We start from the raw sequence: 72,089 nt of genomic DNA, 5'->3' as shown, positions 1-72,089 counted from the left end.
TGTTTACATGGGTCTTCAGATCTTATTCTGCAGAGCTTCTTCCCAGACAGTTGGCCCCAGCCCATCTGGGCTGCATGGGTTCGTTCTATCCCAGCTGTAGGAATTTGCATTTGCTTTTGTCATTCTCCATGAAGTTCCTGTCAGTCCATTTCTCTAGCTCATTCAGGTCCCTCTGAAGAGCAGCCCTGACATCCAGCATGTTGACTGCTCTTCCCAATTCTGTGTTGTCTGCAAATTTGTTGATAGTGCACTCTGTCCCACCATACAAATCATTAATGAAGACATTAAGCAGTACTGATCCCAGCAATGATCCCTGAGGAACACCAGTAGTTACTGACTGCCAGGTATACTTTGCATAAATAGATACTATCAAAGCCCTGCATGTGCTTTGAGCAATTTGAGTTTTGGTCCTGCCTCAAATGTGTAAACTGGCAGTTACCAGAGAGGACTTCTAATTGATCTTATCTTTTCCTCTGTGTCCTTTATTATAGAAATTATTTAAAGCTGAGGTGATATTCATGTGTATTTTTTTTCCAAATGATTTTCAAATATCCAAAGCATTCGGCTTGTGTTTTGGCAAATCTACTTCATGACAGTACTCAGTACGTAGGGGCTGTTTATACTGGGTTATTTCTCTCTGCACCTACTCTCAGAGTGTAATAAAGCATTGCAGTGATGACAGTGTGATTGCTATATCCGTGATAACTTTAATTTAGCTAGCAGCAGTAAGAAGGCAGCAGAGGTTTGGTGGTATTCTCTCCAGCACAGAACAGCAGGCACATTAAAGCTTGCTATTCTCAGAGCTGGCTGCCACATCTTCATGGCAGGCATTAGCAAAGCCAGAAAGGTAAGTGCCAGTGTACCCTATTTTGCTGTATAGACATAGCTTGGCTGCTTCTGTCTTGATGTTAAACAGTTCAACTTCAGCCAGCTGATGCATGTCTGATTTTAAGGGGCTTTACGTTGTCTTTTGCCACTTTTGGGAAGTAGGACACAGGAGTTCCTTTATTGTTCTCAGAACTAATAAAACAAATGGCTACTGAAACCTGACAGCTGCTGATTAAGTTACCTATTTTTCTGGCACAATTGAATTTCTTGCATCAAATTGTGAGTAGATCTTCTGTCACTTATTTATATCATCAAACTGTCTGTTTTGTTACTTCAGGTGTTACTCAGTTGTTATGATTTCTCTCAACATGCCAGAAGCCAGCAAACCTGAGAGGGATTCAAGTATCTTATTCAGACTTGTAATGAGATCACTTTTAATGAGTGGTCAAGATACAGTTTGAAAAAAAAAAAAAAAAAGTACTATCAATTTCCCAGTGGATCTAGTTGGAATACAAAGTTCTGGGAACACCATTCAGGTTATACAACACAATTTAAGTTTTTCCAAGTGTATTTCCAACAATTGGAAGCAGTGGCTAAGACTGAAGAACTTAACACTGAAGAACTTAACTCCCTGTACTGAGCTGTTACTAGCAATACCAGTGTCACTACCTCGTTTCTGGAGAACATACATCTTTCACCATGACCTGCGTTTGGCATATCACTTACTAGTCCTGATTGTCTTGCATTCTCTTTCCATTCCTTCTGCTTGCTTCAAGAAGAAGCATATTTAGTGCCATGAAGGTTTTGCCATTTTGAAAGAATGACCTGCAAGCAGCATGGGCAGTTACAGCCATCAAGGAGCTAATGCTATTCATGGTAGCACATCATATCATTGTTTACATGACAGTCAACCCTTGGATTTCAATAAAATCATTATAGTTTCCTATACTTCACTGTGAGGAGGCTCTCTTATTCCCTGTATTTCACTGTAGGACATGGATGTTTTTTATTTCCCAAGTTAGCTTGCTGCCCGTTTTTGTGAATGTGCAACTCAGTTTTTGATGCTTAAGAAATACATCCCACAGAGATTGCTCAGAGGCTAAAGTGTCTGGGCTCAGTTGATGTTACCTGTAGTGGTACTAATACAAAAACTGAAGCATTCTGTACTCTCACTGTTGGATGTGTAGTGATAACTGTATAGACAGCAAACTTGGCAAAACATTGAAGGGTGGGCATTACAGCATCATGAAGAGATGTTAGCAGAGGTCCCAGGAGGAAATTTGCTGCCCAAGTAAGATACTCTGCCCAGGCTAGTGATCTAGGATTGGAACAGTTTTAGTAGTCACTGCACTGAATAAAAAAAATAAACCTACAACTTAGTTAATTTAATGTTTTAAGCAACATGATGTTACTGACTCTATGTGAAGGCTCTGTTTCTGTAAATATTTGAATTTTATAGACTACTACTGAAACTAGATGAAGAAAATCCAAAGCAGAGAGGACATTTGTTGCTAAAGCTCCAGGAAAATCTTTATACCGGGAAAAGATAAAATAGGTCACCACCAAATTATGTTGTTCTCTGTTCCCTGCTAACAGTAAATTCAGTTCTTTGAGGGGGGAACAGTTTTACACTTACTTGATTGGGCTCATAATCCACTCCACAAAGTTAGAAGAAAGGAGGTATTTTAACAGGAACTTTAATATGTGGAAAACAAAACAAACGAAAAAACAGGACAGTTAAATGTGAAGTGTTATGTTAGAGAGTGAAAAAAATCTCAGGAAGAAAAAGATACAGAACTCTTTCCAATAATGATTTCTCATACTCCACACATTTATGTTTTTTAAACCGTGTGTACAATTGAAAACATTTTAACAGAATCCATCTGGAGATAATTGAAAAGGCTATCAAAATAAAATGCAGCAGTGGACTGAAAACAAAATATTTTTCTAATCAGTAATAATAATTGAATCTTTAAACCACTGTCTCATGAAGGAAAACAAAAGACAAAAAGTAAGAAGTAAAACTGAAAGCAGAGAATTTTACAGCATTGTGAACACTTAAGGAACTTTTAAGAGTTATTCTCGCAGCCAGAATAACTGGCTGATGCTGAAATATTTGCTTGCCAGAGTAACGAGAATCACTAGCCTGAAAGAAAAAAAAATAATTTACACTGCATTTTAATATAAGCATTATTGTGTATGGGACCTCTGTTCTGTCAGTAGTTTTAGCAAAGAAGAGGAAGCAATTATTACATCTGAAGTTTGCCGTCACTTGTATACGAAAAGCATCAAGTTAAAAGTCTGTATTGCACCAGGCAAAGTAATGTGTTAAAAGTTTAAGTTTGAAAAATGAAGGAAATGACAGAGTTCAATTCTTTTCTTATACAACTCTTTAACCTAAAGCAGTCAAATAGGTCCATATTTGATGTTGAGTGGCATTTCTGCTCTTTATCTCGTCAACAATTACCTGAAGATAAAGCTCTGCAAGAGGACATAGGTATGGGGAGTTTGCTAACCCCATAGGCTTCTGATTAACATAAAAATTTCTCAGCTATACATGTAGCCTATATCAAAAGAAAGAAACATGCAATAAGGAACTGAAATAATTAGAGGTAAGGCTGAGATACTAAGTGCAGTCTTTTGTTACACTGCTTTTTTTGAAAGAAAATTTGTAGGATGTGTTTCAGAAGTATTACCTGGGATCATACAACGTAAGGCAATAACCTTGTGGGCAGATCTGTCTGACCTGAGCATTTTCAGACTTTTTACAGCAGACAGGCAATGAAGCTGTCTCTTCATCTTCAGGGAAGAAATTCCTCAATATACAACAACTCTTGTAGCTTATTTGAGCTTGAGGTTTCATCCCTGTTTTATCAGCGTGCTCACTAATGAATTCCTTTGTGTCTACGTTCAGCTGACTTCAGGGGCAAGAACAGTACAAATCACACCCGACATATGGACTGCAATTCCAACAGGGGTTGGTTCTGTAATAACAATGAGACACTGAGGAAAAGCAGAGCAGTCACAATTCAGATTCTTTATATTTGGTGGATTGAAGTCTGATTTTTCTTCCACATTTCTTAGGATTTTTTTTTCTTTTGTAGGGGTGGGGGTTGTAAAATACTGGTTTACACTAAATTGTGCAACTTTAAACCCACTTTGCCAGACTGCTATTCTAGTCTTTATGCGCTGCTCTGAATTGACACATAGCAAAGTCTTTCAGGGGATGAGATCAAATACACCATGAGTCTTCATTTCTAATGAAAGCTCCATGGGAACGCCCCTGGGATCCCTGCTACTTTGCTACAGTCAAACTTGTGTGAGCCCATGTGCCATCCCTTTGTGCATTACGGAGACACCGGTATCATAGATACAATGCAGTGTATTCTGCTTTTGATCTTCGGGACATTCATTGCGAAGAATAGCAATGTTTTCCTCCTGTCCTCAAAGGCACTTGTTTACCCTTTGTTCCTTTTGTTCAGAACTGCAATGTTTAGCTTTAAACTAAACTATAAGAGAGGAAAACTTACATTTTGCATTTCTCAGCTGCAGGAAAAGGACATGAAATTGTTTGTCTCTTTTAATAAGCTTATTTGTTTAAGCATCCAGAGTGTTAAATTAGCTTTCTATATGTGTATATATTTCTATATGTCTATATGTGCTTTAATACCCTACCCATCAATTGGCTGAGAACAAAACAGGCCTTACTGCAGTAACGCCTGCTGTGTTGTGATAAGTTAGATTTTAAACCATTACATTATCAGAGCCAGTATCAAAAGGCTGTAAAGTCCACCGAACCTTACACTGACTGGACTATGAACTGCACATTTGTTATAAGAGTAAGTAATTATGTACATGAGAGAGGGGAAAAAATATGCCCAAGACTGCTGGTTGTAGATTTTTACAGAAAATATATATTTTACTGATTCTTCTACCTAGTTACCATCTTCAGCGAGACAGCCATTAGGAGGCTGAAGGTGACTACATTTAATCAGCAAATTATTCACTGTAAGAGTTTGAAGGCTTACTAAAAGTCTGCAATCAAATATTTTCTCCTCTGCAGGAGATTTCTGATTTGACAGAGAAGAAAAATCCAAGAGAAAAAGTACTTTCAATGCATTATAAATAGGGACCTTTAAGGATTAGAAATAGTACCCTTAGAGAAACACAGGTTGTCCTATAATATGTTAAGAAACAAGCATTTGCTCCTCATGTGCAAAATATTCAATAAACAAGCACATACGAACAGTATAGTCTCCCCTTATTCACAGAATGTTTAACCCATAAGCCTGTCTGAGATCTATGCAATGGTTTTACTTTTTAAATTACAGGCAGCCAGGAAAAGAAAAAGCATTTGTGTTTCACACCACATCCTGTGTAGGTCTGGTTTTAGTTGTCCTTTTTCCCAGTTGCACACGATTACCCCCTAAAGGGTCATAAAGTCTTAACAGGATTTACCTGAGTAACCTGCCATGGTCGGCCTGTCTGTTTGCAGTTGTTCCTTTGGGATACCTCAGCTCATCTTCATAATTCCCATTTGGCGTGGTTTTACTTCTTGTGCACGGAGGTGGAGTAAATCTGACACCAGTGTAGCTGAGAGCAGAACTGAAGAGCCTGCGTGCTTTGTATCTGTGCCAATTTAGAGGAAATTTGTTTTGTAAATAGTCTTTGAACACGTACCTAACATTAGCAGCAGTACAGTGGAAATCAAGTATATATTAAATGTAAGAATGCTTTCTTCATTCAGAACTTGCGCTTGGCTGTGGGATGCATTCCTTGCTATCTGATGTCTAAAAAGGGGTAATTCCCTTATGCTGATGTAAACCCGAAATAAACCCACTGAGGTCACTGGAGAGATGGCAGAGTACTTGCTGTAAGCCTGAAAAATAAGCACAACCAATATATGCTACTTCAAATGCTCTGAGAATCTACTAAGACTGTCATAGCATACAGGGAAAAAATGACTTAAATGGCATTTCAATTTCAATTTCAAATTCAATTTTAGAACATCAGTTTTTGACAAAAAAATGAAGGACAAATTTCAGAAGCTGATACTATTTTCAAGCTTTTGGAGGGGAATATCAAACTATTGGAAATGGGCAAGGGTAATGAAAGTCTCAAAATAGAAAACTCAATTCACTGGAAGGCTCTCAGGAAAATAGCCCCCTGGTTTCCTGCAGCTGTAGAAGCCCTGAGAAGTCTCTTTAATGGCTGTCAGTGAGAGAGAAGCAAGTTGCTCTATTTTCTCTGTGCTCAAGCTGCAGCTTACAATGTGTATAAATGTTCGGTGCCAGGATACAGATCCGAATCCCAGTTCTGCCACAACACAGACACGGAGAGGAGGTTCTGAGTTTGGAGATGTTTGTAGACCTTTGAACAAGTGATGACAGAGTGAGAGCACCATGCTCTGCCTGGCTGGCTGGTTGGTAAGTTCCATGGCACGTATTCTGTGGAGAGCTACACATACAGCAGCAGTTTGGGGGATCCCTCAGGCCTTGATGCCTAGGCAGGACCTGCAATCCTTCAGGTATGATTCCTAACTCACATTTAAGGAGGCCTGCAGCTTTTTCCAGATAGCTGCAGTAACATCATTGCTGTCTCTCCTTTATCTGAAGATGAAGCTATTAAGGCTGCTGCAGCTGGGTCACTCTTCATTTGGGACTGAGGGATTAATCAGTTTGTTACTGACAGCTCCATTCATATGAATGTTTGCTTTCAGACACGTACTTGAGCTAATAGGCATTTGGGCCGTAGCTTGGTTGGTTCTTTTCATTATGGGCAATACGATGCTCATGCATACAATTTGTGTTATTTGGCTGTTCTCTGTGGTGACTATTATCAAATGGTCTTTTTTTATCATCAGACAGCACACAACTCATTTGTCTCTCTTGCATTCCTATCTCAGTACCCTCCCATCTTGATCTTGTCCTGTCCTTGAAACATGCCAGTTAGCTGTATGCAAAAACTAACAAGACAAAGAAGTCACATTTTTTCTGAAAATATATGAGTTCCCAGAGTGACAATGACAAATGATTTATACTGACAGTCACTCTTCATGAGCACTAAATGCTGACACACTCAGTATTCATGCTAGATATCACTGACCTCTAGGACCATCATTTGGCCTGTTATTCATTCTTTTAACCTAAAAAAAATATGCTGCCTTTAGTATACTAAAAATGAAAGTATTACATTTCCTCTTATGATATATGCAACAAAGGGTAATCTCCAAGTGGCCTTTTTAGCATCTATCATTTTACAGAGCACTTTAAAACTTACAGGTTTTATCAAGCATTCCTCAGACACACTGAAGTAGATTTTATTGCCACCCCATTACATATACTGGATCCTCAGCTGTGGGAAGATGTTCTTGTGACACATTAGAGCATTTCAGCACACTGTTCTGACCTTTTATGTTTGCTATTCTTCACGCATATCTGAACTAAAGGTGAAAATCTCCTAAGAGCTGATTGTTGAGAGCCAGCAATGCTATTTGTAGAATATGTAAAGAACTGATTAATACAGAGCCCTATTCACTGAGGATGGTACCACTGGACATGGCTGTAGACAAGGGACATTTCCAGAGGTTCATATGGGAAGGAAGTATGTGTTAGGGCCCTGAGGCCACTAACAGACCTTAATGATCCTGACCAGCCTCACCTGGTGTCCCCACCCAAGCGTAAGACCTGCCTCCTTACCATGAGGTTTTGGGCTGTTATTCCAACCTGGTCCTCATTTTTGGGTCTGTGCTTCTCCCATTGCTCAGGTACTCTGGGGATGCTCCTGGCTGTTACTGCTCCCTGCCCAGCAGCATGCACCTGCACTTTAGCAGCAGTATGAATGGGGCGTGCACCAAATAAAGTTGTCAGTATCAGAGGTACCTGACTCTAGCATTTTAAAAGTGTAGGATAAGTATGATATTTATATAGCTTCAAATCTTCAGTAACTCTACTGAAGGTAGTGGAACTAACTCCCTCCCCCCCATCTAGGAAGTGCTCCCGAATCATATTTTCAGAGGGTCCCTCTTCATAGTTTCACAGATGTTGTGAGCTGCCTGCATAGTGCAGATCACTCTGGTCTAAGCAAGTAAGCTTATTGTGATCTAGAAATTCTTTGCTAGAAGTTCATGCACCTATGTTCATGGTTATTTTCAACTGTTATTTATTTCACAATTTCTGTTCTGTTTCAATTATATTATCAAAACCTAATTCTGATGAAGCTCTGGCTTCAATCACTGAAGCTTCAGCTGTGTATTATCTGAGAACTGTATGCAGAAAAGCAAAACACTCTGGTCCCTGGGGAGGGAAAAGGCAAGGGAAGGATTAAACATTGTTTGGCTAAAGAGTCTGTAGGTAAGGAAGAGAATGTTTTTTGTGGGGTTGTTGTTTTGCTTTCTTTCCAAAGTGTACCAGGTGAAGGTCTGTAAGAACAGGAGACGCTTGAATGACCTGAAAGGAATGAGGCAGCGTTGCAAGTGCAATTTCCTTACCTAGATCTCAGAATACAGTCTTTTGCCTGTTTATCATTGTTCACAGGGGGCTGTGTAACCTGTAATCCAGGTTGAATCAAACACTAAAATATAGTGTTTCTTCATCTGAAAGCAAGTTCTCCTAGGGTTGGAGCTACTCTTGAGGTTAATACTGGTTTTGTTCACTTGGCAAACTTAAAGTAGTGAGGAGAAAATGAATAGTTGAAATCCTCGTGCTATATGCAAATAGAAATGGAGAAGCCTAGCTTAGCCGTGCTGACTGTTTTTCCTCTGCCACTCAGGGACAGCACTACACAAGTCACTCACTTCCTACATTCTGTCCAATTTCTCATTTACTCCTACAACACTGGGGAACTGTCTTCTATGCATTAATAGCAAAGGAGACTCTAGCATGAATGTGTATGATCTGTCTGCAGAATTGAGCCCTAAAAATGAGGTGTATTCCTGACATGAATGTTAATTACAGTTAGAAATAAATTATATTGAAGCAACTGGCTTTATATCTGCTTAGTGTGTTACTATTCCTGCCTTGGAGCAATTGTATGTGTTCTTACTGGAAGCTCGTATGATACAGTAGTATGTGCATGTATTTGTGTGGGAGACGCCTTCTGCTGATTCAAAATATATCAGTCGGTGTTAATTTTAAGATGCAAGGATTAACAGTTTGGAAAGGTGGGCCTTACAGTACTGTTTATCTTTGCTTAAACAAGGAGACAGGTCCAGGCTATACATGTCTTTCTTGCATTCTCAGCCAATTGACTCGTTCACAGAAATACGAAGATAAGCTACTCAATTTTCAAAATTATTAGGTTCATATTTAATGTAATAATGTCTTAATATTTTTATTTTAATGTTGTTTTAACTACACCCATCCCTACTAGCTGAATGTCTATATACATTCTTTCCTGATGGAGCACCAGGTCAGTATGCCAAACGCAGCTGTACCTGCTGGCTTTAAAGCAGACCAGTGTTACTGGTTACAGGCTGAGGACACTAATGCGTCCTGTTAGGTATGATTTTTTTGCCTCCATGGTGAAAAAGAGTACAGTATGAATAATATTTGTATGTCATGATGAGCTTGTGGACGTGTATCCATTCCATGGCATTTCCAGTTTTTTTTCCTAGTAGGAAAAAACAAAACAAGCAAACAAAACAACAAAACAGTAATATGGGATGTAGATATTTACTATTTGGTCACTCCTGGGGTTGGTTTTAACAGGAAAATGACTTGGCACAGCCATCCCTTCCCACCTCTGGGTGGGGCCCCTCATGAGCAGATTTGAAGCCTGTGAGTGAATAGGGTAATAGGGAAGTTGATAATTTCAATGCAGAGGGCTTTTTTTTTTTTTTTTTTCCTGGGGGACTTCCCTAATTAGACTTTTAAAGTTGGCAATTTCCCTGTGAACTAAATGCAACGAAGAAATAACATAATATGCTTAAAATTCACCTAGCTTTGTGGACTAATTCTTTAGTTCTGCCTACTAGAAGTGTCAGAAATCTTCACCAACAAGGTATTTGGGAGTTCCTCAGGCACGGGAAAGCAATCAGATACTTAAAAAACAGTTTTGCTGGCATCTGGTCCCAACTCACCCAGCAGCAGAAGGCTAAAAGCTGTCACTCTGAATAACTTTACTGCTCACCACTTTGGCAAGTCGAGTCTGAATTTAACTGAAATCACATCTTGCAGCAAGAATATTTATGAACCAGGAAACCCTCCCGTGAACCTGTAAGGGCAATTTTACATATATTCCACTCCCAGCCCTTCCTCCTATCTCCATGTAAACAGCGCGTGGATGCGGCCACCCTGGTTGCCTAGGAAGCCAATTGCTGCTCCTAAGGGATCTGTTAAAAATTCCAATCCAGATTCTAGTCAGGTTTGTGAGACCCTGGGAATGGAGCTCTTGAAGTGGTGTGTGCTTTCCTTTTTTTTTTTCTTTTTTTCCCCGTTCTCATGTCCCCCCCCCAGCCTCCAGCTCCTCTGGACTGAGAGAAGGCAGCTGTGCTGCTTTGCTAGACAGAGCAGCTGGACTTGGTTACCCACAGAACCAATTAAGTGCTGTAATAATGGCTTGCCTTATTCCAGAGAGACAGAAGGAGCTGTTTGGGATCAGAAATGACACTGGAGAGTAGTTGTGTATGTATGCAGTTATTTTAAGGGTTGTTTTTTGAGGCCTTTGCTTTATCTATGCACCTGCTGCCTTTTTGGGCATTTGTACTTTCATCTGAGCTGTTTGAAATGCAAATAAAACCAATGATACATATTCAGACAATCTGAGACCTGTGCTCTGGAGAACTATTCTAAGCTCTTTGTAGGGTTTCTTTTCAGAAGCTAATCCTGGTGGAAAATTACCAAATGGAGCTTTAAATAGGTGAAATGATGAGCCAACCAAATAGCAGACGTACCAGAGTGGCAGAGGTGGGTGCTGTCTCCGAGGCTCCTTCTGTCTCACAGCCTTACATTGCTGGCTACTAATCCACGAGGCAGAGCAGGGTGATTTAAGAGCAAAGGTTCTTAACATTTAATTTTGCTTTAAAGCTGTTCTGCAAGAAGTTGTCTGTCAAGTCTCATGATAGGGGATATTCAAATTTAAGATGGGTATTCAGAATAACAGAAATCTATTAAAAGAATAACTGGTTATCATTGTAATCAATACTTATTAAAGAGATTTTAGATTATAACAAAAACTAGAGTCTGTGTCACTTGTTTTTGCTCTCAAATGAGATTAAGATCTTATTTAAAACTACTTAAAAACGAATTATGAACAGGAGCTCTTTGATCTGAACTGATGTATGATGTCATAAGATATTATGCCAAAAAACAAAACAAACAAACAAACAAAAAAAACAACACCAAAAGTCATTTTAGCTTTCTTTCTAGTGGCACTGAGTGAAATGAGATCTGTGGTTCTCATGCTGTGTCTTTTGCTAACATGTGAGTGCTGAAGCAATTTGGCTACAAAGAAGATTGCCGAACCTCTGCAAAGTGGAAACAGGTGTTTGGTTTTGGGGGGAGAAATCAGCAATGCATAATGCGTGTGTTTTCTTAATGTACTTACAGTCTATTTATATTGTGCACATTCTTCCATGAGTGTGGTCCCGTGAGAACTTCCTCTTTTAAAAAGTTCAGCCCCAAACACAAGTTGTGGTTTCTGCTGCTTGCAGAATTTTCTTCATAAAGAAATGACAAGAAACTTTTTTCTTCAAAATGTGACACTATGTTTTCACACTTAGAAAAAGCACAATTGGGATATGATGTGCAATATTGCCATTTGGTGATACTTATCCCATGAGCACTAAAACTATCTCTGGTAGGTAGCTGACTATATCGTTGTCAAAAGAGTTGATTAAATGGTCAATGTTACTTTGACATGCCCTGACAACCAACCTCTTGTGACCACATAGGGGCCTACTGAGATAAGATGCAAACCTGCTGGGACAAAATGCTTATATTTTAATCCCATGATTGGTACGTGCCCAGCTGCATGACAGTGGGGCATAGAAAAGGAAGGAAGAGTAATGTAATAGGCCAAAATTACTGTTGAAGTTGTACTTGTTCAGAGGTCCTGATCTATTTTTGAAAATCCTGCAACTAAGTCATCTGGACTAAATCCACTTAGTCATTTGCTAGTATATATTATGTATATGTTTATACTCCAGGAGGTTAGAGCCATGTGCAAACAGCAGACTTCCATTCACTCTGAAAGATAATAAAAAATGCTTTCTTTATGATGCTATCCAGAGGAAAGGAGAATACTGTCAAGTACAGCCAGATAAGGAATCTTCTGCTGTGTCTGTTTAACACCACCTAGAAACAATGTAGAATTTGTAATTATTATTTGGGGTTTAGTCAACCAGTTAAAGACTAGAAGAAAAAATAATCCTATACATGGTAATATTCATAGTATGTACTGTAATTTCTGATTGCTTGATTACTGATGAAACTGATGAGGCTGAGTGTGATGTTTTTATCAGGAAGTTAAGCCTGAGAGTAAGAGATGAAAACATTACATTTAACATGTGCACAATATACTGCCAAACGGCATGTTTGAGGGCTGAATTGAGTGACCCCCTGCAGAGATAATTTACATGCTGTAAAGCCATATATGTAGAAATGCTGAGGAATAAGATAACAGGCAGTCTCTAAAGAAAACCAAAGCCGCTGTAATGCAATAGAGCAGTTACAGAAATGTGGGTGAGTCACTTTGGCACTGTATCCAGACCAATGGTTATGACATGATTAAAAGATTCCTAAAGATCTGATGAGACTCAGACTGAGGTAATTTAATGGGTAAGAATGCTGGCATCCCCGGGAGGTTATAGAAATAAAATGTCAAAATATATATGAGTCATCAAGGCATCCAGAACTGTAAAACGAGGGATAAGTTTGTTCAGGCATGGGGTAGATATGTCACGTGGCACTTGGAATGATGCAGAAACACGCACAAAGAAACTGAAAGAGATGACATCAGATTTCAGATATGTGGTGGCAAAAAGCAGGCATAAATAACTGTTTTCAAATGGTTTTCTTCCTAGAACTACCAGCAGTTTCTTAAAATACTTAAAAGCAGTAGGAATGAGACACAAGGCATCTCAGTCTGTAATTAGCAAACTGAGAATTGTACTTCCTTAAAGAACTGGGTATTGTCAGAAGTGACCTTTTGCTAGATGGAGAGTAAGGACTTTGTGAAGTATTCAGGAATGTAGCTGAGAAATGCAGCCACAGCCATAGTCAAACAATGGAACTGAAGGAAAGATTCAGACTGCTGAAACTCTCATTTTTGTTCATTTTATTTCTTTTTAAAGTATAGAGCCTCAAACTACTACGGTGCAGAAGTAAAACTAGAATTGAAATACCCTATTCAAATATTACTTCAGATAAAATATTCTCTCACAGTTCAAATGTACTGTAGTTTAGAAGTGGCAGCAACCGTCTTTTATGAGCAAAACGGACTGTAAACTTGCCTGTAGAGTGGAGGCATGCCTCTCTCTCTTCCCACTCATCTGCACTTCGGTACTATCAGGATGTGAGACCAAAACTGAAGTTTTAACACACACTGCCTCTGGTAGATGTTACTGGCTGAATTCAGTCCTAGCAGATCTCTGAGTGAAGGTACCTTATGAAACAGTATGGTAGGGGGCACAAACACAGGACACAAGCTGAACTCCTGTTACAATCACATGAATGTGAAAAGCAATAGCATGCCAGCAGTGTCTAGATGGGAAGAATGGGGATAGCTGTAACAGGGAGGATTCTGGTTCCAAGAAGGAATGAAAGCTTTCCTGGGATTTTTTAAAGATTCTATCCCAACAAATTTAATGTATGAATGGTAATTTAATGATAAGTCAGAAATGCCCAGGAATGAATGAAGGCAGAGGTGATCAATGGTTTAAAAAAAAAAAGGCAAAACAACAAAACCAAACACAAGCTATAAAGCTCATAATCCTGTAAGACTTAAAGTATTTTGCTTTGAAGCTCGTTGCTAGAACAAACAATGTTGGCACATGAGGGACATTTTTTCTCCATTTCTTTCTTTCTAAGTTTACCTGGTTTCTGTATTAGAAATAAATATTGGATATTCATAAGCTTCATCTCAGGTTTCTTGCTAATCATTATCAAGGGGCACTACTAAACTGTGCCTGCATCGCAGACCTAAAGTGAGTGACACACAGAATGAAAGCTTAGGACAAGTACAATTGCTTGAGCGATTTCTACGAACAAGCCAACTTCCTGTTTGTGATTTTAATTAGATTGGTGCCATGAATCAGTCATTTCTCATTAAACTTTGTTATTTAATTTGCAGTGTTCTTTGCATCATTCTAGGAAACCTAAAACACAAATCTTGGATATGAGGTACATCAGAAAAAAATTCCTATCTGCTATGCTTTAAACACGCAGTTATGGTAAAATGATTCTGAGATGAGTATCACTTATGTTTACACTTTCCTTTTTAAATAGCATGAAATTCAATGTTGCACTTTTAAAATGTCACTTATTTATATACTGTTAAATTTCGAGTGTACTGTAATCACCCCGTCTTAACGTGCTAAAATTTTATCTATGGAGGCATCTTTCCTAAGGACAGCTGAGATGATGAAGCTATAGGGATAGATTTCTAGCTGAGATGCAGCCATTAGCTTTCTCTTCGTCTATTCTTTTGGATATCCACTGAAAATCAGCACTGTAATACAGAAAGATTACCAGAGTAGGAATCCTCATGTTTATCTCCTCTTCTGAAGCCCTTGCTAAAAGACCAAAGAGGTATTTTTCAAAAGAGTTCTTTGTGAATTCCGTCTTGGGAAGAGGCTGGAAACACCTCTAATCAGTGTAAAAAAGCCTGATAATCCTATTTGGGGTGGGTGGGGAAGGGGTGCTTTTTCTAACCTCTCAACAGACTTCCTTTTAATTTTTGTATGCATTGCTAAATTCTTCATATGCAATGCCTTGTTCACAATTGTATTTGTATCTGTGGAAAAGGGGTCTGTTTTTCCATGCCTGTTTCTAATCCTCGTCTCTGGTGGTAACATGGACAAAGAGAAGCTCATGAAATAGAGAATAAGGGGACATGGGCCATAGGCAAACAAAATACTTGGAATATACTTAATCCTGCAGTATTTTAGGAGAATTAGGATCAGGAGCTTTAAAATTTAAGTAAACCATAAAATTAGTACTGTTCCCCTTAGATGATGGGGCTGCATTTCACTGTGACCTATCTTCTGTGATTCAGGCTGTCAATTTACCTCTTGGGGTTGAGGTCAGAGAGTGCCACTGCCATGTTTTGACCACACGCAGCCGTGGATGTTAGCGAGCTCACAGTTTGTGTCCATACATGCTCACAGCTGCAGTTTGGTTAATGCACTTTTTTTTGTTGTTGTTGTTAATTCATAGTTAATTCACTCTACTGTAAGGGTACCTTAAGATCTTTGCAAAAGAGCAAATTCTGATGATATGAAATAGTATTCACACTATTCAAAGACATGGATTTATAATAGTATGCATAGAGAAAGCAGATCCAGTAGACCAGAATATCAGGTGAAGTGATATGGCAGGACTGTGCATAACTCCAAGCCTACTCCAAAGATAGCAGTTGCAGTTGCTCTGTCCTGGGAGTATTCAGTTTCTGCTCTACTTTCATCCTCATAAAATCCAAGTGTACGGCATTTCTGCAGAGAAACTTTCAAGATATTAACAACTTTGATTACATATAGTCTTTTATACGATAAATAACATAATATCTGGCAAAATTAATTTATTTTGTATATATAGACAACTGTATTTTATTCTCCAAAGCAAAAATGTTCTGTGAAGAAAATGAAATCCTTTTGTTGCAAGAAAAACAGATTGACAGTTTCTAAATTTCAAATCCTTTGTGAATTGCACTTTGTTCTGGATGGCGGTGGAAATACAACTGTAGTGGCAAGCATTTGCTGTCATCGTAAATCATTGTTTCCATATGGAGATGATTTTTCTGTAAAGCATGTACTCTGCTTTCTGGGTAAAGAAGGCCAAATTTCTTTGTGGTAATAATGGGCATTTTGCAATCCTGCAATGCCCTAAAGTGATCTAGTGAATGGTAGTTGGAAATCTCATTGCTCTGCATCCAGGGTCCCATATTTTCTCTTCTACTCCTCTGTGAAACAGTTTTGTTCAGATGGTTGGCACTTGTTTTATTCAAATAATTAAAAAAAAAGCCATGACAATGGATTAGCTCTCAGCTGATGCGATGCTGCTAGCTGGAAAGAACGGCAGCTTCTGTGTATGTGCTGAGCAGCTGCTGGTTGGCAGGGCACTGCTGTGCTGCTAGTGCATCTCTGGGTTTGGTTTATAAAGGGCAGCCGTAGGTAAAGGCTGTGGTCTTGTGGCCATCCAGCTGCAGGTCAGTTTCTGCAACGCTGTGCAGTCTGTCGGTCAAAACTGCCTGAATTCCTACATCCTTTCCTAGAATGCAGGAAGGTGGAGAACCTTGGAGCACAGCCAGCTGCAGTCACACCAGCCAGGCAGATGCACTAGTCCAGATGGAAAAAACGTGCCCAGTCTCCTTGTTAGGCATGTTGACTGTAGGTGTGTGCTATCAAAGAGCAAATCTGGCTTCGTGCCTGTGTGGACAGGGCCGTGACAGCAGGTCACCATGACCCAGCAGCAGAGGCCTGGAGGATAAGCGGTGGGAAGCTGGCGTTGGTACCTCGGGGGCACTGGGGACCGTACCAGCGTGTGGCCCACCTGCTCGCTGTGCTGGCCTCCGGACGCGACAAAAACCCCAGCAACGTGGTTCCGCATATATGTGTCGGGGGGTAGCATAAAGGGAATTCGGGCATTCCCTGCATCTGTACCATTCGTTTCAGAATCTGTTGTAGGGACAGATGAAAAATTGGTGTATTGGAAAGACGGTCAGCCTGTAGGATTAAATGAGCACCCCTCCTGGCGGACAATCTGTGTCTGGGAGGGGAAAGACTGATTAGCTGGGAGCTGTCTTCGCTGGCAGTAAATCCTGGCGAGCACTTGGTGAGTTCTGAAAAGCCTTCCCTCGCTCTAACTACACCACGGCACTCGTTTATCTCCTTATTGGCATCCACACAACTCTCCTGTGACGGGGACGCGGGGCCACGCCGCCTTCAGCAGCCATTTCGCTCGCCTGCCTCAGGCTCCGCGCCGCGGGGCCACCTCCTCGGGCCCCGGCCGGGGGGCGCCCCCGAGGGCCGGGCCTGGCGGGGAGAGGCCTGGGGGAGCGGGGTCGGGCCGGGCCGGCTCCTCGTGTCGGGGCCGCCCCGGCGGAGGAGGGACGGGGCGGGGGCAGCCCCACGGAGGGCGGTGCTCGGCGGAGCTGGGGTGCTGGGCGGGCTGCCCAGCCCGAACCGTGGCGTGGCGGCGGGCAGCGGGCCCGAACCCGGGACGAGGAGGAGGAAGAGGAGGCGGCGGCACCGCGGGCAGGTCAGGGGGTGGCTGTGGGATGGGTGGCCCGGGCGGCTCCGCTGTCCCGGGAAGGGGAGGGGGGCGAGCAACTTGTGTGGGTTTCTCTCTCTCTCTCTCTTTATTTTTTTATTTTTAATTTCCCACGCTGGTTGTGTGCAGCGTGTTCGATAGCGAGCCTTGTCCTCGGACGTGCCTTAACCCAGGTGACTGCACAGCCCTGAGCAGGCTTCGTGGCGTGCTCCTGCATTGCGGGCTCCCCAAGAGCAGCCCCGAGCCCTGGGGCACGAACGGGCTCCTGCGTGCATGGGTTACTCCTCGTTTTGTCGTGTTCCCACACGGAGGGCTCCTTTCTCCTCCTGCAGAAAAAAAAATATGTGTGAAAGTGTTTTGTTGAAAATGATAGGAAGTAAGTGGTTAAGCAACATATTCCGTAAATCCTGTGACCTGAATTTCTGGTCCGATCGCTCTAGGTGAAGGCTGGGACAGCAGCAGTGACAGGGTAGGAAGCGTGTGTGCGATGCCCTGATCAGACTTTGTTTTGTCTGGCGTTAGGGCCTGCGACGAGCATCTCATCTCGCTCAGCTCTTACTTTTACTCTTTTACACGTTCAGCAAATACACTTCTGTGTGGATGAAGAAACTCCAGAGTAAGAGGATCCATCCCTGACTAACTGCAAAAGCCGTCACGTATAATAAGTTATTGTGCCAGTATTACAATAATAATGGGATATTAAACCAACGCGTTTTGGCAATAAGTCGCTGTAATACTTATGCCCTGTTTTGACGTCTGTAGCAGGAGGATTTGCTCAGACAGACTTTGTAGTGGGAGGGTGTGAGTGGGATGAAAGCAAAGCTGCTTAATTTTAATCTCCTCAGAAAGGTAACTAAAAGTAGCACGCATAGTTAAAACACATATGTTCCTCTCACTAGTGGCTTTTAATTGTAGTCTTTTAAATATTTTATGTAAACTTAGCAGAGCTGAAACATGAATTTTTATAAGATTCAGTATGCACTAAAACAGCTCCCTGTTCAGCAAGAGCCTGCCCTCGTGTGAGGGGCTGACAGCGGTGGCCATAAGGACCTTTGTGCAGCAGTCTCCATCCTGCTTAGACTTTTTGCACTTAGTTATGTTGTTTCAGCTTTATAGTTATGACCTTGCCTTTCAGTAACCACTTTCTTATTTCTGTCATGCTTTTGTTAGCTTAAAAAGTGGGCATCTTGGAACGAGCAAACACACAACCAGTGCTTCAAGGTGTGCAAAATTACTGACTGCCATAAAGTTTGCTTTCTCCAGTGGCTTTGCACTGGGGTGTGTGTTCTTTCTACTTCTCCCTCGTGACGTCCTTAGACAAAGGAAACCGTGAGCATCCTGTGAGATTTCTTATGTAGGTCTTTGTTCCTTTTCATAACCTGGTATGAGAGCTTTGAAATTAGGTTGACTTCTTCGGGATGCTTTTCCTGCTGAAGTTGCAGATTTTGTTGTTGTTGTAATTAAAAAGCTTTTTTTAATTTATAAAAGGCTTGTATCTTAAGTGTATCTGCATTTTATTGCTCAGTAGATGAATGACAGATTTATGTAGTACTAAGACTGGCTTTTATCTGGATTTATGTTCAGGTCTGGTTGCATATTCTCTTCCTCTTCCCAAGGTTTTTATTCTAAGTAGTACAAAAAATACTTGCAGTTAGTATGCAAGAAACCACCACTGTGAGATGCATGTTGCTGACAAACATGCACCTCACAAGTATAGGAATGAAATGCTAAGCCACCTACTAACGTGTGCTTCATGATTTAGGTGTGATTTGACTTAGGGTTTATATCAGATGCTACAAAGGAGGTGGCGGTACCTTGGTTGTTCAAAAGGGTTGGGAGGAGCCTAGAAGCTCAGCTGTACTGGCAGGGTCTTGACCAGCACAGACAAATGCTGCAAGACAGCAGCCTCGAAGGTGAGGAAGGATTTGTTTAAAGAGAATGTCAGTGGTTCAGATGCTGAACCAACAGTGGGGTTTGGTTCAAAACTGTTTAGGCAGGAGGTTAGATTGGAACAGTGTTTGAATGTAGCCTGTAGTCTTGACTCGCTGTGGGAAGAGTCAGTAAGTGAGCAATGCGTTGATTCATGCTTAGAAGGTTGTATTTAGAAATAAGCTAGCTTGAGTGGAAAATTGCATTCGAAAATAAAAGCTTAAATTGTGTAGAAAAATGAGAAGGAATGACAAATGGCTGGGAGGAGGCTAGAAATGTAAATTCCATGCAAGATTTCTACTTGCATGATTTTTAGGTTTGTGGTAATTTTACTGGAATTGTACTGAAATAATGTGTTACAAAGATTGTGCTGTAAAACACACTTTCTCTTTGAAATGATTTTCAGAATGCCTTCTATGATAAATGCAGACTCTAGTATGGTATAAATTGCACAGAAGTATAAATATAAATGGAAACAGTTGATTGTAAAGCTACATATTGGATGATGATGGCTGAAGGTTTATGTAGGAACTTCCCAGAAAGATATCAGAAATGTGATACAGACTGTGACATGCTTCATGTTCTGTTAAATTCAGGCTGTGCTTTGATGAAATCTGAATGGAGTCCTCTTAAGCAAGCGTTTGGTTTTGTAAATCATTCAGGGCAGAAAGTTTTTAATTTTTTAACAATCAAATTTCCTAGTGAAAGATATATATGGGGTTTATATCTATACGGGAACATGTGAGCTTTGGCCACATAGCTTGCTTTGTGGCATTGGGTTTATTTTAGCATTCAAATTAAATGCACTTGTTTGTCTGGAAGGTACTAGGGGGTCTCTGGTTACAGCTGGGTGAGGTTTTCTCATTGAAGAAACAGAGTGGGAAAGGGTGCTGTTAGAATCAGCATTTATGTATGATTTTTTATTTAAATCAGATAACATCATTTTTACTGTTCCCAGTCAATGCCTGAGTCATAAAATGTAATGGTTGGTCCTAAACAGCAAAAAAAAAAAAAAAAAAAAAGCATTGTTGTATTGTGCAGTGCTATAATGAAATAGGAGCCTTTGTCAGGAGGGCTACAAAGGTGGGTGATAAATGTGTGATTATCACTGAATGGTGCTGATGATAGGGAACAGCTTCAGAGCAAGATTGACAGGCTACTTCATATTGATTAAAAAGAGATAAACTGGGCATTGAAAAGCTACAGAACTGACGTATTTCTTGAACATAACAGATTTTTGGAAGCTGAAATAATTAGGCTTATTTTTTCTCACTGCTTGATAAAGACTTGCTCAGAAATGCTGTTCAGACATAGTATTCAGTAAGTGTTCTCCAGCTGTTTCATCCATAGTTCTTATGACACCATCAAACTTTTCATGTGACAAGAATGAAGTCAGTTTCCCCCAAAAAGTTGTCAAGTGATAAATGTCTTCCGTTGAGGGGAAAAAACAAAACACCATAACTTTGTCTCCACATCCCCTATAATAAATTCCACACTTATGCAGTGGAATAAACTGTACTGTTTTCTTTGGTTGATACTCTCAGGTGATTAAAAAAAAAAGAGATCCTGTGAATATCATGTATATTGCGTTGTCAATGGTTATTTTAGAAGGACAAGCAATATTGAGACTCTACCTTGTGTTTTTCCATATTTTTTTATGCTTTGTTCATCTTCCTCACATCTCTGGCTGTTGTGTTGGTTAGCTAATTGTTCTGGAGTTAGCACAGGCAGGCATTTCTGCCTGTGAAGACGTTGGGTTACCTTCATGAGAAGCTTCTGATGGGCCAATAAATTCTGAAATAAACTTCCTGGAGCTAAGCAACAGAAACGTTTGCGATAAGACTTCCAAATGAAATGCTGGGACATAACGTTTAACGCCAGCACTGTTTACCTAAATCTATTTTTATGCTTCCTTTTGAAGAAATAACCAGCCTGCCCACACCGTTGTGCTCAGGTTGTCTCTAACTGTAAGATGACGTGATCTCGAGGTTAATTTGTGGTGCTGCCGTGGGGACTGGGGAAAGAACAGGCGTCCCGTCCCGCCTTGCAAAGCAGCACGGCAGCGCTCCCAGGATAATGCCTGCGTTATTCCTCATTCATCTATTCAGCACCCAGGCGAGTTGGCAGTTGTATAATCTGTTGTGGGGAAGAAGAGGAGCAGGAAATACTGACTGTCCACTAACGCATGTCTGATAATCATTCTGGGGTTAGGTTGCAGGAAAATGACTAAATTGCTGAATAAAGTCTTAGTCCTTTTCTATCAGTATGAGCTGAAACAGACCCAGGTCAAAACCAGACCCGGTATAAGATCATCTGGAATTAAAAGAATAAGGGGAGACTTGGGAGCTCGGGTCTTATCCTCAGATCTGTCTAACTTGAGCAGAAGGGCAGATATGCAGACAAAGGGACTTCCTACTAATATCAGCTCAAATGTGGGGTAGGATGAATCAGACCTGGTGTGTCAACATAAACTGTTTCCTCCGCTTATGAGCTTCCCAATCTAAATCTCTTATCTGATCTATTTATTCAACCTGACCTCTCTGGTTGATTGCAATTAGTATTGAGTGTATCCCCACAATGTTTTCCTTCAAAGTTAGGGCCAGGAAGAGGTTTTTGCAGCAGCTTACAACCCCTGCCAGGGGGAGGTGGGTTTGTGTCCAGAGCGTTTGATGGTTCATATTGGAAATGCATGCAGAGGGCAGCATTACAGTAGGCAGGAGAGTTGCTCAAACAATTAAAACTATAAACTATAAAATCTTAACAAAATAAAAATAAAATGTATAACAATTCAAGTATGCTAACTGCTTTGCCTTTGTGTGCTTTTTGGAGCGTAGTGTTATCTGATCAGCCACTGGCTGTGATCTGTGTCTGATTAGGATCTATGCTTATACAATCATGAGCATATGGTATACCATTTTAAAATTATAAGCTTAAAATCATTAAATTCTGGTGCTATTTTTTAAGACTTATTTAATTGTGTATGTTCTGGAATGGCTTTGCTGCCAATTAGGATTCAGTTCTGGCTTGGAGCCATCAAAAATCGTAAGGTTTCTTTCAAGTTTTATAATAATGTTGAAAAAGAGTTGCTCGCTTTCCTTTAAGGAAGCACAAGCACTTCCTTTGTTTTTGTTTTTACTTTCCCTGCAGTTCAGCGAAGGAGAAGTGCATGACCTATCGCTGGATGGGAAAAGGAATAGGGATGTGGTGGTATTGCTGAAGAGGTTGACTAAGAGTTGGGCTTATGACAGATTTTCCTAGGTATTAAAATTTTGTTAAGTGTTAGGACGGTGACTTAGTGTCCAACCAAAAAGAGCTAGTCAAGGCCAGGTCAAAGCATGTATAGAGAAGTTTGCCTGAATGGAAGGATCTCTCCAACTAAGGTTTTAAACGGATCAAAAAAAAAAAAGTCAAGGACACCTCATCCTTGAAATATTTCATGCTCTCATATATTTGCTTTTGAAACAAGGAAACCAAATGAGACCTAATGGAAAACCCAAGTGAGGAAACTCAACAGTCCTGAAAGGAATGTGAAAATGAGAGAAGAGATGTTAAGTTAGCAGAGGAATTGATGTAGTCTTTTAATTACTTATGATTTGGGTGAGCTATCAAGTCTGATTTTTAAAAGGAGGAATGGTTTATGTTCCTAAGTTATTTAAATACTGTTTAATGCTTTTTAATTTGGCAGATTTGGTTTTAGACTGGATTATATAGATAGATTTTTAACACAACAGTGAGGCTTCACTGATTTGAAAGAAAGTAGCCCGTGGTATATATCGTGTTCAAAATGTAGCTTAAAATTTGCATCTTAAATGCAAAATCATATCCATCTTCATGTTATCTGCTGCGTTCTGATCAATGTGGAAGATAGAGGTGGTTTTTCCTGTTGAATGAAGTGATCTTTCTCTGCCATCATTTTGGCAATCAAAAATGTGTAGATTCCTGAGAACTGGGGGCTTCGTGTTTTGTTGTTGTTTGGCTTTTGTTTGGTTGGTTTTTATTATTATTAATCATTTGGACAGGTTTGTAGCTGGCACAGCTTAAAAATGGATAGTCCTGGTAACTGGAGGGAAAGAGGGTTTGGGAACAGAAAGCAAGAGAAATTTTGGTTATTTGAAGTGTTTAGAAAAGAAATGCAGATGGCAGCAGCATGTGTTTGTTTTAATGCCATTAATAGGAGAACGTTTTTTTCTGTATGGTTTGATGCAAAGAATATGTTCTGAAAATCTTTTATCTATAGCAGAGAATCAGTCTGCTACAAATATGTGTCTTTATAAAGCCTGTCCTCAAAGCAGTGGTCAAAGGAAGACTAGTGTGACTTGGAGAATGTGAATTTTTTTCCTGGTGTGCAGTTCCTCTGTATAGTTGGAAAGAAAACAGTTTGTTTTCTGAATGTTTCTGATTTGCTATGGAAGGGTATGTCATTAATGAGCTTTCCGTGATGCTTTTTCCCGTTATTTGGTAGGCTTTGTTCTTTATTTTACCTGATAGGAGTATAGCAAATCTTTATTTTGTGTTCATAATTGTAACAAGCTAACAGATATGTCCTATTTAGTTCAGTTGTGTGGGTTTTTTTCTATTCAAGCACATAGGTGTTAAAGCCTAAGGGAGTATGATTTTTTTCTCATGTTAGTAGAAATTGATAATACAGCCATTACAACTTCAAAAACAAAAACACAGCAGTGCAACTTGATTGTAATGAGGGCATGTTTGGCTTTAGCCCGATCTTTGTAAACTGTGAAACAGAAATAAGAATGGTAGCAATCTTCTCCAGCATGTTTTCCTCCCTGGGTTTTGGTGTCTGCCTTGGTAGTGGACTGGTTTAGAAAGAAGCCCAGCAATATAACGTAGATACGTTGTGTGGCATCATAGCATCTGTCCCTATTTAAAGCTTGGGTCATACTTAGTGCTCGCAAACAGTGACAGAAGGACTACCTTAAATAAAAATATTTTGCTGACCACAAGAGTTTAAGTAATCTCTTGGGATCTGTTTCCAAATTTTGCACCCACATATTTTTTTTTTTTTTTTTTGGCAAGTAACCAAGAAAAGAGAAATACTGTGCAAGAAGTGTTATCTATGCCTTTGGTACAGGAACGTGTTGTATATATGAACCATGGTAGGTGGTCTTTTGAATATACGCATACTGACAGACTTGAGGTTGCCCAAAGCCAACTAGTGAGGGTGAAAAAGTAATCAGTCAGGTGGGACTTGGAAATACCTAGCAGTCCAGGCGTTGTAAAAGGGACCAGATTAAAGGGAGCAGAACTGGGTTGCAGTGGTGCATGACAGAATGAGGGCCTCTGGAAGACAGCACCGATGAGAAGAACTGCGTGGCACCAAGTAAAAGCCAAGGCACACTTCTGCACACCTGATGAAAAATGTGATCAACGTGACAGCTGTGGAGGGGCAGACAGTGATCACTGGAGAAGTCAGTCCTTGGTCATTGTCCAAGTGTGTGCATCTCTGCTGAAGGACTGGAGTGCAGGAGCTCCCGGGGGTGCCGTGTCCCCGCTACCTGCCTGCTCCCCTTCGTGCGGGGCTCAACAGCAAAATCCTGCTGGCTCTCAGCGCCCTGGAGGGAGGTGGTAGGGCTGAGCATCAGGGACTAACACGAGTAACTAAAAGTACTCATGAAAAATGGGAAAATAAATGGGCTGGCAAGCATGAATTTTGATGGTGACCATTGCTTCATCCTCTGATCTATGCGGATGTCTAAATCTGGCACAAACTAAGGAGACATAAAGGAGCCTACAGACAGAAACACTTACGGAATGTGTAATGCACCCTACGCGCAATCCTGTTTTTCTCATTTGTTTACTGCCAGAGCTAATTTAGACTCTAATAAGGTCCTCCAGGCACGTGCATGTCATCTCTGTGTCACGGCTGATGGGAGCAAGTGATGCTCTTTATAGAGAGAGTAGCGAAGCTGGTAGGAGGAAAAGCCCCTGCTGTCAGTATGCTGCTAGGGCCAGGGCACAAAGGCAGCGAGCTGTCTCTGTGTTGGGTTGTTACAAGGGGAAGTGGTCTGTAAAGAAGGGGAAAGGAGACTAACTGAAAAAAAAATATATATATATATATATATTAAGGGGAAAATATGTAGAGATGACATCTCAATTGCAGCTCTTCAGAACTTCTTTGATATATGTAGTGAGCATTTTAGGAATAGCAGAGGTATTGGAGAAGGAAAAGATTATATTTGGGCACTCCCCTTCATCTTTAAGTTAGCTCATGTGTTTACTTGTTTTCTCGTAGTAATAGTGTTAGTGATTACGCAGAAGTAATTGCAGTGCTGATATTCTTTAATGACCTCATGTCAGAAATGATTGTGTTAGGTCTTACAAAACACCGTTTCAGTGTTCGAGTGTTTTAAGGTGCAGTTCTGAAGCATCGCTGAATAGAAGGGATGTATTTACAAGTCATGCAGATTACATTTCTTCAAAAATGTCTTGTTTGGATTGTCAGAGGCATTTACTTTTAGAAATGATCCCTTGGAAGATGGGTAGTGGTCAGAGTACAGGGGAGGTAAACTGATACATCTAAACTGTTCTGCGGAAGTGTGAAAAAGATAGAAGAATCAAATAATGATCTTTTCATGCTCTTTAACAGTTCTCACACATTTTTCAGTTAAACTCTGTTCAAGAAAACGTGGGCATGATTTCATCAGAAAGCTGATAGAAGTCTAAGCCTCCAGAAACAAGGAGATCCCTGTCTGCAACATAAGTCAGTTTCCAATGCTGGGAAACCCATAAAAGATAGTTGTTCTCTTAGAGCATTACATTAGCTGCAACATTTATGTGCTAAACAGAACTTGAGCGTAGATGTCTCTGCATGGCTATGTTTATGTTCAGTTTTAAAATTTTCATAAACTTGGAGGTTCAATTTTAAATAAAACGAATTCTAAAGGACTTGGAACATCAGAAATTGAATGCAAAGTTAAACTGTATGGAAAACTTGTTCTGCTTGCACCTGTAGGCAACTCACACTGGTGATTTGAGTAGGACAGAATTGAAAGGCTGGAAACCACCCTTTCAAGGATGTACTCTGGCTGTAACCTGAAAACTGCGTTCCCAGAATTTGCAGCAGGAAACTGTATGGCAGTCCTCCTAATGTCTGAAAGTTTTGAGAGAGGTTTGGAGAAGATGCTATATAAAATGTTCATTGTTACCTGCTTGTGTACCTTGGGGTTTAAAAGCTACGATCTGAGAGTCCAGTGGACCTTTTGTTTTGAGAGCAGGGGATTATCTTCAAGGTGTAATCAAATTTCAGTACGAGCAGTGGTCCCTTTGTCACTTTGAATGCAAAGCAACTCTTCTGGATTATAAAATCCAGTGACATACAGGGTGTTTTTGAAGTCTCTGTGACTTTCTGCTTTTTTTTTTTTTTGACATAAACAGCTTTTTGGAATATGCTTTTCTGTCTAACAAACTATCCTTTAGGCTGGCACTGTACCAACAATGAGTTAGTTATGTTTATGTGGTTCTGTGGCTTCATAAAAATATTAAGATACTTCATGATAAGTGCTTCTGTGGGAACCAGAACTGCTGAAACCTGGCTGCCTACAGATTGATGTCTGGTGTTGCTCCATCACTAGTTGGGATATTGTAACACTATGTCTGGTGAACTTTCTGAAATGTGCAACAGAAGTTAGTTTTATGTCTCTTTCACTCCTTAGCCAGCCTTGTTACAGCATCTTTTTTTTTTCCCCCAATCCAGCTTTTTTTTCCATTTTTTTAATATAACCTGAGTGTTGTATTGAGAAAAAACAAAAACAACAACAACAAAAAAAACCTTGGTATTTGAAGTTGGTATTGGTTCAACTTGAATGTTCAGTTCTCAGAGTTACTGGCTAAGCGGGGGTTATTTTGAAGGGGAAGAATTTGCAGTGTAGGAAATCAGCCAAAAATACATATATATTTTCTTTAAAGAAAGAAATCTATTTTCTTTCCACTTTTTCATCCTGCATCCCACTCCCCAGCCACTTGTTTCTATCTTCCAGCCCCAACTGAAAGAAATGGAGAATCCAGCCGTAGTGGTGCGTGACGTTGTTCTCAGCCCCAGCTCTGCCAGCGGGTTTATCCTGAAACAGAAAACCCTGAGGAAGAAGGTTCTGAGGAGCAGCTTTGGGGTGACTTTAGACAGACAAACATCACGTTCATGTAGGATCATATGGAGCACAGTCTCTCCATGCTTCATTAGCCTACAGTTTCTTTTTGACTTGAGACAGCCTGGGGTTTCCTGGGATATTTCTTTATGGTGATGATGGATTGTCTTTAAATTACTTATTGTTCCATCCTTTCTTCTCTCCTTCCCCACTTTTTTAATGCTAAAAAAAACCACACGCGGTAGCCAAATTATTATTTTTCTAAACAAATTTGTGCACGAAGATGACTATATCTCTCGTCAACCAGTTAAAGTGATTTCTTCCCCTCAGAAAAGCATCATTCTTCTCCCTTTCCCTCACCCCTCAAGTTTTCTCTCTAACTCGTTAATATCAGTTGAACTACTGAGAGAGAGGCCTTCAAAGCAGTATTTTCAGCCTCATCAAATGTAGTTATTGTGGCAGTCCCAGCCTTCTTCAGTCTTTCAACCTTTGGAGCTGAGCAGTGGAAGTAGTTTACCACACCTAGGATTTTGGAGATCTGAAATCTCGATTCCTTGGGCTGACCTACCACCTGCTTCTCATTTTAAGATGCTTACTACTGCTCTGTTAGTTCTAAATCTCTTCCAGCTGAGCTTTAAGATGCTTGCAGTGATGGAGTTTTTCAGTGGACCACCTGTATCTCGGCTCTCTATAGCAAAGGGAAGGCTTTGAAACGTACATAGATTTACTTACACAGTGAAAATAATAAGCTCTGTATAGAGGGACAAAACTTACTCTGATAAGAGCTCTGTTTGATCCTTTTGTTTTAATGAAGTGAGAGCTTGTGTTGGCTGCTCTGACAGACTGGGCAGTACTGCTGTGCCATTTTCGATAGCTTTTGAACGTCTCACGACCAGATGTGTCAGCATGAGAATTTTAGAACTGAGTAGTTAAGGAAGACACTTGGAATAGGAGAAAAGAGAACTTTAGATGTAGATATTTTAATGTTTTAAATACCAGAAAAGGTTAAACTTGAGTAACTGAAACAGTAACTAAAATGTTAAGCAACTCAAAAATAAAATTTTGAAAACATTTTATAGGTAACAATTACTTTGTACATATTAAAATGTAGCTGTGTTCAATACACTCCTTTCTGTTTTGGAGTGGTACATGTTACTTTTTTTGTCCTGTCTTTCCTTATCTTTTATTTTCTATTAGGGCTCAGCAGGCTGCTGACCTGTTTGTACTCTCAGGCAAGTTCTGTGTTTTCCGCGGTTGCTTACTTCCAACTTAAATCATGAGGTGGGCTAACGTGAGTAACATTACCAAGCAGGTTTTACTTAATTTTATTAATGATGACAAACGATGCGACCGATTTCTCATAAATGCTTTTAAAAAAATGAATAATTGTTTTGTTGTTGTTGTTTTTTCCTGGTAGCAAATGAAGAATTATGATTAACAATATTGCAGGTGCTAGCTTTGTTCCTTCATGATGCTATGCAAAATGCAACGTCAGTGGTGCAGGAATAGTAAGTCCAGTTTAAACTGCTGAAGTTACAGTCAACTGCAGGGATTTTGTGAGGGTTTCCTCAACATGACCATTACAAGCACGAGAAGCTAAGCAGATTGTGCTGACCTCAGCATTGGTTCTGCTGAGTGTCCTGTTCCTTCTCTCCTCTACTGCTTTTCCTAGATATTTGTAGCAGTGGTGGATTTGGTCATAACCACAAGATACCAGCCACTGTTTTTCATTCCTACAGGACAAAACGCAAAATCAAAAGCAATAGCAACACAAAATAGTCCTTTGAATCACCAAAGAAAAGGTTTGGCTTGTGCCGCTTGCTTACACAGATATTTTTTGAAGCTTCTTATTTAAGAGCATGAAGTTCTTCAGCTGTCTGAATGAACCAGAAGTCCAGTGTTCAGGCAATTAGTAGATGACAAATATACTGCCTGGTAGTCAGCTGCCAAATGACTGGGGAATAATTGATGGAACATCACTCATTAATGTGAAAGTAAAGGCAGGAGTCTTCATTATAATTGCATCTGGAGCTGTCACCTTCATTTTAGATTCCTTCAAAACAGGGCTTGTGTTGGAAAATAAACTGCAGATGTAGAAGAAAGTTAAAAGATGCATTAAAAACAATTACAATAAAAAAACTCTCAAGCTGGTTGTTGTCTTCTGCAGTATAGAGACATCATACTATTAAGTGGGTCCCTGTGTTCTTTCATGAATTTTTCTGAAGCTATCTATGAATGTTACTCCAAATCAACTTTATAATGTCTGTAGGCTTTTTGCTCTCCCTGGTAGGCTGTATAAGTGTGCAACAAAATACACTTGTATCTGTCTTCGGTGTATAGTTAGGTTCAGACTTAGTGACTTCAGAAAAGGAAGATAGCGTTATTTCTCTTTGCTGTTTCATTGTGACCACTTTTGCTTGCTTGTATTTCAGTGGTGTGTCATTTTGATGTGCCATATCACATAAATAAAGTGATTCTATTGAGGCAGACTTTGAAGAGTACTATTGATTATTTATGGAGACATGCTATTTTAATCAAATCAATTTTTTAAGCTGTCATTGTGATTCAGTGTAGTAATGTGCTTGCATTTCATGCCATGTAGTAGGTTTGCACTCTAGATGGATACAGATAATTTAGAGGACATAACAGTATCACTACATTGGTATAGGAGTTCAGGAGCAGTGGTTTAGTGTCACATCAGACTTAGTATGAGCTTTGAAAGCATTGATCTCGTGAGTATTTTCAGAGCCTGACCGAAAATAATCAAAGGAGTGAACTTGGCTAATTAACCCTGCAAAAAAAGTCTGTCTGCTTTGCAGCCAAGGAGGTGCCGGGGTGGGAGGTTGCACATGGAGCACTACGGGGCAGCGCCCTGCCGGTGCTGAGCTAAGTGGGATGGGTACGGCAGCTGCTGGACTGGGGAGCTGCGGGTTAGTCGAGGCCTGGCCTTTAAGTATAAGACTGTTTTTGTCCTTGTTTGAGCATGCAGAAGCTAGAGCCTTACATTAGAACAGGTTTGGCATAGTCTTGTGAAAGTAGGTAAGGGTTGAGGGTGCTCTAAACACTGTGAGTCATTCTGGCATGTTGTGGTAAGTTGAGACTTTTGGAATAAGTTGAAAAGCAAAGAAAGTTCTGCAGGTAGGTAGGTTTACTGCAAAAGGGGCCTCAGAAGTAGCAATTATCTGCATTTAGTTATAGGGTGTTTTCTGAACAACTATTCTTCAGAATATCTAAGCTGCTTATGGACGTCATGCTTACAATTAGCGTTGTCTAAATAAGCTCTGGGTTCTGTAGGACTTCTTTATCCAGACCTGCATTCTCTCTTGAGCAAAAGATCCTCACCAGAGGTGAACATAAATCAATGCTTTCCTGGCACGCTGTAGAAGTTACTGCCAGGGTAGTCCTCCAGGTGCAGAACTCTGCCAGTTGTAGCAGCGTGGTGCAGTCACCCCTGAAAGCAGCAGCTGCTTGCTTAGCTCTGCCGAAAAGAGCCACAGCCCGTACCTGGGAGCAGGAACGCGGAGTTGTCAGATGTTGATAAAACTGACCTTTGAGTACTGAGAGCTTACAAGGGGACATGGCGAGACTAGGGCATGACCTGCACTCTGGCCTGTGTGCAGAGTAAATAGATCAATGTTTTCCAAATGTCATGTTAGCAGCAGATGCTCTGCAACACACCAGCCTCTGGTTATGTGGTAGTATATTCTGTGAAGACCCAAAATGTGTTCTGCTGTGTGGCTTGTTTTGTGATCAGTCTGCGTAGGAAAAGAGGTTTTATGGGGAGGTAAGGTTGGTTCTTTTTTTCTTCCCTTCAGGCTTTGTTTATTTATTTTTAATATTAGCTCCCCTCTTATGATATGCTTCCAAATGCTCTCATCACTCGGTGCAATGCCTACTGTGCTGTCTTCACTTAGCATTTGCTGTCCTGATTTACGTGGGAGCTTCTTGGGTGCCAGCACTGAGGAGCAGAGGCTTCAGGTCTCAGTCTTACGTACGCTCACCTTATTCCTGGCAGTTTGATGTCAAGTGACAGCTGATGACAAGTTGTATTGACAGGCTCTTATTTAGCAGTCACTCAACAGCAACTGTTCCTTTTCCTAATGAATTGTAACACAGCATCTTCTAACTTAGCAGGCCAAATATATTTAAAAGGAAAATCTTTCTACCTTGTTAATAATGTCTTAACTATTGCATTTAAAACTAAATGTTTTAAAACTTCTGATCTTGCAACTAGGTTGAAAACTAATTAAACATTTAAACTATTTTGGCAATTGAGGTGTTACCCCTTTTCCTCCTGTTTTGTGATCTTCCCCTTTTATGGAACTTCCGTTTGTGCAGCGACTATGTTCCTGTGCGTGGACTGTGCACAAGAGCCCTTGTTCGTGAGAGCTTTTTAATGTTTTACCTTCTCCTCCTGTCTAAGTCTAATTTTGCTTTTTCCCATGGTTCCCCTTCTGTTCTTCCATCTGTTTGGTTTAACTGCTTCATTCTCTCCTAGTGTTTTGTATTCACCAAGCCTTATACCTTCCACCCTTCACGGCTTTGTTTAGTTTCAGTGGCTTAGTTCAGTTTAGATTCAGCATACCTTTCACTGAGATGTTCCTGGATGAGCGATGATTTAGGGAAACTGACACTGTTAAAGTCATTCCTTCTGTCTCTTTTTTTGACTTTTTTTTTTGCGTTTATTACGGCTTGCACATGCCAATTACAGCGCTCTTGGCATTTTGGAAAAATGCTGTAATAGATCTGGTTTCTTACTTCTCAGAACCTCCAGTTCTTTCAGTTTTTCCAGTTTCCAAAAGCTGTGAAGATAGTTCTCCAAGTAAAATGAGACAGAGAGACCTCAATCCAGCAAAATGTACATGTATGTAACATTTCACCACTAGTCCCACTTCCTTCATTTCTGAAAGATCACTGCTTACACTCTGGGTCCCATTGCTTAATACTAAGGTAATAATAATTGCTTAATACTAAGGTATTGCTTTGGCTCAACGCATAGATCAATAATTCTTCTTAGGACTAACCACAATAGATAAAACAAGAAATTCACTGATTCATGAGACATTTTCAAATACTAATGAGAAAAATCTTTGGAATAAAGTACTGGAATTTTGACATTGTGATTGTACCAAGATCTTGATCTCAGTCTCTGAGCACTGATAAAGCCAAGTCTAATGACAGCCTCAAAACTCCATCCTGGTAGGATGGGTAGTTTTTCAAGTACAGAAGGGTTTTGATAAAGAGAGATGCATTAATCTCATGTGTGCATTCTCAAAAGCAGGAAAGAAGCAAGAGAAGCTTCTGCTGATTTCCATCAGCAAATAAATTCTGGGGCAAGAAGAAACATTGGTGGCAGAAAAGGTTATTTTCTGTCAACATATTTGGATGTGCTGTCATAAACAACTAGATTCAGAGGATCAGAGAATCTCAGATTGTTGCCAATGTTCTGAGCAATTCAATGTTCTGAGCATTAACCCTGTGTTAGCAAGAGAAAAAAAATTGATGGGAAAAGGCAGAGTTCTTTTATTTACTTGAAAGTTCTGCATTGTGGAAATGTAATCTCATAACTGGGTCAAGACAACTTCTTGATACTGTTGTTCACAGTTTGAATCAGCTCGTCTTTGCCTTTAAGAAGTAACTTGACACTGTCAAAAGGATATTTGAATTTGCTTTGATTTAGCTGATACTCCCTCATCTGAAATATATTTGCCAATGTTTTGTTGTTTGTTGTTTGCAGAAATTGTTGACACGTGAAGATGAAACCATGAAGAGAAAGCAGAACGAATAATAATGCTTTTCCGAAACCGTTTTCTGTTCTTGCTGGCTTTGGCAGCCTTACTAGCCTTTTTGAGCCTCAGTCTACAGTTCTGTAAGTGTGTCCTCCTTGTCTTGTCTGCATCTCTCTATGGATATGTTTAAAAAGTAGCCATGTTTACATGTCATTTAAGCATTCTTTGTGTATTTAAATACTTGTTTTCAAAAATAGGAAAGCAAATGTAAGAATTAAAACACTTTTGTGTGCCATGTAGGGATCCATACAATCTAGAATCTTTTCAAATAAGGCTATTTCAGAAATTCTTAGTTCTGTAGTGCAATTAATTAATTGAAAGTGTCTTAGTCCTTCCATGAAATAAAACAAAGCACATTTGGGGTAAAACCTGCTGCAATTTGTGTTTTACATTGCATCAGCCTAGACAGGATTGAGAAAACTGCTGTGAAAGAGGTTGGAACTTCTTATTTGTGCCCTCACATTAGGAAACTTTTAACGGTTGAATTGGCTCATCCGTAGGTTTATTTAAGAAAAGATAAATCATGGTCTCCTTCACATCAATTAATCATAGATCAATCCAGAGGGTGGTCATTTACTGATCAGAGGGCTGGGGCACCTCTCCTATGGAGACAGGCTGAGGGAGTTGGGGTTGTTCGGCCTGGAGGAGAGAAGGCTTCAAGGAGACCTTACAGCGGCCTTCCCGTACCTCAGGGGGACTACAGGAGAGCTAGGGAGGGAGTGCAGTGATAGTACAAGGGGGAATGGCTTTAAACTAAAAGAGGGTAGGTTTAGATTAGATGTTGGGAGGAAATTCTTCCCTCAGAGGGTGGTGAGGCCCTGGCCCAGGCTGCCCCATCCCTGGCAGTGCCCAAGGCCAGGCTGGATGGGGCTTTGGGCAGCCTGGACTGGTGGGAGGTGTCCCTGCCCAGGGCAGGGGGTTGTAACGAGATGATCTTTAATGTCCTTTCTAATCCAGACCAGTTTATGGCTAAATTATATGATTTTAATGTAAGAATATTTTAAAGCTCTGTGAGCCTTCTGCCGGTCTATATATAGATGTATATATTTTTTTCAATTTGCATAGAGTGAGTAATTTCCTGGCTTGTGGCTAAAAAAAAAAAAAAGGAGGAGATTACTTTGGATTTAGTTTCTTCTATGTATATTGAACAGTTTCTTCCTATTTAAAAAAAAAAAAAGGAGCAAAACAACAACAGAAAAACACTTTGATTTTGTTAGTATCTTTTTTGTCTTTAAACTCATTTGCATGTAATACAGAAACCTATGGCTCCAAATGGCTTTTTCAGCCTCCTGTGAGTACATGCCTTTGGGTCTGAGTGTAGCTTGTTTTGCTGCAATCAGTTTAGGCTCTTTATGGCTAAAGCCTGATATTGTATGCTTGGATAAGAATTGTGTGTAGGGTGAAGGTCTTGGAGGAACCTCAGCTGAAATATGAAACTGATTTTTTCACAAAAATGAGCTGTATTTAGAGAAGGTAGGTATATAGGAGAGTGAGTTACTTTTTATCAAAAGAGCAAGTTGATTTTCCAATTAATTTGGAGATAACATTTGTGCAAGAGGGATTCCAGGAGCTGAAGAAGTTTGAGGAGTGCTTTAAAAAGCACTTAAGCTACAGCAAGCAGCCATTGTGAAGCTTAAGGCCAATACCAAAATGCATATAGAAATTTTTACAGAATGAGAGCTGCAGTGCAGGCCAGCAGGGACCAGGTAGTTTAAGTAGCCTAACATTTTAACTCCTGCCAGCTTCAGGTTGTAGAGAGGTTAATTTAAACTTGTCACAAAGGCCATCTCCAAAGCCAAGGCAAAATTCTCTTCTATCACAACAACCAACAAAATTGTTCAGATTCTGTGAGTTCATCGTGATCTGCTTTCAAATAAATGATAGCTGTAAATTTTTATACTCCTCTAATTTATTATTCCTGAGTGGTTTAGTATTAAACTAAGGAGATCCTTGATTCTGAACTTGAGCTTTTGATGAAACAGACATGCAAATATTTAAGGAAATACTTGTAATACATTGTCAATGGAAGCATAGTTTCAGTTCTGTCTTACAGCAGAAGTCAGTATGACTGATACCAATATGTAAAACTGCTGCTTTGATAAAAGTGACCCAAATACTAGAACATAACCCACGTGCTGACTCAACAAAGCAGTAATCCCTACCTGAGAAATTCCAGAACATTGTTAAGAAAACTTACTGCTGCTTTAAATTCCAACTGTTTGTTGTGTCACTACATACTTAGTAGATCTGTATTTACTATTTTTCTTCTTTTTAGCTATTGCGAGGTCCTCCCTATTGAACATCTTCCCTTGCACTGAATCTGTTACCCTAAGATAACACATTTCAGGGGTTTGTTGATTCTCACCGTTACACAGTGTGGTAGTAATGTAGTCTTGTTTCATGTATAAAGTTTTTTTCTGGAAGCAATATGCTTATTTTCTTTTTCATCAGACTGTTGAATTTAGTTTCCAAATTCTGATCCCCTCCAAGCTTCCTGATGCAAATTTTGGTTATGTTGCTTCATAATTTGAGTCAGATCATGGAATGAAAATGAATCATCATAGAATCACAGAATGGCTATGATATGTGTATGTAATATGTAGATATGTATATGTAATATACACGTCATTTTCATTATATACATATCATTTTCATATGCATATAATATGAAAATGAGAGTTAATACATTTAGACTTCGGAAAATGCCCCACCCATGGATGATGGGAGCTGTCTCCTGAAGTATTTGGTGTGGGAATGAATGTTCTAGGCTGTTGTGAGATTGTGATTCTGTTAGCAAGCAGTGCACAGCTTTGAGGAAGAGGGCTGGTCGTCTTAAAACATGCTACTGCTTTTCTAAGCAATGAATGTTGAAAGTGTTTCTTCCTCCAGGTCCTAACTTTGTTTAGAAAAACAGTAACATAAATGCATGATTGCATAAGTGGGACATATCTTCCTTTTTTTTTTTTAACCTTCTGCTGTAGGGCAGAGCCTAGTTCCTGTAGAAGCGTGATACCTTTTCCTTCTTGTCCATACCTTGAGCTGAAGCAATTTAAAGCCAGACATGTGATTTGTGGCTGATTCTGCAGTAAAGCAAGCAGGGAAGGCCCAAGTTCAGAGGGTTTTCCATAGGTTCCCAATCAGTGTCACAAACAGAGCACACGGCGATGGCTGACAAGATTACTACCCGCTTGAGCTGAAAGGGTTCAGGCATTGCTTGCGGCAGTTGGCAGCCCAGTACTTCAGGTCAGGTGGAAATTGATGCTGGTTTACTTTAATAGACTGTGTTGTGGAAGGTCTGGAGCTGCTTCATAAGCAGCGATTTCTGCAGCCACGATGAAGTGGAGATGATGGGTGTCATACGTGTCAGGAGTCCTAATGCAAGTCCATCCGTCCTTGTAAGAGCAAGTCCCAAGGCAGTTGTTTCAGGGCTAACAGTTGTCACATCTGAAGTTTATACAGAAGGAAGACAAACAGCGGGGAAAACAACTGATACTGCCCGTCAGAGTCTTCAATACTGGTAGGCTGGGGCAGACCCAGGTCACTTTGCTTCCTGTTTTGATGTTTGTTCTTAGACCCTTTCTTTTCTACAGTGGTTTCTGATTTCTGGTCTAAACTAATCTCCTTTCCTGTGGTTTTCCTATGGCTGGTGCTCTATGCAGTTAGAGCATACTCTCTACTAGTGCTTAACTTACAGGGTAGGCCATTGAGAAAGTTTCCCCCAAATCTGTTTTGAGAGTAACCAACAGTTCAGAGTGCTGTCAGTGTTTTGCCCCTGCAATAGTTGCAGTGGATTGACACGAACCAGTTGTCAGTGCCCACTCTTACCAGAGCAGAAGCTGTCTTCTGCTTTGTGTCTGGGATATGGTGGTACCAGTGGTGTGGAAGGCAGCTCTGTGGAGCAGGCAGCTCACGTTTGTCAAACATATGCTGGATTGGCTTGCTGGATTGAATGCCATCCCATCGGATGCTGTACTATTGCTCTCCTAACGTCCTGGTGGTACAACTAAAAACTTACCTGTTTTACTTTGTCATTAAAACTGCAGAATGGAGAAATGACCTGTCCTAGATAGTGGACTGTTCTTTTTGTCTCCCTAAATTGTGGTTGTAATCAAGTTGACCAGCACTGCCTATTTTATTTCCATACAAACAGAGTGAATGCAAGTAGTGGTGCTTTGTGCTTTTTTTTTTTCACTAGAGGAGAAGGTTGCAGTGATTTAAGTCTTCATTCCTACTTTGTGCTTGGTAAAACAACAAGAGCAGTGCAAAGAGACTGTAAATACAGTGGCTGGGGGAGTTCCTACAGTACTGAAACAGGATGGCAGCTCAGCTAGATTTGAGTTTGATGTCAGGGTTGTGTCAGCCAGGCTGTGGTCATGCAGCCTCACAGGGGGGAAAGGCATACATTAGGACCCTGTCAACATCAATTATGTTGGTTAGAGCTCAGATCAGCACAGAAACAGGAGATTCTTTCTTTTTTTCACCCCTTAAGATTGGTGTAGTACACAAGGACCCAATTACTGGGCATGCACAAACCTTATAGTAAATTAAAACATCTGTGACTGACTGCAGAAGCCTGAAGGTGGGTCTCTACAGGATATTTCAATGAGTTATATATATTTGAAATTACCTTGAATAAAGCAAACTAAAAGGAAATTTAAAAGTTAGCTGTTACGATGCAGTATGTGATCTCTGTAAAGTTTACTTGACAATTACTATGGATTTCTATTTTTTAGTCAAATGCTTGTACGTATATTTTTTTAATAAAACAAATGTATTTAAAGAAAAATAGTCAGTACAAAAGGACTAAAACTAAACTGGGAAAGCATCTCTTTCTACCAGCTCTTTACCCTTGTGGAGGCCATAAATTATAGACTTTCCTTTGAGCCTGCTTCAGGCACTTACGGAATTGTTAAGGCTCTGGCTCTCAGGCAGATCCTGCATATACGGATTCTCTACTTTCTTGAAGCTTGTTTCCCTCAGTATCATGATACTTTGGTCAGTCTCAGGCCTGTCTTTCTATAGAAAAGCATTTTGGTATTTACTACTGCTTTCTAAAATGTCAGCAGCTGTCAGGCTTGAGTGTCAGTGTTTTCAGCCCATCTGGATGTGACTTTTTTTTTCCCAATAAATTTTATTTCACTGTACTTTCTGTTGCCTGGTTTTGCACTGGAGATTTTGATTGTATATATGAGTTATATGAAACGGAAGACCGGATTCTCCACCAGGAAAGGTAGTGAGGTTTTTTTATTGGCCTGAGTGCTACGGGCTGCTCATCTTTTCTGAGGACCAGTAAGAGCACCATATGCAATCCCATCAGGCTGTTGCCTGTAGGAGATGATTGCTGTGCTCCTGCACAGTCCCTTTTGGAAGCTAGTTCACTTTAATAATCCCAACCCTTCTGGCGTGGCTGCTGCTGTGTGCATCCCTGCTTTGTGGCCAGATACATCTGTGCAAGATCAGGTGGAAGCAGTTGGAGTTTAGCTCAGCATCCTTGCCTCTGCTCACCCCAGCTCCCGCTGCAGGGAGGCTGCAGCGCGGTGGGTGCTCTGATGGTCTGAGAAAGGGGGCCCCAGCAGGGACTTGCAGATGGGAATAGATTTGGAAACCGAGGGGCATAGTGCTCCTGTCGAGCCTTTCCACCGGCAAAGCAGGATGTGCTTCCTCAGCTCGGGAAGCTGGAGCTGCGTTGCAGTTCGGACCTATTTTAAATAGATAACATGTTCAATGTAAGAAAAGTGTCACATTCTTCTTATTTATTACAATGAACCATATCTAAAAAGTTGCAACTTTGGAAGTCATGAAGCAGACAACTTGTTTTTGTCATGTGCTGCCAGCATACTGAATTAAAAGGAGACCAGTATCTCCCTTCCTGAATTTTGCCTTCAAGCTCAGAAGCATGACAGATTGTCCACTAATAAGACTGGTGTTTTTTTTTTTAAAGTGCTAATTTATATTTAAGATCAAAGGGAAAAACAACTCACAAGTAATATATCCAAGGCTGTGTACGTTTTAGTAGTGGATGAAGAAAACTACTCATAAACATGTTTTTTTGTTAAAGATAGTTTTTGTGTTGTAACTGGATATTTAAATGAAGAGTAGCTGTTCTTTTGTGATTCTTAAAAAGTTCTGTAATGTGTTGTTCGGGAATCAGGGTGCATGTTTGCATTTTGCAGTAGTTCTCACTTATAGGGGGATGAGACACGATGAATACATCAGAATGATACTATGGGACAGTCTTATTTTCTCCCACAAAAACGGAGAAATCTTTTTAAAATATCAGCTTTAAGTATAGGTGAGGTTAAGTTGCTTCAGATGGGATTTGACCAGTAGAAGTTACTTGGCAGGCTACGGAACTTCATAAATCTTAATTAAATACATGTTTTGGCTCCATCCATGATAGCTAGTTGAGCCGTATTTACACAGATTAATATGAGCCCTTAAAGCGTATGGTTGAAGGCTCCTGTAAATAAAGCCCAGTACTTCACAAGAACTAACTGCAAGTCAATACTTAGGCTTCTGCAAATCCTTACTACAGTAATGGGTTAAATCCTACAGGGAAGGAAATAAGACTGGAAAATAATAAAACCACCTAGCATCTTTTTTCTCAAAATCCAACTTGAATCCTGGTTCCAATATCTGCAAGAAAGTTTAAAAACATTGAAATTTGTGAAATTAAATATTTTAATAATTATTAAACATTGCATTTTTTCATTTATTTTTACTATGAAATTAAAGAAATTTAAAGACAGTCTCAAAAGTATGTTCCTGTGCTCAATTGTTTGAATTTCACATGAATGGTAAAACAACGAAGGAAAATGAACTTTAATAATAGGAGGGGAATAGGTTTATTCTTTAGTTAACCGGGCTCCTTTTTTTTTTTTTTTTTTTTTAAATCGGTGTTCTGCCAATGTAAATGCTGCAAGCTCTGTTGCCACTGAAGTCTTAGACCAAGTGCTGAAGCAGCCCTCTGCACAGCTACTTCCCATGTACACTTCTGTGTGGAGGTGTAGTAGACTTTTGGGAAAGCAGGGAGAGGATGACTGCACAGTGTTTTCTTCTGGTGACTTGCAGTTTTCTTTGCCATACCTCTTTGGGTATGTAATTGTTTTACAGTTCTGTGAGCTTGTATGCGTTGTATTAGTCTGTTCTGATTTCAGTAGGAGTTTGGGGAATCACTGCATGGGGCTGTAATGGCATCACTGCGGTTGCAGACAGTTTGAGATAGAGTACATAGAATAAGTAGCTCAGGCAGTACACAATAAGTAGCTCAGATTTTCTGCAGTGCTTTAAGAAGTACTGGCTGTTCTTTTTTATTTTTTATATATATGGGGTGTATTTCTTGTTCTTATGCTATTTGTTTTTTTTTTTTAACTTTCATCTACAGGCCAGTAGTTTGTAACTGACTTGTATATTTTTTCTGACGAGGGCAATTTGTATTTTAATTTGTATTAGTTTGATGAAGGCTAATTTGAACTAAGATGTGGGACAGCAAAGACATTGGAACTTTTTTCTTTTACAGGTTGCTCGGTCATAACCAGGTCTTAGGGATGTCTGTCTACTGTCATTCCCAGTGGCAGGTGGTTTTAGGCCACCGGGTAACTTTTGAGCTGTTTCTAGCTGAACTTGACTGGGCAATGCCCTGAGCAGCCAGATTTGATTTAGCCCTACTTTGAGTGAACCAGTTGACCTGCAGAGGTCCCTTAAACCCTAAAATATTAGTAGCAGTAGATCAGATAGATTTTTTTTTTTTTTTGCATGAATACCTCGTTTCTTTGTTGTTTATAATTTCGGGAGCGTTACCCTGATCAACTGAAGGAAACACTCACTTGCCAGTGCAGTTCTCTGCTCTTCGTTCTTTATGGTCTTTGATTCTGAGTTGTGGGGCCTTACTGATAAATAGCGCGGGATAGTTTTGTTTCTATTTGCAGCTGTTAAATTCTTTACATTTGGTTTGGTGTTTCAGGTTTAGTTCAAGTAGGTGAAGTCTGCTTTATATAAGCCCTTACTTCTCATAAGAATATGGCCCCCTCTGTGCAGAGTTTGTATTCTAGCTCTGCCTTGGTATTTTCAAGATTTCGGATTTCAGTGTTGTGGTGGCAGCTGTGTGGATGCAACCCCCACGCCGCTGCCTGCTCCAGGCTGCCTGGGAGATGCGCTTTGTGCAGCTTTGGTCTTTGCTCGCCTGTGGGCAAGCTGAGAACGACAGAGATTGCCAGCACCTGGTTGTACCACTCTTCTTCCATCCCTGGTGAGCTTTTCTGTTCTGCTGGCTAGGCAACGGAAAGTGATTCTCATCCCTGAAGGCTTTTTCTTTTGCAGGTACAGTTTGTCAGCTGTTCGTTCCCTTGCTGTATGCTGCCTTCCTTTTTACATTTGTTTTTAATCATGTTTTACAAAGATGATGTGATCCAAGCAAAACCTGAGTGTCTTAAGCTATGACATTACACTTAAGGTAATGACAGCCTTGTCACGCTGCTTTGTTTTAGTACAAGCCCTCTGTTAATTTCTGCTGACCACTGTAATGTGAGATCAGTTTTCTGAGAGTTCACAATCAAATCAGTTGCACTAGCATTAGCCCTCTTACTTGCTTTTATCAGAGCTTTTATTAAAATGCTATCTATTAATTGTGGGCAGATTATTCGTACAGTAACTGCTCACTGCCCTTTGTTTGAGATACACTTAATGTTCTTCAGATAGTTGTTCATGTTTCTTCTTAGGCCTCTTAATTTTCCCCTTGCAATTTATCTGCTGGTGGTTTTGGCCTTTCATCTCTGTTTTTGCTGGGCTTTCATTTTTGAATGATAGAGTGGCTTTTTTGATTCAAAGTGTCTCGTCATTTGACCATGAAGATTTTTGAAAAGCATGTAATTTCTGTTCCCAAAGTTACTTCCTTTGTAAGTTTTTGAAGCTCACTGGGAGAAGAGCAGTGCTTACACATACTAAATGGCATTGTGGTTTGTTTGCTAATGAGGTGGGGTGTTTACAAGGCTGAGGCTTTTGTGGACTTGCTGCAGGGAAATATGAAATCTTGGAAAATATAAGTGATCTCCCTTTCTGATTTTTGGGAGATGGTTGGATTAAAAAAGATGGAAGCCCTAGGTCCATGGTGTAATTTGGGTTTACCAACTGTGCACATTAATACTGGATGAAGACAAGAAATATGATTCACCAGCTTCCTCCAACCTGGTTTACAGCTACAGACATCGATAATTCTATTCCAGAGGGAGCTGTTCTGAGTTTCTAAGACTGATGACTGTGTCTTTCGTTACAAGTTTCCCCAGCACAAAAATCTATCAGGCACTACTGCGTTAAATACGCTGTTGTGGGGTTTCCTGCTAGCCAGTCTGTGGCAGCTCTCTGGACAAACAAGTGAGCTGGCTTGGCGTGGATCTGCAGTGGCATATGGTGTTGAGATCACTTCCTCGAGCAGGTCGGTTTGTGGACAGAAAACAGTTGGGATTAGATGTGAAACAGAAAGGTGCTAATTTAATGCGGTAGTTAAAATATTGATTTGAATTTGTAAGGCTTTGTGTCTTTTGAAGGACACCGATGTAGGGAAGCACCAGATGTCTGTGGATTGTGTTTGACTGATGACATTAACATATTAAACAGTTTGTATCCTGAGCCTTCGCAAAGGCTGTGGCTGAACCGCAGGCTTTCTGTTTTATCTTGACTTTTGGGTGGTAGTCCTTAGGGAGAAAGAGAGAGATTACTGTAACTGCCGCAGGTGTGAAGAAATGGAGATGCTGCTGAGAACCACAGCAAGCAGCTCTGTTGGGAGGTGACAAAATGCTTGGCCTGGTGAGCTGATGTACAGAACTCGTTGCAGCCACAAAAGCTGCTGATGTGCTGGCTGAAACTGAGGGAACGATGCTTGTAAGGGTGTAGTGGGCAGGCAAAGCTGTGCTTTGAAGTCCTTTTATTTATGTTTGTTTGTTTTACCTACATATTTTTGCTTTTCTGTTTCAGTATCTAGATGTTCTAGTATATGCTTTAATAAAAGTTGACTCAAGAAGTCATTCTGAGTTTTTGGGATGGCATTTAAGCAGGGTGCTAAGGAAAAGAGGCAGCCACCTGCTCTTGAAGCTCTAAATTACTCTCTGCTCCTATCGCTTGGTCTTCAAAGGGAGGGGAAAAACATTTTATCTAGGATGACAGAGAGCAATACTGCACACTTCCAGTTCTTATCCATTCGAAGAATGTGAGCTAGGTAGCAAGAGTTAGCGAATTCCGTAGAGAATAAGCCAGAGGGTATGCATGTTTCAACAGCTGAGAGACCCTGCCAAAATTGTAAAGCATTAGCGATGTACTGCAGGTAAGAGAACAGGAGCAGCTGCTGAACCGACATGAACTCTTCTGTATGGGCCATATTTTGTGTAATTTTCAGCTGCTGTAGATGAAAAGAACGCTGAAGACACAGGGTTTGCAGTCCACGTTCTTGAGAAAATACATATTTTCTTCTGCTGTGCTGAATACTTTGTGCAGTTGGCCTCTGTGCTCAGTTCTCATGCAAAATCTGCCAGGCATCTTTTTTTTTTTTTTTTTAGTCATTATGTAATCAGTGCTGCACAGCTTCCTGCTCCAGTTTTTGTCAGATCCGTTAAATATACAGGAGAAAAAGAAAGGAGTGTCTTTAACTTAAAATAAAGGTCACCACCCACAGGCGAATTATGGCAGTAGTGTTCAGTGTTTTGTGTCCTGGAGCTACCTTTTCATGTTGACCTTTATTTTGAGACAATAGTATGGAAATGGGAACAGCTGATAACAATCTCTGAATACAGCTGATAGAAGCTGTTTTGAAAATCTGTTCCGGGATAATTCAACTAGATTAGTTAATTTACCAGTTGCTGAGTTCTGTAGACAGAAGCAGGACAGAGCTTTAAAATCTTATTGTTGTGCTCATGAATCTTTTTAGATAAGTAATAATGGCTGCATCCGCTGTATTTATAAAGCCGTGCTTTCAGTCCATAAAACCTCTTTAGCCTTTGTTTACTTAAACCAGTAGTCTTCAGGACACGGATTTGATCGAGTGATCTCAGCCTGGTGAGACACGGCAGCTATGCAGATGTGTTGGTAGGAATGACTTCATTTTAGCATCGTGTTTATGCAACCCTTCTCGTGTGTGTCCTGAACAAGCCTGTGGCGTGCTGGGGACTAACAGAACAGTTTAATCATAAGCAGTGGTGGGGCTTTTTTTTTATCATGTCACTAAATAACCTGGAGCATGAGCAGTATCTGACTTGAGTGAAATGTTTAAAGGGCAGGAAACCTGTCTAGCTTGTCTAGATGTCTAGCAGGAACCTCCTCCCACTCTTCTTCAGTTGGACTGGGAAGCCAAGCAGTGAGGTAATTAGCGAGAAGTTTGCAAGGAGAAGCTTTAATATGCATATATATATATATATATATATACACACACACACACACACACACACACATATACAAGAAAAGAGGGCATGTAATTGATGGAAATATAAATCTTTTCCATGTTAAAAACTTCAGTGTTTCAGCGTAGTAGGGAAATAAAATATACGGGGTAGGTTTTCACTTTGGTAGGAGAAGTGGAAAATGACTGTTGTCTCTGGAATTTGAAAAGGCTAGAGCTTGCAGTCAGCAGGGCTGCATTATTGCTGTCAAGCTGAAAATCCTGGATGCTGTTTAAGCAATGCCATATGCCCTCCTGAATTGTCAATTGAAAAACAAATTGGGGTGGGGGGAACTGAAACTGTAAAGCTCTTTTCAGAACCCCATCTGGACTGAATAAAAACGCAAGCGCCCATTGTGAAATTTAATGTCTGATTGAATTTGGCCTCAAAAACATAACACTAGTAGGTCTGCCATGTTTTGTTTTGGTGCAAGATTGATTTTCTTAGCATATTTATTTTCTTTGTGCAAGTCAGATAGGGACCCTGTGTGAAAAATCAGCAAAACATGCAGCTAATGTGGGTAGAAATAAGAAACGTTTTATCAACAATACTGGTGCGAGTTGTTTCAGGCTGGTAAAGCTGCCATGTGTGCTGGTTGTGTGTAGCTGTATGGTTTTGGTCACGAATACGTGGACAAAGCACTCTGGCCTTTTCCACTGAGTCTAAAGAGGAATAAGGCCCAGAGTCAGCATCTGCCTGATGATGGCTCCATGGGCAGAAGGCTGATTTTTGGCAATTGTCCTGAGACGAGGAAAAGTTTTAAGGAAGTTCCTAACCTGTGATCCAGAAAATAGGCAGTTAAATAGGCTTTGATCCATTCCTGGAAAGAAACAGGTAATTCGGACTATTTCTGAGCAAGTCTGTGAAAAGCACCAAAGAAAACAGCCAATTTACAGTAGTTATAAATTGTCCATATGGAGATTTTCACCTCCAGTGGAAAACTTGAGGGATCTGAAAACCAAGGAGGCTGAAAACTCATCAGGAATTAGACTGAAAAATAAGCTCTCAGTTCCATTGCATGCAGTGAAATTACATAAATAGTGATTAGTAAAGATATAAGTTGTAGCCACAATCATATTAGTACTGTTATAGGGGAAAGAGATGAGGCTGAGTTGTGAAAGCTCGTACTGGGGCATGTGTATAGATTTCCATTTTGTTCAGCTGAAATTTAGCTTACCTTATGTTTGAGCTTATGTATGGTGGGAGACTTTGGTGAAGTTTTTAGGTTTTTTGTTTGTTTGTTTTTCTCCTCGTATGCTTGTATGAATAAGGCTTTCTTAGAAATGCTCTCATTAAAAAACCCTTTCCAGCTCCCGCTTGTTCCCCCTCAGTCAGGTCTGACTGTCCCTGCAGCCTACCAGCCCTGCTAAGTGTCCATTTCCTGCGAGTAAGCGTCTGATATGCAGGATGCTTCTGAAAAGTGATCTTTCCTCCACTTTAAAAAGAGAAGCAGCTTTTTTATTTACTTATATAATTAAAAGTGGTTTAGGTCTCTAAGGAGAAAATTACCTAGACAAGTTACTGAAAAAAAAAATAAAGCTTAAGGAACCATGAAATAAAAAGGAAAAAAACACCTTTAGGTAGCATTTTGTTAGATTTAATGTTTCCAATGGATATGTTCATCTCAGCCTTCGGCAGGTGGTATTCTTCAAGTTACATGGGATGTCGGAGAAAGTGTAGGAGGGAAACCAAGAAGTGTTGGTGGTGTCTGGCCACCAAGTCTGGCCGTGGCTGAGCTCTGCAGGTGGAGAGAGGGCAGGAAGGGAACGGCTGCTTCTGGCTCTGTGGTGTCTGGGCCTGCAAGAGCAAAAGGAAGGGGACATCCACCTCATCTTTATTAAATCATAAGAAGTAATTTGGGAAGAAAAAGGGAAACTTCTGTGTCGTCACTTGGAAACAGAAGATGTAGTTTGAGGAACACGAGGAAATTCAAGCGCAGCAATGGAAAACAGGTTTTAAAAAGCAATTTTTAAAAATTTTTAATATTCGTTCAGGTAATGCAGATATATGCAAGAACCAGTGCATCAAAATTTGGGGGGGAGGGGGCAGAGTTTGTGAGGTTAATAATTATTTGTAAGAATTGAGAATATGATTTTCTATTTCACGTCTGCTGTAGCATTCCTCATTGCCTTCAAAACCAAAAATTGATATTTCCCTGTGGGAAGGGGTATGTGTGTGTTTACCTGATGGGATCAATAGAACTATTTTAGTAGGTCAAACTACGGTGTAGTGAAGGCTATTGCAGAAATCTGTGTTTCTGCAGAACAAAATGCATGTATTCGAGGTTGCCATAGCAAAGATTTTGTCAGCACTCTTGATTAGAGGCACTGACTTGAAAAGAACGTTTATTCAATGATACCTCAGTAGCTACTACTTGGTTGCTGCACTTCTAAATACTTTTCCTTAATATTTTTGACATAGTCTTTCTTTGAACATGAAATGTAGGTTGCTGGCAATAAGGTTGTGCTGTAAATCAACAGACTGCATGAAAATCGCCTAAATTACCGTGATCTCTCTTACAGTAGGAGGAACAGCAGCAGCAATCCAGAAACTGAATGTATGTCAAGTAGGTGTATGTGTCTGGGCACATCTCAGTCCAAAATTAACTCTCTACTAGTGCTGAATGTTTGCAAATTCTTGGAAACTCGGAAGAAAAGATCTGTAGTCTCTGTTCACTGTTTGCTCCCATTTGACTGTTCTGTGGATACCATGAGGTTATAAATTCTTGCATGCATCTGTGATGAGGTTGAGGGGTTTGTACTGATGGGTCATCCACTTTCAGACCTTTTTGTTTTCACAGCCTTTTTCAGTGTATTAGAAGGGAAGTGCTTATCTCTGCCGCCCAGCTACTCTTGCAATCTGAAAGCTGTGCCTGTGTGACATTGAAAAATATACAATTGCTAGGTGGAATTATTGGGGATAAATTACACTCCAGGTAACCTCCTTTAGCTTGTCAGGAATTTGTCACAGAAGAGCTTTTTGTTGTTGCTGTTCTAGGTTGAATTTAGATTTCTCCCCACCTCCCCTGCTGTTCTTCTTTCTGCTACCCACCTCCCCCATAGCTCCCTTCCCTCTTTTTGCTTTGGAGGGGTGCACAGAGACATTAGCAGCACTGTGGGAAGAAAGCCTTGAAGCTCAGAGCCCACGCTACGATAGAAAGGGCAGCGGTTTCTTAGGGGGCTTTCTGCAGAGAAAACATCTGTGCTTTGGGGGCCCTCTGCTCTGCTTGCTCCTGAACAGGCAGAAGGCAGCAGAAACGGAGAGAATGAGAGGGTAACTGCTGGAGGAAGCAGAGATGTGGAGAAATAAATAGGTTCAGATGGGGATAGTTAATGGGCAGATACTGAGGACTGTCTCTTCTTCAGAGGAGGACAGATAATATATGTTATTTTCTGCTTCTAGGCTGTGTGTTCGCAGGCTTAACAAGCCTTTTTAGAGATATTTATGCTTCTTTCTCTTAATAGTACTTGATAGTATGACCACTGTGTGGCTAAGAAGCCTTTTTTGTTGGTGTGATTAGCCATTCAAATGCAGCACATCGGTGTTTGTGCCTTTGTACCCTGTGGATCAAGGTGCTGACTGTTAACGCAGATCTAACATTAGAGAGATGCAAAACCTGTATTTACTGTACAAAGGGATAAAATGAGACGGGTGGGTTGTGTGTCATGCACGTGTATTTGACCTTCATTGATGTTCAAACGTGTTTGTAGCCGAAACCTCTGCAAGTGGCCTTGGGGATGTGCTCCCCAGGCACGAGGGCAGGTGTCCGGAACCAGTCCCAGGGGGCAGCACGCTGCAGCTCAGCCAGGAGTCCGCTGCCACGTGCCTTGGGTCGTGCACTGCGAGCTCTTCAGCCCATGAGCATCTAAGCTATTTTGCCAGATCGTTTTTGTCGCTGTACACATCTTCACCTTTTCTCCCCATCTCGTTTCTTTCGGAGCATTCCTACCTTTTCTGGTTGTTCTTTACTGCAGCTGAAAGAAACGTCTCCGTCCATCACCAGAATCTCAGGAGCTGGAGCGTGTTCGTTCTCCTCTCTGCTGGGCCTTGCTAGTGCCCTGGTAGGAGCAGAACGGGGAGGGGAGGGGAAGGTAGAAGAGGAATAAATAACTTTTTGTATTCTCTGTCATGCACATTTGCTTTTCCTTACCCGTTAGCATAAGGTTACCTATAGTGGGTAGTTTTTGCATTTCTGCCGCGTGGCTTCATTTTCATGTGACTGTTTTAAATAGTATGTTTGCATGGACCTGAAAGAGCCTTCTGTCTTAAAACAGATGAAAACTTCAAGTCCCTGTTTAGTCAGGGAAAACTTGAGGCTAAGATGGCTGCTTGTGGTGCTGCTTCTCAGACTGCTTGGAGTTATAAAGGAAAACAGAAGCGGAGAATGATTTTATTCCCTATCTTTCTGATATTAGGTAAATGTTAACGTGATTTTTTTTCTTTTTCATGGATGAATTTGTTCTGGATAAACAGTGGTGATATCTTTTGTGCCTTTCAAACTGAAACTAGGACTACAGGAGGGAGAGAAGCTGGTAATGGAGTGATTTAGCATTTAATTTGGTGTTTCTTCTATGTGAATTGTACTTTGGTTTGTGTGTGTTTTTCTGCTGTACTAAATTCTATCAAATTCGTGTCAGCTTTGTAGCCCTAATTCACATCAGACTGGCTCCCTGCTTGGTCCTCTGAATACAATAGTTGATTTGATAAACTTGACATTCTTCCACAGGGGACTAGCTGCTACGCAGGGATTGTTCTGCTCATTATACTGAAATTACCTTTGAATGATTCTCTTAGTTGTTTAGCAACAACTTTTCCAATATTTGCATTTTTTTGATGTATTTTCTGGCATTCAGAAATTGGAGTGGGTGTCTGGAAATAGACAAATTAGCTGCTTACTCTTAAAATAGGTCATACTTAACGTACATTGAAAATAAAACCATATGTTGTAATTTTTCGATGCTACTGGTTTTGTTCATGAATACGTTTCTTAGTCAAACAGTTAACTTTGTTTAAAATTTAATTTTCATTTTCAGGTTCTGTAGGGTAACTCATTTGATTTAAAAATAAATTGCTGGACATTTTCTGTTTAATTATACTGTGTATTCTTAATAAATTAGGAGAGAGAAAAATTAAGACCAACTTATTTAAAGACTGGTTGTGCCATTGACTTCATATCAAAGTTTAGATTTCATTTCCTTTTAATTTTAACTTTAAAAAAGAAAACTGTATTTGAATTTGGAGATGTACAGATTCCTGAAGGAGATATTCTACAGCAGTACATAGCTATTCTGCCGTGTGAGCAGTGCCCGTCTGTCTCTCACAGGACTGAATTTGCAGTTTGTTCTGTCAAGCCTTACTTGTGTCTGATATCAGTCAATGTGTTTAATTTATTTCATTTTTTAAACAATTTTAACGTGGTACACCAATCAGAGTTGCATTGAGGTCTTTTTTATTGTTTCTGTAAGCCTTTTTGCTTTTTCTCCTAGATACAGCTTTTTCAAATGTAATGTTTCAAAGTAGCTTTTGTGTAGCTTTAGTTTTTTTTTTTTTTAAATCAGCTTATCGGTAATAAAATACATTTTCTTTCCCTTTTTGTTGTCAAACTACCTCTATAAAAATATGTACATATTCTTTATAGCTTCAATGTTGGCAAAGCTTCCAGATAGATGATTGGATATGTTTCAGATGTATTTCATTAACTGCACTGGGTGTGGGAAATGCACGTAGATCAAAATCATCTGTTTAATCTCTGTTTTACATTGTTGCGTTCCTGTTACAGTAAAACATGAATTTTGAAAGGCATAGCAGTGTAAAGATCTTGTTCAAAAGCTCCCTTAATCAAAGATTTACGTGTGATTATATATACATCAGCAGACTTCTGTTTTGAGCAAGTGCACATTGAGCTAATAGAACAAGTCATATAAAATAGTGCTAAGTTATAAAAAGTCGTGTGAAAGCTACATAACTGAATACTGATCTTATAATGATTTACAGCTGGAAGAACAGAGCTTGGAAAAAAGATGAATTTCAGACCCAAAGGAGTGGCATTTTTTTCCTACCCTGAGCTGCATCAGTCCAGTGTTACTTGGAGGTGTGTAGATGTGTTGGGTAGGCAGGAACCAGAGCCCCCACTAGGGAGACAAAGGTGGGACTGACACAGCAGAGGAGGACTGTCAGTAAGGAGATACTGGGATACAGGGAAGACCCTCTGGTCTTCCAGGAGCTTTACATAGATGCTCCATGTGGTGTAAGGGCTACCAGAACAAGAGCACAAACCAAGCTTCCAGTGCAATAGGGAGCTGGAGACAGGCGTGCAAAGAAGAATTTGGCAGCTAGGAGATAAACAAAGACAGCAAGGGAGCACGAAGCCCAAGTACCTGAAACGAAAATGGAGGGAGAAAGGAGAAGACATCATAAATACAAGAGATGCTAACAAGGTCCAGGGAATAGTGAAAGGTGAGAAAACAAGATGCATCCGAGACGTTAGCTGTCAGGATGGAAGCAATACCTCTGTCATTATTTGGAACAAGCAGAAGTACAAATTGGGGCTCTGTTACTTGGGGCCCTCCTTCCAAAGCACGGAAACTACAGGATGGTTAGAGCTTGTGAGGAGCTAATTTAACAAGGTGAAATGAGGAACAGTCTTGCCGGGTGGGCTCTTTGGGGTCACCATGCTAAAACTGAGCCAACAGAAAGCAGCTTTCCGATTAGAATTCATCTCCTTGGTCTTGTTTTTTCCTCCCTTCTGAAATAATAGTCATTTTTATATGGATACATTTGGTGGAGATTTCCAGTGGACTGCCTAGACTGGTGCCCAGATTTTGAGATATTTTTTGTGTTTAACATTGTTAAATTTAACAGTTAAATAGAAGACCCAGGTATTTGCAGGTAGTTTGGTTGATTTCTTCCATTATATGTTATGCCACATCTGTTAAAAGTAAATACTACATGCGATGGAAGTGCTTGTTTAGGTGTCTCGAGCTTTTTGGCTCCAGAGAATTTTTTTTTTTTATAATTTTCTTTGAGAAACCTATAAATAACTTGAATCATTTAAGTCAAGAATATTCAGAAAGGAAGACCACATGGTTGTGCCGCAGGTAGGTTCAAAGTTAGAAGCTCCTTTGGCCCGCTCCCTGTGTCAGGTACTTGGAAGTGGACAGAGTGGTAGCGCTTTGGGTTGCAAATCCTGTGTCACTTCTTACTCCCTGGTATAATCCAAGCTTATTCTCTAAGCAATAAGGGCAATATTTACCACATATTATGAAGTAATTATTAAATGCAGTTTATTGATTAAATTTTATTTTATTTTTAATTAAATTTTATTTTATTTTTTAAATTAAATTTTATTTTATTAATTAATTAAATTATTAAGTGCTGCAGTAGCAGCATTTAGAAATTTAGGGGTAGTTGTTATCATTTTTTTTCTGACTAATTACACAAACTATTGTTACTCCTAATCTCTAAGACCATTTCCAGTCCACACAATAGTGTTAATGTTGCACCTCAAATGTCTGTGTTGACTTCAGAGTGTCCTTTTAGGATGTTTTGTCAGTGGGTTTTGAGAACTAAAAATATGTCGTGATATTCGTGTAGGTGCTATTTTCAATTTTACTTTTAATGTTTTGAATAGTTTCTTTTCTGTTAGATTCAGTGCTTGTTCTTAAATTTGTCTGGCAGTGTTAAAGTATTTCTTTGACTAGGTTGATTAGAAATGAGACTTGCTATCTGTAAATAAAATATTCTGTGGCGTCAATCCTAGGCAGTTGATCTTAATAAGAAAATATGTACATCTGTGCTCTAGTTAATAGTTTCTATGAAAAAATGTGGTCTGCTCTGTTATTTGTATTTGTCTTTGATCAAAAATTAAGTTCCTTATTTTGCTTTTAAATCTCCTAACTAAATTTTAGCCCTAGAGTTCCAAGCTGTTGCTATTGGGGTATGTTTTTTTTGTCTTCTGAAACCATCTTGGGTCAAAGCTGAGCTATATTAAGCCCATGGGCGCTAAAGCCAGCTCTATGTTTTTGTGACATTAAGTGAGCAGTAGCAATGTTGTGGGTTGCTATTGAGAAAATTGTTAACACAAAGCTGAAAGTTCTTGCTTCTAACCTTTTCTGGCTAGGAAACTTGACCAATACAACATAACTGCTGTAATTCCCCATTTATACTCTTTAGGCAATGTATTGTAATGCTGTCTATTTGCAGAGGCCAGCAGCTGTTGTAACATTCTTAGGTTTGGGATTTTTATTCCAAATACAAATTTGCTGCAAGCACCTTTCAAGCCTCAGTCATCAACCTCTAATGGCTATTGCTAAGGTTCTGTGTTGCTACTAGAGTTTCTTTCATCAGTGGTTTGCAATGACTTGCAATAATTTACACCAGTCTTAGTGCAGGAGGAGCTAAAAAAATGAGTCTGATAAATAAATGAATGTTGGAATGACAGCTGAGCCCTACAGCTCAATGTCCAAAGTCAAAACTGCAGCTTAATATTCTTGCCAAGCACAGTCCTATAGGCAATTATATGCAAAATGTGGAACAGCTGAAGGAAAAGTTTGAAGTCACTGTGCTTGTGGGTATTAGCCATGTCAACAACACTAGTAAGGGTATGGAAAAATGCTTGAATTCTGGTTTTGGCAGGCAAAGAGAAATCACATTAAACTAGCATATTGTAGTGTAAGAATGAAGAGTCTGTGTTATATTAACAGCTATGTGCTCTTAAATTTGTGTGTATTTCACTCCAGTTTACTGCTGTCTTTGGTTTTCTTTGTGCACGCAACTCTACTGTAGAACAAATTCGCCTCTAGAATAAGGACTGGGAGTCAAGATGCAACTGAGAAACTGAGCCAGAAGAATTAACAAATTTCAAAGCAGAATTTTACTCTCTTGTCTTTTCTTTCTTTCCTTTTTTTTAATTTTTCCTCTCCCCAAAGAAGATGAATAATGGTAAAAAAAAAAAAAAAAAAAAAAAATCCCTCCTCATTTTCACCTATAAACCTAGCCTTGTTCAAATACCAGAAAATGGTGGTAGTAAGAGGGGAAAAAAAAAAGGGAGGGGATGGGGGCAGGGGCACGCTCATTATTGCAAGTATAATCTTGAAAGGCTTGTAAATTAACTAATGCTTTCACATCAGAACAAGTTAAAGAGGCTATGTCAATAAAACTCCAAACTTATGTTCAGATATTATAGAAGCATGCTTGTACACATCTGAATGCTAGCAGTGGTATTGCTGTTAATTTCCATGCTTTGTCTGAGCATTAACTGCGTTTCTTTCTAATTAAACTTGTTATGGTAGTTTCAGTTGCATTTTAATAAATACATTTCTTTAGATAAGTCAGGCTACTTAAGGCTGGCAAGGGTAGCCAGATGAGGGGGAGGAATTGGTAGAGAAAATGATACGCAATTTAGTCCCTTTGATCTCATAGTCACAGAATCTCCATTACTTTGTTTTCCAAATGGTTTGCAATATCATCATCATAACTGTGCTGTTTCTTTTGCTTGATGTCCTTCAGATCAGTTTTTAAGTGAAAATGATGAAGGACAGTGCAAATGTGAAAATGATGGGCCTGTTATGGTCCTTTTCTTTCCATCATTCTCCTAGTGCTTAGTGAGAGACTGACTGAAAAAGCATCTTCACGAGTGCAAAAGGTGGAGTTTTTCTGCAGCAAGATGGATTTCTGTGGTCTTAACCAAGATTGAAGTTGCTAAATAGCTCTCTGGGGTTGCCTTCTTGATTATGTAAAAGCATGAAAAAGTCAAAACAAAAAATCTATATTTTAGGGTGGAATCCTTTCATAGAAACCATAGGCATTGTGAATAATTACTCTTTTCTTATTTTTTTTTGGTCTTTTAAAGGCATAGTTCTATATGTCCTTAAGGGTAAATTGTGCATGTTTTGTGTCTTTCAGTGCATTTAATCCCGGTCAACCCTATCAAGGAAGATGGGTTGAATCCTAAGAGCCGAAAAAGAATAATGCCTGACTTGCTAACTGAACCTCCTGCAATAGATCCTGTTTACGAAGCTCGTGTTTACTGCAATATTCCTACCATTGCTGAACGCAGCATGGAAGGTAAGCTTTCTGTGTGCAAATGATAATTTAGTGGAAATGATGTCTTTGTGCATTGTCACTTCTTCAGTGCTTGAAGCAAGGTACAGCAAATGCCAGCTGGTCGATGAATTATGTTAACACATTCAAAATGCACTGTCCTTTTTTTAATATCCCCTTTGATAACTTGATTTTTGGAAGTGGTTTCTGTTTCCAGTCAATGGTCAACTGGAATTCTAAAATTGGAAGGGCTGGAAGTGATACAGATATAAACTATAATATTTATTACACGTGAGCTGCGTTGCAAATTTTATTATTAATGTCTGAAAAACAATTAAGTTAAAATTCTAAAAAAAAAAAAAAAAAGACAAAACCAACCAAACAAAAATCCCAAACAAACAAACAAAAAGAATCAATTCATGTTGGAACTCCAAACCATTAGACAAAGTCAACTTGAAGACATGTTTGTGTTCTTCACTTTATAGTGGTTGCAGCATGAATTCCCTCATGTACATATCCCACTAACATAAAATCACAAACTAATATATCAAAAAGCTCCAAATTAAGTGTGCTGCAAAATGCATCATTACAATTAGGTGTCTGGAAAGAGGCATCATAAAAGTGGAGTAGCCTTACTGTGTTGGCTGAGACCAGTGCTTGAATAATTTCTTGTATGGCTTTGGGACTTTGGATGTACTATGGAGAATGTGCTGAGTACCTAAGTCTTATATAATCTTTCCTGTGACAAGAACTCATCATCCCTTCTGGGGTTTTTCTTTCATTGTAACATTAATTATACCTATGTTTTTTCTTAAATCTTTTTTTTTTTGCTTTAGGTCATGCACCTCATTATTTTAAACTAGTATCGGTTCAAGTGTTGATTCGACATGGAGATAGGTATCCACTATATGCCATTCCCAAGACAAAAAGACCAGATATTGACTGTACATTGCAGCCTAGCAGGTAAAATTTCTGGCTTATACCATTACTTAATGCATGTTTTGCTTGATAATTATTTTGTTCATCTTCAAGCAACAATTTCTGCAGCTTAAAGTATGGTGTGGCTTCTGATGTTTGTGTATTGTGGTGGATGAAAGTTGGAGCAGGGAGGGGAGTTGTATGACTGGTGTACAGTACTTCCTCTGAAACAGGAACTGTTAATTATTACCAGGTCAGATCAGAATAAATTCCATATATTTCTATAAAAAAGCCAAAGCTACTTAATTAAGTATTTAGGTTACCATTCTTCTTAGATAAGCTTCTAGACACTTCCAAAATGTTATTGCAGTGTTTGAAAATATCCCTTCCGTTTCAGCTATGTGTGTTTCCTTTTGTGTGAACACAAAAATGTCTGGGTCACTACCACAGGAAAATTGATATTTGCGTTTTCTGATAAGTAAAAGAAAAAATAATATAAATACAGGTTTTCAGAGTTTCCTCTTAAATTAATGATTTGTCTCAAATTTCCCCCGAGAAGTGTGAAACAAATAAATTTAATGATAAAAACGCAAGCTAAACAAAGTAAACTGTTTGTTACTTGAAAACTACACGTATACTGTAGTTAACATTCACTCACACTGTCAAACATTTGATACTTGTGTCTGTCATTAAAATGTCACTTACCTTTCTGTTTCAGTGTATCATGCTTCTGTCCAACATCATGTCTTCGTAGTTTGCTGATGCTTGTCTTGATACCTGAATCAGTTTGAGCTTCTTCTAGAAGAACCTCTCTTTCTTGTTTAGAGCTTTTCATTGGTAAAGATGAAGTATATTGCAGAGCAGTAGAAATAAACAGGATGATTCAAGTCACCAATCTTGGTCCTAGCTTGCTTGAATACATGTGTTTTTCTCTTTTTAAATAGGATATACGGTATTTTTATTATTTTTTTCCCAATAGAGGACTATCCAGTGAATGTTTACTGAATGTTTACAGTTGAAGGAAAAACATCAAGAAAAACTATGAGACATTAATAAAATCTCTTGGCAACTTTATACTGCTACCCACTCAACAGCATCAGGTGTGCAGCTTTCTGTGACTGGGAGCTGCAACAAATTTGTGTACCTGCATTCACTACTAAGGGAGGGAGCATAGCAGGCCTCCTGATCTACTGGTATACAAAGCAGTGCTGATGTTACCATAAATACCTTTTTTCCCAGAATAGCATGGAATCTTTTCCTTTAAAGAAATATGATGTTCTTGCTTTTCTGTTGTAGAATTATTCAGAAGTAGCTTTGCTCTGTCATGCTGAAAATGTAATGGCATGTTGAAAGTGCTTTTCCGAGTATTAGATCAAATATGTGCTTCTTGTCTGAATAAATTAATGGGCCATTTTCCGTAGAATGTTAGTAGCCTCCTATCGAGAGCGCTTGTGATTTTATCTTTAAAAAGGTAAAGGTAAAAGAAATCGCCCTTGTGAATAGATATCCTGAAATTTGCAAGGCTTGCAGTGCTGTCTTCAGTTGTTGTCAGTGTTCTAATGTTATCCTGGCACAAGTAATTGAAAAATAGCCATATTGCTGACCAAGCTACTGTTGTGGCGGGGGGGTGACCCTACAAAAGCTTGAAAGCGTGAGCAGTTTTAACCCATCTGTGTATGTGCACACATGTGCAAAGTTTCAGTACCACCTGAACTGTAATATTCTTTTCTCCATTCTAATAGTGAAATTAAGCCTCTACTGAAGATCTGTGCTTTTAAAGAAAAAAATCTTACATGTTTTATGTTTGTTCTTAGTCTTATACAATATTCCATAAATATACACTTTTGTATGTAATATATACAAATAAATACTTTTTAAGACTAAAATGGGATGGAAAAGTAGACAGGAGAAATCTGCTTTTTATAGCAAACATGGCACCTGAATTTAGAAGATAAAAATAGCTTCTAATTTTGTTATTTTTAGAGTGTATATATGTACTCATATCTTAGCTACTGCTTAACGCAAGTATCAAAATCTTTTGAAAAGATACTGCTTTTCCAATGCCTGTCATGAACACAAACCTAAATATGTTTTTTTTACTGTTATTGAGAAAGTTTTTACATGTTACAAGTGACTTGGGTCTTTATACGTAGTCCAGTTTTTTAAAGACCTTTCACCTACTTTTATGTTGACTCTTCTTCTTTATTCATACTTCAACTTCCACCAAATGTTTGTTCTGTCAAGAAGTGGCATTCTCAAACATCCTCCAAGAGAAGTTTGAATTGTTCTGAGAGGTGCCCAACCCCAGCAGTGCTCTGCAGCCACTGCAAGCTAGCTGTCTGCCTGAGATTCAGCACGCCACACCGAGTTTGCAGACGGACATCTCTGCCACAGAGTCGTGTGCCCAACTAATTTATTTAACAAGATGGAAAATGAACAATTTGTTAATAGCTGTGATAACATTTTTAATGATCTGCCTCTAAGGGGTGAGATTATTTTTAGAATAAAGTACAAAGTTAAATAGTATGATCCAGGTTCCTTTTGGAGTTCTTAAAGGCTCTGATCTTACTCAGTGTCTGTAATGTTAGAATGTATGTGAGAAATCTTTATTGCGGAGATGTGTCAATGTTGGATGAGTTGCTGTGTTTCTCAGTGTTACAGTGCCACAAGAGACCTTGGTTTTGTTTCTGTTAGAAAAGCTTTTACAGGTATTTCTGCAGTTTCAGGCAAGGAATACAACAATGTGAGAGCCATGCAATCAGGACAACTATCCACAAAGGGCAAGGCAGTAGTGCAGCTTTTGCCACTGCCAACAAGAGTGACCAAGTAATGCAGTTAAGAGGGCACAACCTAAGGATGTGAGGAGGCCAGCAGTATAGATGCCCCTGGCTGTTACTAATTTATGAAGCATGAGAAGATCAATGTACAAATCATATATCCACGAACGTTCACCACCAGTAAAAATAAGTAGAGAACAAAAAGACTTTTGTCTCCTTGAGAACAAAGTTTATGAATCTCCTGGCTGACTTTGAAAGGACAGTAGAAAGATTAAAGGAGTTGGCTCTGTACCATTGTTTCCTGATGGGTTAAAGCTGACCTTTTTGAATAAAGCTAGAATTGTTAAGGTTTCTGTCATTATTTTTATGGAATATTTATTATTTTAACATCAGGAAACTATTTGCTGTGTTTGGCTGTCAGGCTTATATTCTTTTATGATGTAAATTTGGTGCTTCATTGTAAATGTATTTATATTGAGAGTATTACAAGGTATATAATTGCTACCTTTGAACTGGAGGTTTATTTATGCTTTATAATTACGTCGAGATGTCTGATTAAAAGTCTGGCTTGTTTAAGCTTTCTCTATGTTAGTTTCAGATAACAGACTGAATATGAGCAGCCTACTTCTTTATTCGACTTAGCATTCAGCTGTTGGAATTCATTAATTAAGCAGATTATGCTACGGCCCCATGGACTTCTAATGGATATGCAGAATAGCCTTGAGGTCACACTTGGGTTTTGCGAATTATGGATTGTGACATATAAGTGTGGAATGAATATAAGCAAATGGATTAAATGCTTTGGAGATTCCTTCCATCTAAAACTTTGATTAATATTATTTCCATTGTTCTCGATGTAAATTTCCAAGGGGAACTGAATAATACATATACTCTCCCCACCCTCCAAGAAAGCTATTAGAACGATGTTAGTGAAAATCTGTTCATTGTGGTGTTTGCTTTCGAGGGAATAAATTAACCTCCCAATTCCCTCCCCTTTGTACCTTACTTGTTGAGTGTTAGAAATAACAGGTACACAATGTGTCTTCTTTGAGTTTTTATCTGAGATAGAGAAGAAATGTTTTCCTGAAATTGCTAAAAAGATTTCAGAGGACTGTTATAACTTAATAGTATGCTCGGTTAATTGTCACGTGCTTCGAGTGTTAGTAACAAACATTTGAATTTTAGGTTCAATATGAACACGTCTTGAAACTGCCAATAAATGAAAGAGGAAAGTATGAGAGAGGCGAGTAGTATATTGTGAGCTAAAGGAGGTGTGGATTTTACTTGGAGTGAGGTCAAAGCATGAACCAGACCACAGTTAGGTGAAGAAAGATCTCAGGGCCTCTTCTGACTTCTCTAAAGACTCAGAAGAGGAGTGAAGTAGACTGGATCACTGGGCAGTTTGTTATAAAAATGTACAAGCTGCAAGACTTTTATGAACAAACACCCCCCCCACAAATACTAACACTGTCTTTAGGATCTCTTGTGTAGACTACTGTAATCCGTTGTTAGTTTTAGTGGCTCTTTTCATTCACTTGCGTTCTAAAAGAGAAACAGTATAGTCCTTTGACTAAGACTTATTTTGGCTACTTGAACTTCACAGAAGGCACAGAAAACTTCACAGAAAGCTTTTGTTTGGAGTTACAAAAATATATATTTTTTGCCTTTTAAGTGGAAGAGCAAATGGATTTGTTTTGATGCAGTTAGCAGACACAATCTGGTATGACACAGCTACAGAGAGGTGATGTTCATTTGTCAGAAGTTTGGTGTGTCCCTGGCATGGTCACGTTTACTTGCCCAGTGACGGACACACTGAGGTTTCTGCAGCTCCTTGTCATAAGATTGGTCCTCTTGGCTCTTGCAAATTCTGTGTTTGCTTTAAAAAAGTGACATTTGCATGGATAAATGGGATTTTTTGGGGAAAAAAATCTCTATTGTATTCATGTCCACGTCAACAAGTTCTTTGCCGAGGCATGTAGATCTCCTGCAGAGTTCCAGAGTGCAGTGCTGTCAGAGGACAGCACTGTGCAGTAACAGAGGTAAGAGAAATAAAGTTTACCTCTCCTCAATTTTGCTAAGCATCCGTAATCTGCTAACTGGTAATTTTCTGTTGGATTAACTATTCGGTTTTAGGTTTTAAATAAATGACTGCTTAGTAATTGGTCTCAATAATTAGTCTTCTATTGCAATCTCTCTTTTAATCATAACCTTGACCAATGTATTTTGTCTATCTGTAGCATCTTATAAGGTGGTGAGGTTATAGTATCTGTGCCACTCTTCAATTTTTGTGAACATGGAAATTATTAAAAAAAATGTAGTTGCATGTAGTCTTGTCAAGGTAATATCTTTCCACATCTGTTTCTTAAACACTGTACTTCATCTTAATTAGATTAACCTTGCAATTGTCATAGATTTGTAGCCTCAAATTTGTAGGTGGTTCAAAGGAGTATTAAGTTTAATGAGTCAGAGGACAGATTGAATGCTGTGGTTTGCTGAACATCACGTTTGAAACGAGGCTTAAACTGTACTTCATTATACACAGTAGAAATAAGTCTGTGGTTTAGTGCTCCAATAGCTTTGGTAGGAAAGAATGTTAAAGGATTACAATGGATGAAAATCTTTCACAAATAGACAATATAAATCATTGGTAATATATTTCTGAGTGGTCCGGGGACAAATAGCCCTGAGAAGCACGGACTGTTTTCTTCTTGCTCAGTGAGTTAACTCTAGTCTGGCATGGTTGATGGAAAATCAGACATCTGTCTTCATGCTGATTTCTTTTTTTAAATTATTTTTAATAATAATAAGTTGTACTTATTTATTTATTAAACAAAGATAACCTTGCTTGGAGAGATGGTTCTACCAAAAAAGGCTTCCATGCACTCACAGTCCGAGCACCACTTTATCTAGGGGCAGAAAATCCCACTGGCTCCTGTAGCAGTTTCTAAAGAGTGACACTGGAGTCTTCAGTGGGGCTGGAGGAGGGCAAAAGTATCCTGTAACGAAGCTTCTCTGCTGCTGTACAAGCAATGAGCTCTGTAGTATGTTTGAACTTACAGTATGTTGAGCTGCAGGAGTTCTGTGTCAGACCTCTGCACATATGTAATGGATGCAATAAATGCATTTGCTTGTATGTTTCTGAGATGCTTATTTTGTGCTGTGGTGGTGGAGTCATACAAAATTCCTTAGCAGAATTTCTGAGGAGTCATGCACACATGCTCACTCTGATACTGTATTTCTGGCTTTGCTGTGCTAATTCAGAGCAACCAGCAAGTCAGTGTTTGCTTCTCATGGGGAAAAAAAGAAATAAGTCTCTTTTTGTATCTGAACTTCTCAAGGAAAAAGGAATTTCTCAGTGAAGGATGTCAGCTCAGTTGCTGGCAGAAATACATATGTACTTCAAATAGTTGCACAGTATGATTTCTTTTCACTTACACGGGCTCCAGCGTAGCAATAAGGAGATGTCATATTTCAGTATTAAAGCTTTTTAAGACCTTTAGAAAATAAGATACTTAAATGTTGAATAAGGGTTTAAATATTGGTCCATATTAATGCTAGTGTATGAAAACTACACTGTTAAATCTGGGATCTACTGTCCCAATGTTTACTTGGAAAAAAAAAAAGACAAGGTGAATTTAATATTCAAGCAAAAAATAACATCCTCAGTTCTGTTACAGATAAACATTTTATTATACAACAATAAAGTAAAAGGCAAATTAATATTTGTGAAAAATAGGAAATAAAAGTTCAAAAACAGGAAAGTGTATGGCTATTACTAATGATGTTAAATAATAAGATATTCCCTGTTCTGACAAAATTTGAAATACTTACTGTATTCATACATTCCCAAGTGCAGAAATTTACCATCATAGTGTCCAGCAAATTACAGTAGATGTCTTTTTAGTCCACTTTTATTTTCTGATAACTTTTATGGGAATACAATTTTAAGGATATTTCAGTCTTTTCAACTATACAACTGAGTAATTTTCTTTGCTTGCAGCTCAGATGGTCCCAGCAGTCTGAGCTGTGTTGCCTAGATACTCTGCCTCCTGCGGCTTCGGTAAATTGGCCAGTGCAACAGCGGGATTCGTATTCTGGATAAAGGGGAAATCTTGGGGTGGGGACGGGGAGTCATTTGTTAGCTAGTAGTCTGAGTGGTGCAGCAAAAAAACAAACTTATTTTTCTTAACAGCAAAAATTGTTCTGTTTTATGCAGTTAATCAGGAGCATTGCTGGTGTATTCAGAATTGTGGTGCAGATGTGACAATGACATTAGGAACACAAGCGCATTACAGCCTGAGATGTCTGTCCCATTCAGGCAGAATGGCTCGTACTTCTGTTGTCTGATTTTTTTCTTTTTTTTTTTCCATGAAATATATCTAACAAGTAGTAGGCTTTCATTTTATGTTCAGAAATGTGTCTAACCGTCACATTTTTAATTTGTTTCTGCAAGCATGTGTTTAACTTGTGCTCACTTAAATAAATAAAAGCTAAAGTTAAGCAACTTGCATCTACATACATATATCAAAAGCTATATTAATACATTGGAATGTAAATTTTATCAAGTCCTGGATACTAGTTGGTCTTGTCTGACACTTTTTAGACTAATCTTTTTGCACTGCACTTATAAATGATTTTCTTCCTTCTTTTTGTTCTTCCTTCCCACAAGTGAGTGCTGACTTTCATCGGTCTAGGTCTGATTCCAGTAGAATGCAGGTTTTTGTAACCTAAGCAGCAAAAGAAGCAGAATGATGGATAGTGCAGGTTTTTTTTTGTTTTGTTTTCTGATACATGTATTTGGAGAACTTGCTAATTAGGTAACAATGTTTGAGGAAAGTTGGTTGACATTTTGCCCATGTTTAGAGCCATATGATGTGCAAAGTTTAAAAAATCTAAACTTTTCTGTTGTTCAGCCACGGGTGTGCTACATCTGTAATAAGCTTAAAAAACCATTTGTTAATGGCTTTTATTTAATATTCTCAACTTAATTCTTCCATTTTGCGCTGCTGGGCTGTAAAAATAGCAAAATGTACAAAAAGTTATTTTTAAAATACACATCTGGAACTGGATTAAGCTTTGTTGGGAAGCCTCAACTGATGCAGAAGGCAACAAATCCTTTTACATGACTCTGCTTCTCAAGTATTAATCTTCTTTTGAGTTATTAAAATCATACTATACAGAAGCAGCTGTGAATTTAAGATATAATTTGACTGGTTTTTCTTTTGATTTGAAGTTTTTTCCTTTTTAAAAAGGATTTAAAGAAATCCCAAACTTTTGTATGTTTTCGTCTCATTTTGCTCATTTAACCATCGTCTTACTGGCAGTTGTACCATAATTTAGAATAGCATTTTCTTTGCAAGAAGTTTGTAAGTTTGTTAGTTGTCTTTTTTCTTTTTCCCTCTTTCCTGAAGGTAAATTAAATACTGGCAAATTCGAGTTTTATAAAATGGTAAGACAATGTAATTTCAAAGGCCTACCTTTCTGTTGAATGAAGGACTGTTTCGTATGAGATGTCCTGTATATACTTGCTGTGGGCATAGCTCTGTAGTAGGTGCTTTCTCATTTAAGAGTTTCTCCGTTGGCTTTTCTATGTAAGCATGGAATCGAAATTCACCAGAACAAAGATATTCAGACACTTACTTACACTTTAGTAGTTCTATTGCTCCCTCTTGTGGTTTCTGTAGTTCAGGAAGATTTTTTAGATCTGAGTTTTTTGTATCAAAGCAGAACGTTTTTCTAGCGAATTGTGAATGTGAACAATAAATATACAGCCCAGACTGCTGTAAAAGTTCTTTGACAACATTTATATTTTTTTTCCAAATTATTTAATTTATAATTTTCTTGTGAGCAACATCAAAAAAAAAACCAAAAAACAGATCACTGTTCAGGATGAAAGTCCAATTAAAATGGCAAGCATCTGGGGCAAAAATGGATTGCTGAACTGTTTCTGATTTAGTTCTGCACAAGAGTAAGGAGGTGGCTTTGTACCTCTGCCTGTGTGTGGATAACAAAGAACATTTCTTCACAGAGGAGAGATGAAAAAGGAATAATATAATGTTTAACTGTGGTGGGGAAAGATAGCCTTGAAGTACAATCTTATATGTATTGTTGTCTGGGGACTTAAGTCATGCATTTTCAATAATTCGTAAAATGTAAGTGTTGACTTCTAACAAAGGAAACACTGCTTATGTGAAGTTCTGTTGTGACAGCGGGGTCAGATTTTTTATTATTATGATTATTTTCAGTTTAAATCCCTTTTGATTGCATTGCTTGGAGCATTTTTTTGTGTATGCCATTTTAAGCACAACCATACACCAATGAACTGGAGTCTGTCTTGTATTTGAAGTCCGCAAAACAGTTTAGGAGGTCTTAAACATTCTTTCGTTGGCTTGGATTCTATTGCAGTGAGTTAACCTGGACTTTTTGCTTATATCCTTTTTTCCAATTGTATTGTTTCCTTGCATTGTGGAGGTATTTACAGTCAGTTGTTGTTACTACTTTTGCATTAAAATCAATACACTCAAGTACAGGGGTGAAAATCTAGCTTTCTCAGGCAAGACTATGGAGCTCTGCAATAGCCTTTTCTTCCCAGTCTCTATCAAGCTGGGTTGGGCAAGCCAACTTTCTGCAAGGATTATCTGTGCGTGTGCAAGAAGGGGCAAAGTGGTCACATTGCTGCATTGTCCTGCCAGGATTGTGCCGATTACATGCCACGCTCTCTGGGGCACTGGCAAGGTACAGAGGTTTCTTGGTACTCTCTGTTCCCAGGTTCTTTGGGTCATTGCTGAAGTGTCAAATTAGCAAAGGCTTGAACTACTGTTTTTTTTGTTGTTGTTGTGTTTTTTTAAGGTGTGAAGGAAGCACTTTTAAAGAGGCAAATATTTTTTCTCATAACATTCTTTTAGCAAATATTGTGTTTGAGGAACAACGCAGAAATGCAATTGTGTTATGTGCTAAGACTGTGCAGAGGGGTGCTTCTGCCTAAGCTTTGCTTTGCTCAGAGGCAGCATTGGCAGTAGAGGAAACGTGATGGATGTTTATGGAGTGCTTGCACAGGGACATGCAGCGTACTTTGATTTGAAAAGTTCTGTTGCCATTAATGAGATGGTATTCACGTCTGTAGTCAGAAGTTTGAGTTACATTTGTAGAATGCGGTTTGATCACGTGGGCCATTTTAGTTACTCCTTCTGAAATAGTATGTATTCAACAAGGTTGAATAAAATTGACAATTTTGTATTGCTATTTCATCAGATTCATCTCTTTATCTCTAATTTTCTATAATGTTTTATCAACCATATAGCTAATTCACACAGGCTCTTGAGTATGCCATAAATATTTTTTTCTTATCCTAGGACATAGTTTGATTTAATCTTATCTATTTAAGGTGTCCAGCAGTGCTGGACTCTTTCTTCTTGGATAATAGTACAACACCCAAAACAGTGGGCTCTGTTTTCAGTTGGTGCCACTGGACACTACTTTGCAGGTATCATGTGATTGAGGCTACATGCTTTTCGATTTGAAGCCTGGAGAAATTTGAAGTCTGAGATTGCAGTCAGCATTGTATGTTACAAAACTTGAGAATTCCCACAAGATCATCTACTTACAGTACTGGTTAGTTGAACCCCTTTAGATTGTTAGTGCTTTTGGCTGTGTTGTTAAAGTGCAGTAGGACTTCAGAAACTGGAGAGATGTTTGTTCTTTCTTTTTTTTCCCCAAGGATTTAAATTTAAAAAAATCACAAAAGTATTACTTCATTTAAAAAAAAAAAAAAGGAAATTATTTTCTGAAAGGTATCGTAATTTTAACATGCCAAGACATGTTTCCCTGTAGCTCTTTGGTATGAAGTGGCTGGATTTCTTCTGCGTGCTTGCAAAAGTCTTGAGTAAGAGCAGATGTTGCCTCAGTGGGAAATAACATCTCACCATGAAATTTCTGAGCTGACATTCTTGGAATATTTAACTCTTTGAGCTGTTTTTCCATATGCTTTTGGAAGTTTTCACATTTTGGTTTACCTCTTCAGGAAACCCTCTCATCCTCAGCTGGAAGCTTTCATCAAACACATGTCCAAAGGGTCTGCAGCCCAAATGGATGGTACCCTCAGCAGCCTGCCTCGTTACCCTAGCCATTCCTTTTGCGAGATGGGAGAGCTTACACAGACGGGTAAGTTTCCGCAGCAGCTTTACATTTCCCTCTGCTCTGTTAATACAGTCTGCTTGAAACAGTATCTCTTATTTTTCTTTATATTGAGACAAATGCTCTTCTGTGGGAAGCTCCTAATACTGGTCATAACCTAGGTTTTGCTGGGGTATGAATAAAGTATTAAACTCTACCACAAAAGTAGTGGCAGTTCTAGAAACTGGGCATTGTCATGTAGCCTGCCTGCGTTCTGTTACAGATTGATCACCCTTGACATCTCTTCTAACTTTATTTTTAACAAGTTAGAGCAACTTCCATTGATGTTGCCCCCCACCACAAAATTGCTTTGTCACCCATGTGAAAAATGACATTGCTTGATCCGTCCTGAGGAAGACCTGTTTATCTCCTGCTGATTAGTTAGTGAGTCAGAAGGGCCTTGGAACATTTGGTTGCCAGTTTTCACTTGTGATGTAACGGTGACCACTGCAAGAGATTCAGATGTAACAGACAAATTTGATGTTTGTATTAGGGAAGGAGAATAACTATTTTAAACATCTGGTGCTTTTTGCTTTTGCTTTTTTTTTTTTTTTTCCCTCCTTAGCTTTAAACACAGTTTCAAGAGCATTAAGGAAGCTGGGTTGATGTTTGTTGGGCTGCTGGTTTCTGGCCTCTTTATGTATATTTTTACCACAGGAAAATGGAGTTTTTCACATATATCTGTCATTCCTGTTGAGCTTAGTTATTGGGAGAAAGGGTAGAAATGCCAGCACTTAAAGCTTTGAGACTTCCTCAGTACTGCTGAGAGGGAGGCTGCTGACCTGTGCTAGTGAATGTATACTTCATGCAGTCTATCCACACCAAGAGAGCAGGGATATGGGAGGTAGCTGGAAGTGCTGCAGTCAGGGAGAGGAGTGCGTAGAAGGAAGCACGTGGAGAGCTTGGGGTATTGTGGTGCTGGGCTGTTGGGACTAGTGACAGGGACAAGGGGGCTGGGACTGGAGAGGCAAACTGGAAGCAGTGCTGGATCAGGGCTGTGATAAAAGGGGCATTTGGGAAGGATCTGGGACTGCTGTCAGCAGGTGATAGAAAATATGAGGGGAACAAAAGGTAAGAAGGAGAGAGGTATAGAAATAACTTTGTAAGGAACGGATTTTCAGAGGTTACACAGCTCAGAGTTGTTCGTGTTTTCTACCCAGAATAACCACCTGAACTGATAGAAGTCAAAGTCAGTGTATTTGTTTGCTGCTGTTCTTTTTCTGCATGTGTTCATATCAGTGCTTCAGAAATAACAAGTGCTTGCCCACAAACATGAAGAAATATAACTCTTACGCAACTGGACGGAAATGGGATTGTGAAAAGGGTTAATCATATGTTGATTTTTCTCTTCTTTTCCTTTATTTATTTTGAAACTTTGCATTAATGGTACTTTTATCCTGCATCTTTTCAATTTTAACATTGGTCTGTTCCGTTTGATCCCACTTTTAACTATTATTCTTTTTTCCTAAGTACCAGTGACTGAAGGAGCATATTGCAATGGATCTGGGTAGTCAACAGATTTACAGACTGACCAGACAGAATGAAATCAGTGTTGAAGATTTTGGGGGTTACTGCCATTTCCCTCTTGCTAATTGTTTTTCGGAGATTCCCCTATATTTTTGAGTCCAAAATTGCCTGTCAAATCCTCATGTTCTCCTGCCCCACCAGAAGAAATACTTGTTAGGCATCAGTGTCAAGTCTTGCAAAGTGACCTCAGGAGGCAGCTTGTCAGATTACTAAGGAACTCCTACTGACACAGCAGGTTGCAGGTGAAACTGGGTTCATCATTGCGCACAGCTTGTGACTGAGGTAGTATTTGGGACTCCTATTGCCTGCAGCAAGTTATACAAATGTCCTGGTGCATAAAGGGCTCATACGTGTTTGTTGGCTGCTGTGAGAGGATAATACAAGCAAGGTGGATTCTGGAGTAAGGGTTTTGGTGTGGGAGAAGGATATATGCCCTCCTCCATTCCAGCTGGGTAAAGCCAAAGCATTAATATAAGAACTACCAAGCAATTTGCGTACTTCCTGAAGGAAGATGGGGAAGTCTGATGCCATTGCCATACCTCACCGTACTGTTTTATGAGTTTATATGCTGGTTTACTTTCTGTGTATTCATTTCCTGCCTGCTGGTACTTCCACTGCCTGACATAAATGTGCAGGGAGCACAGCATTCACTGCCTGTCTGGAAAGCTGACTCAGGTGCAGTCTGGATCTACTGTCATAACCATCCTATTTTTATAGTCATTACACACATTTAGTCCTGTGTTTCTAGTCCAAAGAACAAATATTAAACTGCTAAGGTTTTAAACTAATTTTATGGAACTAGGTTTTTCTATCTGCATGTCAGTTTAGCTCCGAGAGATACTGAAAGAATAGCAAGTATTTCATTTCCTGTGGTTTTCATAGTAGTCAAGCACAGGTGAAGTCCAGTTCCTAACTTTTTAACTAACTGTGCATTTAACAGTAGGACAATAGCTGTATTTTATTTCCTCTAAAACTAAGAAGAATCTAATCAGGTGTTTTAACTTCTTTAAAATAAATAGTAAATATGAAAATTCTCTTTCAGGTGTTGTACAGCACTTGCGAAATGGACAACTATTACGAGAAATTTATATAAACAAACATAAACTGCTTTTGAGTGACTGGACAGCAAAACAGCTCTACTTGGAGACAACAGGAAAGAGTCGAACCCTGCAGAGTGCGCTGGCGCTGCTCTACAGTTTTTTGCCAGATTTTGACTGGAAGAAAATTTACATGAGGCATCAGTGGAGCACCATTTTTTGTTCTGGAAGCTGTGACTGTCCTATGCGAAACCACTACCTAGAAGAGGAACAGCGCAGACAATACAGCTTACGGGTGAAGAACAATGATTTGGAGAAGATATATGTTGATATGGCAAAGATAGTTGGCATTCCCACGAGGCAGCTGAGAGCTTCTAACCCAATAGATTCTCTCTTGTGCTATTTTTGCCACAATGTCAGTTTTCCCTGTACCAAAACTGGCTGCATTGGTATGGAACACTTCAAAGTAATCAAAAGACATCAGTTGGAGGATGAGAGAGAAAGACAGGAAAAGAAACTTTATTTCCTGTATGCACTATTGGCCACTCATCCTCTCCTCAACCAGACCGTTAATCGGCTGCAGCGTATTGCAGAAGGCAAGAAAGAAGAAGTATTTGTCCTTTACTCTGCACATGATGTCACGTTGTCACCTGTTCTTAGTGCCTTGGGCATTACAGAGGCCAGATTTCCACGATTCGCTGCCAGATTAGTTTTTGAGCTGTGGCAGGATGGGAAGAGACCCAAAGAACACTTTATCCGCATCCTGTACAATGGTGCTGATGTCACATTCCAGACCTCATTTTGCAAGGATTATTATAAACGTTCCAGCAAGCCAATGTGCCCACTAGAAAAATTTGTTAGCTTTGTCAAGAGGGATATGTTTTTAGTTTTTAACAGCACTAGTTATTATGATGCATGTCGTAGAAGACCACTGTAGGGAAGGAAAGTGAAAATATTTAACTTCTGTTTCAATGAAAGTCTGTATTTTGGTTGAGGCACAGTTCAGTCTTGTTGTTTCTTGTACCTGTAAGTACAAAAGGATATTGCTTGAAACCTTCTTCAAATAGTTTTATTTTCATTCAAACTGTAGATGGTCTCCAGTAGAAGAACAAATATTGAGGGAGTGTTATGTCTGTGTATGCTCACGTATGCTGTGTTAACTGTCATGAACTGATAAACCTCATGAGTTACTGTAGCCTTGGACTTTCTCTGATAGACTGACAGAGCATAGACTGATTTTCTCTATACTCCAGAGCAATACTTGGATACCATGAATTTGAAAACAAGAACAATCTTTTTTTTTTACCATCAACTTTCAATCACTTTAAGCAGCTGTATCAGGATATTTATAAAATTCCAGGCATCTGTGTTAAACCCCTCGTAAGATATTCTTAAAGCTCCCTACTCAAATAGAAGCATTTTAATATTTAGGGACAGGTCTTTAAAGCAAACTGTTTACCTTTACCTGTGCTTACATACTTGAGCATGTACAAATAAGTGTGTGCCTTTTTGACCTCACAGACCTACAAATACTAGACTTATGTTACCTGTATCAGAGAAGGGTGTACTGGAAAATGTGTGCAAAACTCTATTCTTTGATTGCACTTTTAGCACTTTGAATAGTTCAAACACAATCTAGAAATATGTAAAGGTCTTGTGACATTGAAGTAGATAGCAAACACTAACATTACTGCTAAATCTGAGTGGGAAATTAGCATTATAAATCAGTCTTACAGGGAAGTGTTGGGCTCTTTCCCATTGTGAACATGCTCAAGCTGCTGTGCTATAAACAAAACAGTTTTAGGAATTTGATATAGTGGCTGCTTGAGACAGCTTGGCTAAACACTAAGAATTTTGTAGTTGACTTAGTATTTTTATGGACTAGGAAGCTCTTATTTTGTACGATCAGACTTGTACACATTGCACTGTGTGTATTTATAACACAGTAGATCTTTCTTACTACTTCAGTTTGTAAAGAGCTGTGAAAAGCTGACTTTTAGACGATTTTTTCCCTTGATCAGGATGTGCAGACTTAAGTATAAACTGTCTTTTATGGGTAACTTGAGCAATGAGTATGTGTGAAAACTTGTATTCAAACTAATTTCATCTCTTTAGGAGTAGTAAATTGAGAACCATTTTTTAATAGAGGCTATAGAAATTTTATAATTCTGGAGGTTTTTTACACATCTAGAAATAATTTAGTCTGTGACTTGTGATTCAGTGGTGCTAGTTTATCAAAGGAAGTGTAATTAAGCATAGGTTCTCTAACTGTTGGTATTCCACTCTGTTTTCAATGCTGTATTTGAACACGTTTCTTTAAATAAAAATTTGGGGACTCTTTGTATACTTGTGTGATACATTTATTCTGACTTCCTCAGCTGTTAGCAATAACAAGCTTAAGAGTATTTTGTTAAGATGCTTGTTGTGCCAATAACTTCTGCATTGGCTCACTGTAGCACTTCATATGTTCCGGTTCCCAGTCTGAGGAGAAGCAGGTAAATACTTGATCAATATCAAATTAGAAATCACAATAGCAAATTTGGGTCTGCTTTATCTCATTAAAATGTGTAACTTCTGAAAAGGTTTTCTTTTTGTCTAAGGGACTGACTGTTAATAATCATATGTGATTGTGTGCTGGAGGGCAAACAGGAAGAGAAAATACTACAGTTGAGCTCACTTTTGTATAAATTGTGAACTAGACCATTTGTCTAAAATAAACACCAAATGCTCCAAAGAATTTTTGAGCTGTCTGCAAAAGGCAGCTCTAGCTCTTCAGAGTGTTACCTGTTGGAACTCTGATGCTCTTTGGTGAACATTTACAGGAATGATGCTGAAGTGCAGAAAATGTTACCACACGCATGCTATTGGTGTTTCGCATCTGTTCTTTAGCAGTTTTGAATACTTAACAGCTTCTGCAAATGCCAGTTTTGGTACCTTGGTACCTGAGGTAGGAGTAGCATCACTTTTCATTGTCTGAAGATGGACCATAGAAGTGCTTTATTTTCATTTCCCTGTGCAGAAAGATTCCCTTTGTCTGTTATAGGGGTTTTGAGATGCAGCCATAAGCTGGAGTGTACCTGAGTTTGGATGGATTTCTTACTTGTTGAGCTCAAAGAATCCCT

At 39.3% G+C, this 72,089-nt stretch overlaps 1 protein-coding gene across 4 annotated transcripts; it reads left to right on the top strand.

Annotated features, from left to right (window-relative positions):
- Positions 1-17,107: 17,107 nt before the first annotated feature.
- Positions 17,108-71,311, top strand: PXYLP1 (2-phosphoxylose phosphatase 1). 4 transcript variants are annotated; one of them, XM_035545155.1, is made up of 7 exons: positions 17,108-17,243; positions 33,021-33,152; positions 48,770-48,910; positions 54,399-54,560; positions 55,373-55,499; positions 66,252-66,391; positions 68,973-71,311. In XM_035545155.1, exons 2-7 carry the CDS (start codon positions 33,074-33,076, stop codon positions 69,902-69,904), a joined length of 1,581 nt encoding a protein of 526 aa, XP_035401048.1. In that variant the 5' UTR covers positions 17,108-17,243; positions 33,021-33,073; the 3' UTR covers positions 69,905-71,311. The 4 variants fall into 4 exon arrangements, with proteins under 4 accessions (XP_035401048.1, XP_035401051.1, XP_050568397.1 ...); XM_035545158.2 differs by lacking the exon at positions 48,770-48,910; XM_035545157.2 differs by lacking the exons at positions 17,108-17,243; positions 33,021-33,152 and adding an exon at positions 47,038-47,061.
- The last annotated feature ends 778 nt before the right edge of the window (positions 71,312-72,089 follow it).

Source organism: Cygnus atratus, chromosome 9 (assembly GCF_013377495.2).
Source record: "Cygnus atratus isolate AKBS03 ecotype Queensland, Australia chromosome 9, CAtr_DNAZoo_HiC_assembly, whole genome shotgun sequence".
Taxonomy (NCBI): Eukaryota; Metazoa; Chordata; class Aves; order Anseriformes; family Anatidae; genus Cygnus; species Cygnus atratus.
This window is presented reverse-complemented; position numbering and strand designations above follow the sequence as displayed.

What these genes read in the sequence shown, in the direction of transcription:
- PXYLP1 (XM_035545155.1), top strand. Translation starts at nt 33,074, where the DNA reads ATGCTTTTCCGAAACCGTTTTCTGTTCTTGCTGGCTTTGGCAGCCTTA. An exon ending in CCCTATCTTTCTGATATTAG is followed by an intron (nt 48,911 to 54,398) that starts GTAAATGTTAAC and finishes TGTGTCTTTCAG; the next exon opens with TGCATTTAATCCCGGTCAAC. An exon ending in TGCTGAACGCAGCATGGAAG is followed by an intron (nt 54,561 to 55,372) that starts GTAAGCTTTCTG and finishes TTTTTGCTTTAG; the next exon opens with GTCATGCACCTCATTATTTT.